Below are 71,791 nucleotides of genomic sequence, written 5' to 3'. Positions count from 1 at the left end.
CCAACCTCTTTAGGTAAGCCACCTTTGTGACCCCTTTATAGTTTCTTTCATTAACATTTTCACCCCAGTTATAGTGTTTATTTCATTTAAACCATCATTTAGCTATTAACATTTTATGTTATTTTTTGAACTATTTATATTTCTTATTAAACTCAAAACGATTACAATAAAGTGGCAGACAAACAGACAACAGGCTGCCCTGCAACACTCTTTTGAATAGCAAAGCAGATAGTACTTGAAATTTCATCCCTTAATTAATTACAACACTGACAGTACTTTGAATATAAGTTTTACAATAATTGAATTCATCGTTAATTCCTTAAGTATTACTAGAACATTATTTTTTTACTAGGGTGTTGCAAGTTTTGATTATATACTTAAGAGTACACTTGAAAGTATGCAAAATGTTTTAGTTATTTACACAGTAGCAAACATATTAAGTATGGGCATTTAACAATCAACAAAATCATTAAAAATCAAAAAAAAAAAAAGAGAACAATATTAAATAATTAAAATTCTAATTTCAATTGTAACAAAGCCATGCAAGATGTGTTAGAATACTTCCAAATAGTTCTCAAAATGAATACTTCCAAATAGTTCTCAATATGTCTTGGTATAAAAATATGTTGCATTTAATATTGAAAATGAAAACTTCATTTTGTTTCGAAGAGGCCAATAATGGGCAACCACTGTGAGAAAGGGCCTAGAATTAAGCAGCAAACATCATCATTGTCTTTCGGGAGCTTTTGTTTATTGTCGGTGCCTAATACAATCTTTAAATAGGTCAAAACACAATAATAAATACATAATAAACACATTTGTGTAAACTTATATTTTTTATTATTATCCATAAATCATAATAAACACATTTAAAATTAATAATAAAATTTACATTATTTATGTTGTCATCCGTTTCATTTTCCGGTCCGACCTCCTGGACCGGTATGGAGCCCGGGTCGATGTCCGGTCTGCGTTTGAAAGCATTGTGTGTAACAAGTCACAACTAGAGGGTCAATTTTTTATGCATTCAAAAATCGTACATATAACAAAACAAATTTGAAACATTCCGCCCTTGTTGTTGGACGAATGTGAAGCATTGGTCATAATTCAATATGATTGACTGTTCACTCAATGGAAGTGAGCAGAGATGTTTTTGACGTTTCATGACATAAACAAGCCGCGTATGACATTTCATGGCATAAACAAGCTGCATAGAGCAAATCTCGTTATTATAATTTTTGTAATAACATTTGGTGAGCCAATTTAATAAAGTTTAATAATCATATTTATTGAGTACTTTACATGCGTTTAGAAATGGATCTCCAAACCTAAAAGCTTTCATGAAAGAAAACTTTTGAAAGGAGAGACTTGTCTTTTATATAACTTCGGTGCAGTTTGTTTTTTGAAAGGTAAAATGACTACAGTCTGCAAACCACATCTGTAGAAAAAGATGTGGACCAAAGGTCTGCAGTCTGTAATAAGAAGGCTGTTTGTTTTTTGACTTCTGCAGATTGCTAAAATGTAAAATTTGAAAGCAGTTAATTTCACTTACAGTCAGCATAGAGTTCAGAAGAGACGAAAAGCGGGTGGCAGAGAGCAGCAGGGACGAGACGTAGGGGCTATGGAGAGGCGAAGCTGGTGGAGGGGCAACGGCCAGTGGAGGCACGAGCGGCGGTGGCTAGGGTTGATAGTTTGTGAAGGAGAACAATGTTTTATGAAGTTAGAAAGATGTTAGAAGAGGTAAAAAGAGGTTGGGCCACGTCTGTGAGAAAACAAACACTCTACAGAAACTCATGTTCGCGACGCGATTCCTGCAAAAAAATTTTCAGAAAACAAACACCACCTTAGTAAATAAATAGTTTCTTTAGATTTTTAAAGCTGAACAACACATCATGAAGATGATGTCTCTTTAGATGAAATTGTAAAATACGCCATTGTAGGTTTGCTGTATTGATCCTCTCAAATGTCATCTTGTTGGATGATGTGTATTAGAGGTGGCAATATAAATGGGTTGGGTTGGATTTGGGTGATGGGTTAGAATGAGTTTGGGTCAGGATTAATTTTTAAAATAAAGGGTTAGGATGGGTATGGGTCAAGATGGCTAAAGTTAATCCATCTTGACCCAAGTAAATGTTAAAATACAAAGGGTTTCAAAAACCTATGAAAAAAATCAAAAAAATAAGTAACTAATTAATAACTCAAAATATAAACCAAAAACGCAAAAAGTGGAATAACTAAAATGTTTCCCCCGCCGTCCTCGTTCAAAAAAAAACTCGATTTTGTCTCGGTTCAGGTTCGTTTTTTTTTTCGATTCATGGTTTTTTTCGTTTCGGTATCTATTCGGTTTCAATGCTTTCGTTTTATGTTCGGCTTCGATTTCTCGGTCGGTTTTAAATGGGTATGGGTCAAGATGGGTAAAGTTAACTCATCTTGAGCCAAGTAAAGGTTAAAATAAAGGGTTTCAAAAACCACTCAAAAAAATATTTAAAAAAATTTATAAAAATTAATAACTCAAAATATAAATAAAAAATGCAAAAAGTAAAAGAACTAAAATGTTCCCTCGTCATCCTCGTTCATAAAAAAAATAAAATAAACTCGGTTTTGTCTAGGTTCAGGTTCGGTTTTTTTCGGTTAAGTTTTGCTTTTTTTTCGTTTCGGTATCTATTCGGTTTCAATTTCTCGGTTTTTATTCGGTTTCGTGGGTTTTGTATGCAATAAAATTGGATGGAGGTTGGTTAATTTAGTCCATTTTAACCCATAAACAAACCCTAACTAACCTATAACCAAAAGTCACTAGCATTCTCTCAACCCATCTTGACCTTCTTGGAAAATTCTTTTGATTCGTCCTGACCAATTTCAATTTTAAAAATTATCCAAATTGACCCAAAATAACCCATTTGGGTTTGTTTGCCACCCTTAATCTGTATACAGAAAATTTACAAAATACATATATTAGATAGAATTAAAACCATTAGTAACATAAAATCTTATTATCAAGAACAATATAGTACCAATTTGTTATGAAACCATGATGGTAGCTATGAAGAAAATGAACTAGTGTTGGGATGGAGGGCCTGGAGGCCATGGTTTTAACTTCATATGGAAAGAGATGGAAGTGTTGTGAAATGATGAGAGGATGAGAGAGTGAGTTAAATGAATGGGTTGCTTTTTCAGATATATGACTTGTTTTTCCTTTTTTTAGTTTTTTTTAATTAAAGATATTAGAAAAAAAATTTTAACGACCAACCAAACTAAATTTTATTAATTAGAATAGCAATCGTTACAAGTTAGGGGTCCTAGCAACGACAAACACGTCACGAGCCACCACGTGATACATCAGCGGTTATTATTGTTGAGTGGATCTACTCGTTTTTAGCTTGTTGTCTATTGAAATATTAAAAATCTTACAATTCTAATAAAAGAAAATGTTAAAGCTTATGTGTCAAGCCCGTATTTCACCTAATTTCTAATTTTACATCTCATTCATTTTAGTTATTCATGGGTTATGGGTCAAAACCATTTTGTCAAATGGGTTATAACATAGTGTGGATTATATTCATTATTGAATCAAGTGTCATTTTCATACCTAAGGTTTGACCAACTACACAACTTTAGTATCTTTTTTTAAATTTCTTGCAAATCACCGCATGGTGTTTCCAAAATTATGCTATTTTAGTACTTTTCGTTAACCCTGTTTGTTTTTTCCATTAAGTCTACATTAAATTAATTCACAAGTATTTTGATAATCACAACTGAAATAACATACCTTATTTATCTCTATCATTTGACAAAACCAGTGTAATACACGGGTTCAAAAGCTAGTCTAATTATAACCAACAAGGAATAGTATTTAATAAAAACACCGTCAAAAACTATTTAAAAGTGTAGCGAATATTTTATATTATTTATATACAGTTTAGATCACATCACTTACATAAATAACAAGTTATGAAATTATTGTACTAAAATAGAACCGGGGGTAAATAGGCACCTTTTGTATGTTTAACTCTAAAAGACGAATATTTTTTAGGTACCGAATGTACACTAAAAGTTAAAAGTAAAAAGCTTCAAGCCAAACAGAAATCTGTCATCCGTTATACATCTTGTAAAAAGTAAAGTCGTACATAATTTTGTTGTGTTTAGCTCTAAAAGTAATAAACAGAAACAGGGCCAAAACAGAAGTTCTGAATATTGAACCAAAATTCTCACAGGCTATGCTTATATTAATCCTCAAAAGAATTTGCCTCATTGTTTCTTCACATTCATTTTGCAATATATGTTACTGAAGAGGTAGGTCCCAGCAGAGCCCAGTTGGACCCGCAAGACTCGCCTCAAAGAGGGACGTCTGCGCAGTTGAACCCGCAAGACTCACCTTCAACAGGGACGTCTGCGCAAAGGCTAAACTCGCAAGACTCACCTTGAAGAGACGTCTGCGCAGAAACCAACTGGATCCGCAGGACCCACCATGCTCAGAGACGTGACGTCCTTAACGCGCAGTACGCAAGCTGTTCCCGCAGGAAAAGCCTCCCAATGGTCGACGTACTCCGCCTGTTCCCGCAGCAACGGATACTAGCCATCAGGGAAGGCTACCCGCGCAGCAAGGCTACACGCACAAGGCACTTAACTCTTAAATAATTCAGTAATGTCACCTGAAGAAGGAGTGAGCAAGCCGGGAATACTCCCGCCCAAAGCCGGGAAAACTCCCGCCCAAATGAGCCAGTCCGTACGCTACTGGAGGATCTTTTGTACTGTACCTGACGAGGTATGGACAAAAGATCTGACCAAAGCTGCGACAGCTCACTGACAACAGTACAACGAGCAGCATGCTCTATTACTTAATGTCACTATCAGCCGCTGTCTACTCACCAACCTGTCGTAGCACGTGCATAGCCTGCAGTTGGTGGAAAAGGAATAGTACACAGCCGGCCTGGTCACTATCAGCCGCTGCCTACCCACCAACCACCAGCATGGCATGTGCGTAGCCTACAGTTGGCAGAACAGGAATACTATTCAGCCGGCTGTACCTTCTTGGAAACCTACCTTCGGCTATAAATACTCCAACACCTTGGAACGGTATGATCATCTTATCACATCTTATATCTCCATATATTATCTGATATCTGCTCTAGTCATTCTCTTAATATACACTTATATTCAAGAGCAATCTAGTCTGATTCTCACGCCGGAGGGTGGTCACAGGGAGGTACCCCCCATTCTCAGTGACGAGCTCACGGTGTCTGTTTTGCAGGTCATCAGAAGAACCATCTTTGCCGGACTTAACCCTCGTGGGAAACATCTACTTAACCCCCAGATTATCCGTAATCTGCCTGGGGTCAATTAGTGTTTCTTCATTGGCGTCATCCGTGCATAAAAGCTAGAACTACTTTTTCAGTTTCTTCAAACTTCTGGAAAGATGGTTAAGGTTACTCCGTTGCCAAGGCCAACGAGTGACCAAGAAACCCCGGTAACCACAACCCCAGCCACTGGGGGGAACACCGGCGAGTACACAATATTTACGAACACTACCCCGGTTACCCAAGCCGGGGAAAGTGCAGTAAATTTTACGAACACTACCCCGGTTATCCAAGCCGGGGCAAGTGTAGTAAATAATCATCCCCTGGGATTCATTGATACCCAGGCGGAAAGACGACAGACGAGGTTCCCCCGCCAAACACTTGATCAAGTTAAAGCGTGGGCGGAAGCACGTCAGAAGGAATTCCAAGCTGAGTTGGACGAACGCTTACGTTCACTCCAACAGGCTGACGAGTTCGGAAGCACTCGACAACAGCTCAACATGAGCAATGAGTGCGAGTCCTCGGACGATGATCGAGAGTCCGACAGTGACGCAAACCCTCGCCATAGGGCGAAAGGGAAGCATAACGAAACGGACTTCCAACCGAGAAGGAATTTTGGAGAAACCTTCAAACAAAGGAACACGGGGGGAAACCCACGTGACTTCTCCAAAACCTTCAGACCAACTGCTGCAAACGCGGGAACATCCAAGTTTGCAAGGGACATTGCGGAAGCAATCGCCCCGAAAAGTGCCAAGCAGATGCCCAGCATCGGCATTTATGATGGTATATCCGACCCAGATGATCACTTGAACAGATTCATAGCGGGGGCAACCGTCAGCAACTGGACGGAACCCACGTGGTGTTATATGTTCCAGATGACGCTGGTTGGAGCGGCTAGAGCGTGGTTTGACCGTCTACCGGTCCACCACATCTACGATTGGGCGGACTTCCAACACAAGTTCAGCCAACACTTCAGTCAACAGAGGAAATATACTGAAGAGCAGTGGACGATCCTCAACTGCGTTAGAGAGGAGGATGAATCTTTACTAGACTTCATCACTCGCTTCAACTCGAAAAAGCTGAGTCTGGGCGCTATATGCGAAGATCTTGTTCGCGCCGCTTTCATCCAGGGCGCCGAATACCCAGAGCTGATCCGCACGTTGACGGGTAAAGACGGCATGCCATCCACATGGGATGCCATCATGACGGCGGCTAAGCGCTTTGCCGAAACAGAGAAGCAGCTGGGTGGGGATCTGCCCCAGGGTACAAGCCTCTACACGCAGAGGACTAGAGAACACAACGTCCGGACCGCCCGGAAAAACAAAAAGAGGAAGCTAGGCATTTGGCAGTCAAGGGTAAACTTTGACACCACATCCAGCTCTCGCTCTTTAGTAGGTGGAAGGGATAACACGCACCCGTCAAGCCGACACCCCCGGTGGACGCCGCTCACCAAAAGCGTCACGGAGATATTTGCCACTGAGAAACTCCCATGGCCAAAAGCTCCAACGGTCCGGCACCGACCGGACGCGGATCAGAGCAAATACTGTGACTTCCACGGGACAAAGGGTCACACCACTGAGAAGTGTACATCCTTGAGGGATATTATTGAAACATTCGTCAAGGATGGAAAACTTACACACCTTGTGGCATCAATCAAGAATGGAAGGAAGAATGACAACCAATACAAAAGCAATGGACGAAAGCCCGTTGACATCAGCATCCACATGGTTCACAGTAACGTCAGAGGAAGAAAAAGACGGACGACAGAACCATGCGCATGGAAGGAAGCTGAGGTGCGCTTCCCGCGAGTGCCAGGAGGACCCAGCAAAGAAGGCCCTATCGTCATCAAAAGCCAGTTGGGACACTACATCACTTCCCGCACTCTTGTTGACAACGGCGCCTCGTCAACGGTTATGTACAGACAGTTCTTCGACAAGCTAGATGACGAAGACAAGGAACGCCTGGAAACGGTCTACGCCTCGATGGAAGGGTTCGACGGCAGCACAAACACCCCTCTGGGTATCCTATATTTCCCCGTCACTCTCACAGACGTAAAACACTCCCGCACAGAGGATGTGGACTTTGTCGTAATGAGGAAGCCACACCACACATACGACATTCTCTTCGGGAGAGACGGGATGGCAAGATTCAATGCCGTGGTATCTTCAGTCCACGGCATGATGGGATGGCCAACAGCTGAGGGCGTGGCGATGGTCACCGGTATTCCCCAGGTATGCATCGCATCTGTCTCATCAACACCCAAACCAAAGATGGCTAAACCCACCATCACCGAACCAGAAGAATGGGCTTTCAATGGCAAATACCCCGACCAGGCGGTTACCATTGGCCCAACAATCACTGATCATACGCGCACCTTACTCAAACTCTTACTACAGAAAAACGCTGACATCTTCGCATGGAAACCAGCTGACATGACTGGTGTACCTCGAAGTAAGGCAGAGCATAAGCTCAAGTGTGACCCGGCTTTTACGCCGGTCATACAAAAGCGTAGAGTAATGGGGGCGGAACAAGCTAACGCGTGTAGAACCCAAGTCAAGGAACTCCTTGACGCGGGCATCGTACGCGTTAGCAGATATCAAACTTGGGTTGCAAATCCCGTTATGGTACCGAAGTCTAACAAGCAATGGCGCATGTGCATAGATTTCAAAGACTTGAACAAAGCGTGCCCCAAAGATTGTTACCCGTTACCCGAAATTGATCTTAAGGTAGATTCGTTAGCACCGTTTCGCCTTAAATGCTTCCTTGATGCGTATAAAGGGTACCATCAAATCCACATGGCCTTTGACGATCAGGACAAAACCGCATTTCGGACGCCCGATGGCACATTTTGTTATCAAATGATGCCATTCAGACTTAAGAATGCCGGGTCCACATACCAACGCCTGATGGACAAAGAGTTTCATGCCCAAATTGGGAGGAACTTGGAAGTCTACATGGATGACCTGGTCATCAAAAGCCTTGACCCAGAAGCGATGTTGAAAGACATCGAAGAAACATTCAACACACTCAGAAGGATAAACAAGAAGCTCAACCCGAGCAAGTGTTCCTTTGGGATGGAAGAAGGGAAGTTCTTAGGAGTCATTGTTACAAAAGATGGCTTCATAGCGAACCCTGAAAAGGTCGAAGCCATTATCAAGATGGAATCACCTACTACCATCAAGCAAGCTCAGACACTGAATGGAAGCCTAGTTGCACTTAACCGCTTCTTGGCAAATCATGCGGATAGGTCGTTCCCATTCGTGTCGACGCTGAGAAACTGTTTAAAGAAAACGCACTTCCGCTGGACACCAGAAGCGGAAGCAGCTTTTCAGGAAATTTGGTCACGCTTGATCGAACTCCCAACGCTCACAGCACCAGAAGCGGGAGAGGAATTAATCCTATACCTCTCCGCCACAGATAGAGCAACCGGGGCCGTCCTGCTAGTCGAGCGAAAAGGCATCCAGATGCCAATCTACTATGTTAGCCGTCTCCTAACAGACGTCGAAACCCGGTATTCTATCCTGGAAAAATTAGTCTTAGCACTTGTACAGGCTTCACGCAGGCTAAGACGATATTTCCAAGGTCACCCAATCACCATTCTCACCAACTTCAAACTTGCAAACGTTTTAGGCAAACCCGAACTGTCGGGACGCCTAGCCAAATGGGCAATAGAATTGGGAGAATACGCGATAAAGTACAAGCCAAGGCCAGCCATAAAAGGCCAGGTCTTGGCCGACTTTATTGCCGAAGTCCCCGCCTCGCGGGAGAAAGAGTGCCAGGACGAGGCTCAACCCTCTCCAGCACAGGACATCGATGATGTCTGGCGACTTTACACTAATGGAGCAGCCAACAACGAGGGCTCAGGCGCAGGGTTAAAACTAACCAACCCAGCAGGCCAAGAATACACTTACGCTATTCGACTAGATTTTCCAAGTACGAATAACGAGGCTGAGTATGAAGCATTCTTGGCCGGGTTAAGGATTGCGCGTAAGATGGGAGTAAAGAACTTGGAAGCCCATGTGGATTCCATGTTAGTAGCCAATCAGATAAACGGGACGTACACGGCCGTGAACGACACAATGGCCTTGTACCTCGCTCAAGCAAAAACCCTCATGCGCGATTTTAACGATTGTAAGGTCATACACGTCAAGCGTAGCGAAAACAAATCTTCGGATGCGTTAAGCAAGCTTGCGTCATTGGCTTTCACTCACTTGGGAAAGGACATCCGCATTGAACTCCTTGGAGCACCATCAGTCCCACACAAAGAAGTCTGTGTCATCCAAACCGGCATGGAAACGTGGATGACACCAATAATAAATTACCTTGCGGCGGGTATACTACCAGAGTCGAAAACACAGGCAAGAAAACTACGCTGTAAAGCACTGAACTATCAACTCATCGATGACATCCTTTACAGACGTAACTTTCTTGGACCACACCTCAGATGTGTTGACGACCAAGATGCCGACTACCTCCTAAGGGAAGTACACGAAGGCATCTGTGGGATACACGCAGGTCCACGCGCAGTTGTAGCTAAGCTAAACAACGCGGGATACTTTTGGCCGGGGATGCATACGGATGCACTGGCATACATCAGAAAGTGTAGGTCTTGCCAACTCTACGCACCTAACACGCATCGCCCGAAGAACGAACTTGTTCCAGTCACCTCTTCATGGCCATTTCAGAAGTGGGCCATTGATGTGACAGGCCCATTTTCCACAGCCGCAGGGAACGTTCAATATCTAGTGGTCGCCATCGACTACTTCACCAAGTGGATAGAAGCAAAACCCTTAGCCCAAACAACCGCAAAACATATTAAAAAATTTATTTGGGAATTTATTATTTGTCGTTTTGGACTTCCACAGACTTTGGTGAGTGATAACGGCACCAACTTTGCTGACAAGAAGCTACAAAAGTGGCTGGAAGAACTTCAAATCACCCACACCTTTACCTCAGTGGCACACCCGAAAGGTAACGGTGAGGTGGAAAGAGCAAATAAAAGCATCGTCGAAGGCGTAAAGAAAAGACTCCTGGAACACAGATCCGGCTGGGTAGACGAAGTTCCACACGTCCTTTGGGCAAACAGAACGCTGAAAAAGGCCGGTACGGGAGAAACCCCGTTCAGCCTCAGTTATGGCACTGAAGCCATGGTCCTGGTTGAAATTGGTTTACCCTCACCAAGGGTCTTGATTCAACCAGAGGACAATGATGCGGAAAGACGGTTAGACCTTATGCTAACCGAGGAACGCAGAGACTTAGCCACAGCGCGTGAAGGGAACTACAAACGACAAATGCAAAAGTACTATAACACGCGGGTAAAACTCTGCAACTTCAATGTCGGAGACTACATACTGCGTAACAACGAGGCTTCGAACCAAGAACGCCCAGGAAAGCTGGCCCCCGTCTGGGAAGGGCCATACATTATCAAAGAAGTTTTGGGAAAGGGCGCATACCGGCTCGAAAGGCTCGATGGCACCCCCATCCCAAGAACATGGAATGGAGCTCAATTACGCAAATGTTACATGTAGATCAATTCCAAACTTATAAAGAAACGGCCTGGGGCCACTTCTAATGGAAATGATTCTCCTTTCACATTGTGTTGATCGCTTTACATTTATAAACTTTCCGGACGGTATGCCGGTATTCACCGCATAAATATGGAAAGAAGTCGTTGCGTGTGGACGGCGGCAAAACCCGCATAAACACAAAAAACGACAAACCTCCACGCAGGTCAGTTATAGGTGAAGATTGGTCATCCCACTAAATGAAAGTGACGGTCCTACCCGCACAATCATGATAGAGGAAACTGAACACTAACCTATTGACAACCGCGCGTTGAACGGTTAACTTAAAACACTGGGAAAATTGCTAAAATAAACTACATTATGCATGCGCAAGTCATGTAACGTTTATAACGCAAATCACAAAGATTCAAAAGTAAGCGGGACTATACCCCTTACCTTGGCAACCAAGTAACTATAAGACAGGTGCGAGTACAGTGTTAAGGCAAAACCCTTCACATACTTAGCACCTGCAGGGAATTGAAGCCAAGAATACCTCGGCAACCAAGTAACTATAAGACAGGTGCGGGTACAGTGTCAAGGCAAAACCCTTCACATACTTAGCACCCGCAGGGAATTGAAGCCAGGAATACATTGGAAGTAAAGTAACTATAAGACGAGTGCGGGTACAGTGTCAAGGCGAAACCCTTCACATACCTAGCACTCCGCAGGGAATTGAAACCAAGAAGGATCTTCTGGGCCATGCTTGCGGAAACGGGAATAACATCCCCGCATAGCGGGAACGTTGAGAACTAGATTGTTTGAAGCTCCAAGATGGAATTGGTTGTTTAACATAATTGATCACTATGTTCAAAACTACCAAAACCTCATGGAGAATCTACACAAGTGGAACTCAACGCTCCTGACTTGCGAGGAGGTTACAGACCTACCCGCATCATACCCAAAGATCAAGCAGAAAAGTCGGGAATTTCTGCACGTGACATTAGGACTTCCGCGGGAAGAATCCCCATGGAAAACCTTAAAACTAAACCCTTTTCAAAACCCTTTGCTTAAGTCCAAAAGTTCACCTCACTTATTAACAATTCATGAGAAGAACATTGGACTGGGGGGACTTGAAGAGGTAGGTCCCAGCAGAGCCCAGTTGGACCCGCAAGACTCGCCTCAAAGAGGGACGTCTGCGCAGTTGAACCCGCAAGACTCACCTTCAACAGGGACGTCTGCGCAAAGGCTAAACTCGCAAGACTCACCTTGAAGAGACGTCTGCGCAGAAACCAACTGGATCCGCAGGACCCACCATGCTCAGAGACGTGACGTCCTTACGCGCAGTACGCAAGCTGTTCCCGCAGGAAAAGCCTCCCAATGGTCGACGTACTCCGCCTGTTCCCGCAGCAACGGATACTAGCCATCAGGGAAGGCTACCCGCGCAGCAAGGCTACACGCACAAGGCACTTAACTCTTAAATAATTCAGTAATGTCACCTGAAGAAGGAGTGAGCAAGCCGGGAATACTCCCGCCCAAAGCCGGGAAAACTCCCGCCCAAATGAGCCAGTCCGTACGCTACTGGAGGATCTTTTGTACTGTACCTGACGAGGTATGGACAAAAGATCTGACCAAAGCTGCGACAGCTCACTGACAACAGTACAACGAGCAGCATGCTCTATTACTTAATGTCACTATCAGCCGCTGTCTACTCACCAACCTGTCGTAGCACGTGCATAGCCTGCAGTTGGTGGAAAAGGAATAGTACACAGCCGGCCTGGTCACTATCAGCCGCTGCCTACCCACCAACCACCAGCATGGCATGTGCGTAGCCCACAGTTGGCAGAACAGGAATACTATTCAGCCGGCTGTACCTTCTTGGAAACCTACCTTCGGCTATAAATACTCCAACACCTTGGAACGGTATGATCATCTTATCACATCTTATATCTCCATATATTATCTGATATCTGCTCTAGTCATTCTCTTAATATACACTTATATTCAAGAGCAATATAGTCTGATTCTCACGCCGGAGGGTGGTCACAGGGAGGTACCCCCCCTTCTCAGTGACGAGCTCACGGTGTCTGTTTTGCAGGTCATCAGAAGAACCATCTTTGCCGGACTTAACCCTCGTGGGAAACATCTACTTAACCCCCAGATTATCCGTAATCTGCCTGGGGTCAATTAGTGTTTCTTCAGTTACATTTATTAAAATTTTTTCAGCATCAAAGTTTAATAGAAAATAATAGTAGCATGTATTAAATACTTCATTTTGTTATTAAAATCTTGTATTAACTCTTTTTTTAACAACCAACAAATTAAGCTCGACTACCCAAAATAACCCAATGACAAAAAACGGCTCATACATCCGCGATCGTAGACAACGTTGGGTAGTCCAAGCCCACCATCTTTTGTTCCGTGGAAAACTTGTAGCCCGAATGTCCACTGCGGTAAAACCTGGTTAGAATCGAATTCGAACTTGATACCTTGTGAGCGCCAGCACAAATTTTAACTTCCCATAGAACGTCAATTGAGCTAAAGCTCATTAGCAATCTTGTATCAATACACACACACACACATACACGCCAGCTAAATAAGATGTTTTTCCGTTAATCATATTTTCCCTTTTGTTTTGAGCAAGTTATGTTTTTTGGTTATATCGGATGTTGAATATTTCTAGCATCTCACTAGTTGCGGTCTTTTAAAAGAAAACCAATTTTCATTTCGCACCATCCATTGTCTAAAATTTGTATTTTAACAATTTGTTATTCCCCAGATATTATAGCAATATATAAATTTAATACAATAAAAACAATTAAAAATATTGATTTACTACATTTATTATTTACCTGAAGTCAAGTACTAATCAACTAATGTTAATAACCAAACGTTCACGCATTTATTTTTTATTCAGGAAATAGAGAGAGGTGATTGTGTCATGTCATTGTCGGCCGATCCTTTTGTTTGTTATGCGTTGAAAGACAGGACGACAATGATTAGAAATAACCACCTCTCTCTAATAAGAAAATGTAACAGAAGCTTGCACCAAGTGAATCATACTTTTATACTCACAAAGCAAACTTACTTTTAATATTGAATTAATTTACCAAAGTGTTTTTATTTTCTCAAATTATATGCTATAAATTTGCCTTTTTCAAATAATAAGTTCAAAATTACATTATAATGGTGCTATTATCTAATTAAAATTTCAAGATTAAGTAAAACAGCATAAACTCGTAAAACAAAGTGTTCTATCGCTTTCGATTTAAGGTGCCGAGTGACGTTACAACAAATCTACTGATATTACATACATAAACTCAAATTGCAACATACATCTTGTCGTCCAAACAGACTTAAAAACGTTCATATAAAAATAATAAGAAACCAAAAATGCTTAAAAAAGTGTTCCAAAAATATGTGAGTTAATTTATGATGTAACCATCCTGCTTTAACTTAAAAAAAACTGCATCCTAGTTCACCTACACAATAAATAAACTTAAGAAAACGATAATTAAAACGAAAACGACATTTTAATTAAGCTGCAGTTTTCGTCCTTGTGTTTTGTCCAAATCTGCGGTTTTAGTCAAATAGTTTCAAATTAGTGATTTTCATCGTTGTGATTTCATTTCACTTGCAATTAAACCCGACCCTACTAACCCCGTTAAGTCTGATCGTTAAATCCATCAGCGTGCCCCTCACGTGAGGGGCAATTTTGTCCCCAAAATACACCTCAGCCCCTCACGCGAGGGGGCTTGCGAATTAGGGTTGGGGTATATTTGGGGAGAAAAAGGACAAAACTGCCCCTTTTAAGGGGCACGCTAATGGATTCAACGACCAGACCTAACGGGTTAGTGGGGGTCAGGTTTAATTGCAAGTGAAATGAAACCACATGGACAAAAATCGCAGATTTAAAACTCCTAGACTAAAACTGCAGATTCGGACAAACCAGGGACGAAAACCGCAGTTTACTCTTTTAGTTATAATTATTGTTTTGTTTGAATACCTCAATTAAAAGTGGTCAAAATGGGGCCTCGAGAGACTCATCCCAAACATCTGCACTACCATTAGAAGCATCATCTGCATCTTCCTCCATTGAAAGCCGAATATATTCCCGATGTGCAAACCGGTCCCACTCGGTTAATGTTGGATTCTCACGTTCCTGTTTATAAATAAACGGTTAATTCACGTTTCTACCCCTGATTAATGAAAGAATTAGGTACCTGACAAATGAGAAATGGGTCGCGTGATTCAAAGGCCATGAATTTGTTAAGGTTAAATAGGATGTTGAAACAACTGCCGGAAAGTTTACTTCCTTTTAAATCTTGTAAGGTGAAATACTCCTCATCCTGCAAATTAAATATTTCATGATTAAAAATTAGGTGATAAAAATATGTGAATTAAATTAAACTTTGGCAATAGTTATTGACTAGTTACTTTATGCTTTTATGAATGGGTCCATCTGGGTTGTGTTTTCATATCAAACAACTTAAGTTTTCTATTAAATTTTAAAAATAATGACGAAAATACCATTACACTAGAAGATTTAAATTAAAACTGTGGGGCCCATAAACGTAACACAAATGGTCAGTAAAATAAATGAAGGTTAACTATTCTGTTAATTTTTTAAAAAATGGCAAATTAGTGTAAACGAGAGAGCTCGAGCTCTGCTCATTTTGAGTTCTTTTCTAAAGCTCGAGCTTGGTTCGTGAGTCTTTTTTTCAAGCTCGGGCTAGGCTCGAGCTCGGCTCTTTTGTGTAGTACCTTAAACGAGCCAAAGCTCGGCTCGAGCTTGGCTGCGTTTTGTGAAATTAATACATATAAGTCCAAATAAGGTAAGACTTAGAAATACACAAGGATCGACGAGCCTATACGAGCTTCCCATACAAGGTTCGAGCTCGCGCTCGATAACTAAACGAGCTTTATTTGAGGCCCGAGCTCGAAAGAGCTTGACTCGTTTCGAGCTTTTTGTCAATCTGAGCTTCGGTAGCATAAAGCACTTGTACATTGTGCATTAAGGATTTAATAAGGTAGGCGGTTATGTAACCGCCTTCTTATAACACTTAAAGCAAGAGATACAAGTGCATTACGCAGTACTCAACATATTTTTGGTTCTGAAATGTGTGTGTGTGTGTGTGTGTGCGCATTAAACATAAGTCTTCACTAAAAAGGCACCCGTTTTGACATGATACCGAACCCGGGCCCAGCCCGTTACATCAATAGGACCCAAGTACCTGTGGTTTGACCATGTCAACAATTTGACATAATATGTCCTCAAAAAGAACAGGTTCCTGAGCCATACATTCCATCCTATGCAACTGTTCTTCATAGAAAAACTGTAACTCATTTCTAGTCAGCGCCCCGTTTCCATCTAAATCAATGCACTTAAACCTGCGAAAAAATTATTATTGCAATAACAATTTAATTCAAGATATATATATATATATATCTTGATAACTAACATTTTTATAAAAATTTTTGTATGTTAATGTTATTTAAGTGTAGTTTTATCACTTTTGACATCTATACCCGTTTCCATCTAAATCAATGCACTTAAACCTGCAAAAAAATTATTATTGCAATAACAATTTAATTCAAGATATTTATATATATATATATATATCTTAATAACTAACATTTTTATAAAAATTTTTGTATGTTAACGTTATTTAAGTGTAGTTTTATCACTTTTGACATCTATATTTACGATTACAATTATGAAAATTAGGTTTTTTACGCATATCTATGTTTTTTTTACACATATGTAAATTTTTATCACATAAATTTTACACACGTGTAACTTGTGATTTATATATGTAATCAAAATGTTTTTTACAAATATGATAAAATAAGTCTTAAATAATATTAATATATAAAAAAAGCTAAAAAAATATTTGGTTTTTAAGAGTTCCTAAAAGCTCTTAACTTTTTTTGAGTTCTCAAATGAAACTAACCCTATATATATATATAAGATAACTATTTAACATTATACCAGTACTCAAGACTAGGCTCAGATGATTTATCCTCTTCAGATAAAATGAAGTACACAAAATCTTCATATCCCATTTTACCCTCAACTTCACTAGTAAACTTTCTTGGAACCTGCGTTTTGACCCGTTCATAAGCAAATTGGATAAAAATACCATTCAGAAAAAAAATGGTAGAAAATTAAATAATAATAATTCTTGAAATAAATTACAAACCTGGGAGAATATTCGATCAACAATTCTGTAGGTAAGTGAATGGTTACCGTATCTAATAAGATTCTCTTTATCAATCAGGAAATCATGGTCCGTATCCAACTCCCAGAACTTGCAATATATTACATAAAAGTGCTCATACGAGAAGAATCTGCATGAAATAAAAAAAGATTTAATAAATGTCTGTTTGGGTAAAAAAAGACATAACAAACGTTATCACATCTATTTATGGCTAATGGTAACTCATACCGGTGTGCATTGGTCAACCAAAATTTCTGCTTTTGGTTTTTTTAAAACAGTTCGTTTTCCAACTTTTCGGTATTTGGTTTCGGGTTCGTTTTTTGGGTTTTTCGTTTGGGCTTGAATATTTTGAGAGATAAAAAGCCCAAAATAATGACTTTGGGCCAAGAGTTTTGGTAATAAGTAATTAATTATTGCACATTTGGACCTAAAATTTCTGGACTACACTAATTAATTCTTATAAACTACTTAAAATCCGTTTTAAGGGATTTTCGGTTTTTGGTTATACCAAAACTGAAACTGCCAGTTCCTATTGTGTTTGGTTACATCAGTTATTCCAGTTATGTTCAGTTATTTCAGTTTCGTGCTCACCCATAATTCATACAGGATACATCTGAAAAAAGGTAATCTATTTAAATAATAGTAATAATAATAATAATAATAAATTATTACCTTAAAACTTTGTTTATGTCTTCTTCTTCATCAGCATGAAGCATTGCAGCAATTAAATTTCCACGTTTGAGTTCCCTGAGGGTAAGACGACCATTGCCCGTCCTATTCATGTAGTAAAATATTCTGTATATTACCGTTTCAGCTGCTCATTAAAAAAAGTATATGTTTAGATGAATTAGCGAATATTATCCACCCCAAAAAGAATTAAAAAAAAATAAGCAAATAAAAATGAATCGTACCATATCTCTCTTGAAATTCAGGTGTGCTCTGTAAGAATTCCAACCCAGGATGAGTCATTAAAAGTTCACGAAGTATCGGTTTGAAATCCTCCTGTTTTCAAAAATTCAAAGCCAATCATTTAAATAAAGATTAGTGAAAGAAATAAAATATAGATTGGTTTTTTTTTTTTTGAAAGTAAAAAAGAAAGAAATCATCTTTAAATCTGACTTAAAAGTGGATATAGAAAATTACTAATAACCTTCTAACAACATTTGAATTTTGGTAGACATTATTATACTAAAGTGGTTAATTTTGAAAGAAAAAGAATGGAAAAACAGATAATTACCTGAGTTAGGTATCTCAAATCAGGCTGCTTTAGCAGTGTAAATATCTGGGTTGCTATATCTTTTGTCAGCATATTGCCATTCACCCAAAAATCCACAAATGCATCCCTGAAATATGCATAAGAAGATTAAGAATTTAAGATGTAAAAAGATTCATAACATTTTGAAAATAATAATAATAATAAATTTCACCTGGTCACAACGCCAGTATTAGTAACGTCTATCCTTTTAAAAAGAGTGCTAGAGAAGAAAGATGGAAGCATGCATATTTCCTTAGTAACAGGTTTGAGTTCTGCTCAGTTATCAAAGCAAAATTAGCAAAATCCAAATTCTTCAGTTACATTATTTAACGCTATACAATAAGTAAAAATACCACTAAATCTAAATCTCACCATCTAAAGATAGTCCATTGGCATGACCATTGAAGAGCTGATTAATTCTAGATAAGCAGCGTTCTTTCAGTTCATTAGGCGCTGGACGCCCATTTTGAAAATAAAACTGCAAAATAAAAAAAATAAATAAAAGTTAAAAATAAAACGGGTTGAACGGCACAAACGGGTCAAAATACAGCCACCTAACCGATTTATTAAAAACCTAGATGAGTGTTGCAAATAAATATGTTTGTAATCATATTTATTACATTATATTTTATGAAAATGTTTAAAAAAGTCAGAGAGAAAGTGATTTGGCCAAGTCAACCATATCCATGACAAGTCAAATAAAAAAAGTACAAAAAGAAGCGGGTCAAAATACAACCTCCTAATTCCTAAACCACTTTATCCAAAAAAGAGAACTAGATTGGTTGTGAAATGATATAGTTTCTAAAATCATATTGACTGAAACAAATCAAGAGACAACCTCCTAAACCGTTTTACCGCAAAAATTAAGAATACTAATTTAACAATAATATCTTTGTAAGCATATTTAACGCATTAAACATATATAGAAAATCTTTGAAAGAACTAGGGCAAAAAGTGTGTTGATTCAGCCTGAACAAAAACTACCGATTTCCTGTTACAAAACCGCTTAATGCAAAAATACGTATATTTATATTGCACCTACGCAGATTTTAATCATATATAGCACAATAAATATGTACAAAAAAATATGGATAAATAGTGTTCATGTCAGCCTAATCCAGCTGGCCCGACCCAACTTTCATCCCAACAAAAAACTACCCATTTTGACACCAAACCCATTTAAGTGACCCACCAAATCCACCCATTTTTGCGCCTATACAAACCTGAGGTATTAACTCTTTTATGGGCTCGTTAGCTATTTTCAAAGATGAACCTAAAGCAGACGGGCCCGCCCTCTGTTTTGTAAAACGAGGTGAACCCGAAGAGCTTCTTGGTGAAAGTGGAGGCACAAGATTGTTAGCAGATTTCGGGCTGGAAGTTGCTCCAGATACATTCAATGATACACCTGTTTTAGCCTTGCATAACAAAGACTTCACCTGTATGAAACAACAAAAAAAAAGACAAATTTATTTATATATAAAATAACTATAAACTACACATAAAGGATACTAGAATGAATAATAACAAGTTATGAATACTTAAGAGTTGCATTTAACAGCATTGATTACCCATGAAAAGAACTTATGTCAAAAAGCATAATAATAGAAATATGCATTATGTGAGTGCTAAAATTAGGGAAATGCCACAAAAAAGGATAAAAGTAATGAATATGGATGATTAAAAAACCAATAATTAAATTTTAGTTTAAAAGAAAAAAAGTATTCTATTTATAACAAAAACCAATAATTTGAGAAGTCCCTAAGGATATGTCATTGCTTTTTTGTGAGCTGCAAAACACGTGTTGCTTCCTTTTTACTATATTTATAAAAGCAAAATAACAGAAATGTTTGCATTATTTAAGTGCTAAGGTGAGTGGTGAGGAGGGCGGCATGGTGTTCCATTCTCATCATTCTGTTGCACATCAACCCACGCATGGTCTCCACGCTAGTATACCGCATGGCCTTATGATACAAAGTGAAATATATAGCCATAATCAGCATGCACTTATCATTTATAACAACGTTCAAAAGGTAACTTTAAAGTCCAAACATGTAACAATTATTATCACTTTCCTAATAACCATGTTGCATCAAATAAATGATCAAAATCAAGAGGTCATAATGAACAATAATAGTAACTAGAATAAAGTGTTATGTCAAGCAATGAGAATTTGTTACTACCTACAAAATCTAGCCTTTATTCACGTCATAATGCCGAAAACCTAAATACTACATGATGTCAATGTTGTGATTATGTATGAAGCAAAGTGAAATACCTAGCCCTATATTAGTATGCACTTATTATGAGGCATATATTCAAAAGATAACTCTAAAGTCCAAACATATCTATATACAGTCATATCGTGTACATGTAATCTCTCATCACACGTCTTTATAGACAATAATAAATTCCTGGTTGCAGCCTGGACTTAGGTCAGCTTACGTACGAAAGGCAACTCTAAAGTCTAAACATATTTGCATTATGTCATTAATTACTATCTATCTCTATATATAGCCATATAATAATAAATTCCTCGTAACAGCCCGTGGAAGTACGCCAGCTTGCGTACAAAAGGTAACACTAAAGTCTAAACATATTTGCATTTTATCATTAATGACCATCTATCTCTATATATAGTCATATAATAATAAATCCCTAGTTGCACCCCGTGGACCGAACCACGTAAATTCTTGTGCCTCGTGTATTTGCATAACCAAGATCCTAACAAATATCATTAATTATCTATCTCTATGTATAGCCATATATAATAATTATAATAATAAATTCCTGGTTGCAGCCTGTGGAAGTACGTCAGCTTACGTACAAAAGGTAACTCTAAAGTCTAAACACACTTGCATTATATCATTAATAATTAGTAATTACTATCTACCTCTATATTTACCCATATCATAACAAATTCCTAGTTGCAGCCCGTGGACTGAACCACGTAAAACCTTGTTTCTCGTGTTCGTTTATTTTCCGCATATTTCATTACCGAGATCCTAACAAACATCACTTTACGAATAAACATGCCATCAAAACACTCAAAATGAAAACATCAAAACAAACACTACCAATTAAATCACAACAATTACCAAAGCAGCGGAATCAGGAAGCGAAAGCCATTGGTCGAACAGCTTATCTGCAACATACGAATTGGACTTAATCGCCACCGAAGAGACTTCATTCAGCTGCAGCAATTCAGGTTCCAGACGAATCACATCTCCGTTATTATTATAACCCATATCCATATTATTATTATTATTATTATTATTACATCCAGATCTCAAACCGAACCCTAATTATAAATAATTAACGATGAAACCAACAATTTAACGAACGGGGTCCAATTGATGAATTAATGAATCAATTGGTGTTCATGTTGTAATTGAGATTGAAACTGAATGAAAATGGGTCATATTTGGTTGTGAAAAATTGGGGATTTGGGGATTAGGGTTAGAGTTTGATCGGAGTGAAGTGGGTAATGAAAATTGAAGGAGAATTTGGGATGAAAGAAATAAATCAATGGCGGTTTGAGAAGAAAATAATATGAAATGAAATGAAATGAAATGGTGGTATTGGAAGAATGGGGGGAAGACAATGTTATTGGCTCATACAAATCTCTACTTTTTTTTTCCTTTTTTACTTTTTTCTTTTATTTAACAGCGTCTCCGACGCTAAGTTTTTAAGAAAATTGGGATTGGAAATTCAGGGTAGGTTCTAGTTCTTACTGTATTTCTGCCTATGATACTGGTATTTTCTTGTTTTGTAATGAAGCGAGCATTTTCGGTACCAATACCAAATTCTTGAGAAATACGGGATCGGGAAGTTCGTTGCTAGTTCTTACTGCGTTTTTGCCTACGATACCGGTATTGTCTTGTATCAGTTTGGAGCTGAGCATTTGCAGTACAAATACCAACTTATGAGAAATTTGGGACGGGAAATTCGTTACCAGTTTTTACTGCATTTCTGCTTACGATGCAGGTATTTTCCCGTATCGAAACTGAGCTAGGCATTTTTGGTACTGATACCGAGTTTTTGAGAAACTTGGGATCGGGAAAGATTCGATACCGAGCTCATCCCCACGGCTGTTCAAAAAGATTGCGGCTCAAAGCTCGTGCTCGTGGATTGCTCGATTAAAGCTCGAATAAATCTAGCTAAAGAAACTTGATGAAACGACCCTGAGTTGAGTTGCTCATTTTTATAACTGAGCCAAACTTGAAGCTCTGCTCGGGTCATGGCTCGGCTCATTGGCTCGATATAAGGCTCGTTTAACTTCAAGATCATGCTCGACTCGTGAACAGCCCTATAGTCATCCATAGTCAATACCATGTTAACTAAATGACTGGTGAGATTGAAAACAACATAGTGAGTGTTGTGCTTGTGACCTTCAATGGGACTAAGGGTAGGAAATCGTGTAAGTTGGGTTCGAACATGGAATATCTGATAAAGAGGGACTACGTAGGAAGATACGTTGGTACGATTAGGGGTGGTATAGACTAGAGGCATACTGTTTAAACTTTGATCTTTGGTTTTGAATTTTGATAGTGATATAGTTAAAAAATGACTTACAGTGTCACTTGTTCATTATTGATGATTATGTGTCACGTGCATGTTCCAGAACACTTACTGAATCATCATAAGGCATAACAATATACATTAACGAATATGTCGAAAGCGTGAAGACATACAAGGTTCTTAAAGAGATTGACAACTAAAACAAAATTTACTTAACAAGGTTTTAGTTAAACGGACTTTTATTAAAATTCAAAAGAAAATTTAATTTGTCTTGCCAGATATTTGGATTTCAATTAATTGTGAACAAAACAACTATTAAGTTTCTAGAGGGAATATAAAGATATCCCTTAATATAGAGATTTGGCTTTTAAAAAATGGAAAGAACACACATATATATATCCAACATACAAAGGCTCACACCCACTAAAATGGTAAAAAAATTAATGTTGAAAATAATTTAGTTTATATAGTAACATTGTAAACTCATGAGCAAGTCCTAACCCTTTGGAAAGGTCTTGAAATAACAGACAAAACTAAGCAGGCGTTCACAAACACTGTAGGCTAGACTAGGTGGGTTGGGTGCCCATGGTAGACGGACCAACCGTGGAAGGGACTGTAAAAGACCTAGTCCCTGGTCTGGGTTTTGTGTTGTTGTGCCTACAAATTGAAGCATTTGTAACCCAATTCTCTCACCCGTTTTGCTTTAGTTTTCCATATATACATACTTAGCATATATCTCTTTAAGATCCTTAAAAAAAGATCAAGAAGAAAGAGAAAAAAAGAGCAAGTTATGCATCGTTCATATAATCTTGTATAAGTGTGAGGTCATCACTAGTGTGGTACTAATGATTTGTTTGTGACTCGTTCATCATTAGTTGATGTTTTAAGAGAAAAACACTATCTTGGCATAATGTTATTTTGTTGTGAGAGTTTTAATCCTACTAGATGTTGTGTTGAGCGGTTTCACTATTATATAATGAATGTTTTGTTGAACTGTAAAGACATACTATCTTAACATATTGTGTTGAGCGGTTTCATTGTATCTTGATTATCCAAACCACTCCAATGGGCATGAGAGTATGCACTAGTTCGTAGAATAGAGAATCATGAATATTACACAAAACGTTCTCAAAATAGTTGAAAGTTGTGTCTCGAGAATTATGCATGTTGAGTGTTTTGCTACGAACTCAGATGTGTATAAAATAGAGCTAAGATAAGATGAATAAGATATTGATTCTCAAATTAGTTAGTTTAATGTGAAACTTAAAAGGGAAATGGATAAACTTGTCCAAAAGTATAGAGGTTGGTGAACAAACCTTTTAGTGGTTTATAAAGAACAAGCCACTATGCACACACACTCACTTTGCATATACAAGTGATGATGAGTTCGCATTCTTTGATATGTGAAGAAACACTAATCGACCCCGGGCAGATTATGGACGATATGGGGGTTAAATAGATGTTTCCCACGAGGGGTTAGATCCGGCGAAGATGGTTCTTCTGATAACCTGCAAAACAGACACCGTGAGCTCGTCACTGAGAAGGGGGGGTACCTCCTTGTGACCACCCTCCGGCGTGAGAATCAGACTAGATTGCTCTTGAATATAAGTGTATATTAAGAGAATGACTAGAGCAGATATCAGGTAATATATCAAGATATGAGATATGAGATAAGATGATACCATTCCAAGGTGTTGGAGTATTTATAGCCGAATGTAGGTTTCCAAGCAGGTACAGCCGGCTGAATAGTGTTCCTGTTCTGCCAACTGTGGGCTACGCACATGCCATGCTGGTGGTTGGTGGGTAGGCAGCGGCTGATAGTGACCAGGCCGGCTGTGTACTATTCCTGTTCCACCAACTGCAGGCTATGCACGTCCTCCGACAGGTTGGTGAGTAGGCAGCGGCTAATAGTGACATACAGTACAAGAGCGTGCTGCTCGTCATACTGTTGTCAGTGAGCTGTCGTATCTTTGGTCAGATCTTTGTCCATACCTCGTCAGGTACAGTACAAAAGATCCTCCAGTATCGTACGGACTGGCTTATTTGGGCGGGAGTTTTCCCGACTTTGTGCGGGAGTGTTCCCGGCTTGCTCACTCCTTCTTCAGGTGACATTACTGAATTATTTAAGAGTTAAGTGCCTTGTGCGTGTAGCCTTGCTGCGCAGGTAGCCTTCACTGATGGCTTGTATCCGCAGCTGCGGGAACAGGCGGAGTACTTCACCATTGGGAGGCTTTTCCTGCGGGAACAGCTTGCGTACTGCGCGTAAGGACGTCACGTCTCTGAGCATGGTGGGTCCTGCGGGCCCAGTTGGTTTTTGCGCAGACGTCCCTCATCAAGGGGTTGCGAGTTTAGCCTTTGCGCAGACGTCCCTGTTGAAGGTGAGTCTTGCGGGTTCAACTGCGCAGACGTCCCTCTTTGAGGTGAGTCTTGCGGGTCCAACTGGGCTCTGCTGGGACCTACCTCTTTAAGTCCCCCCAGTCCAATGTTCTTCTCATGAATTGTTAATAAGTGAGGTGAACTTTTGGACTTAAGCAAAGGGTTTTGAAAAGGGTTTAGTTTTAAGGTTTTCCATGGGGATTCTTCCCGCGGAAGTCCTAATGTCACGTGTAGAAATTCCCGACTTTTCTGCTTGATCTTTGGGTATGATGCGGGTAGGTCTGTAACCTCCTCGCAAGTCAGGAGCATTGAGTTCCAGTTGTGTAGATTCTCCATGAGGTTTTGGTAATTTTGAACATAGTGATCAATTATGTTAAACAACCAATTCCATCTTGGAGCTTCAAACAATCTAGTTCTCGATGTTCCCGCTATGCGGGGATGTTATTCCCGTTTCCGCAAGCATGGCCCAGGAGATCCTTCTTGGTTTCAATTCCCTGCATAGTGCTAGGTATGTGAAGGGTTTCGCCTTGACACTGTACCCGCACTTGTCTTATAGTTACTTTACTTCCAAGGTATTCCTGGCTTCAATTCCCTGCGGGTGCTAAGTATGTGAAGGGTTTTGCCTTGACACTGTACCCGCACCCGTCTTATGGTTACTTGGTTTCCGAGGTATTCTTGGCTTCAATTCCCTGCAGGTGCTAAGTATGTGAAGGGTTTTGCCTTAACACTGTACTCGCACCTGTCTTATAGTTACTTGGTTGCCAAGGTAAGGGGTATATTCCCGCTTACTTTTGAATCTTTTTGAATTTTTTTTGAATTTCGAAGAGTTGGTGAAAGGATAAGAACAGTCCCAACTGTTGAAAGGACGGTTGAGTAGTCCGACGGTTTCTTCTGACAGTTTCAGGACGTGCAGGAAGTTATGGCGACGTGACAGTATATGGTCATTCTAGACGCTTTTTCAGGCGCGTGGGCGCGAGTTTTCGGGCGCGTGGCAGCGAAATTTATGGCACGCGTCCTTTCAACAGCTGTTGCCCGCTTGCTCTTTGCCACGTGTCATAGTTTCATTGTACCTGCGATTTCTCTCTCTTCCGCATTAAATTCATCGCATTTATTGCGATGAGTATATAAAGGGGGAGAGAGTGCATCTTAATCCACACTTTCACTTCTTTCTTCTTCAAGCGATTTCCGGCGAATACTCTAACCTTTCTGTCGAGCATTCTCCTGAAATCGTTGCCTTTCATCCTTCCAGAATGTCTTCTTCCCATGATGTTGAGGCTACTGCCGAGGAGTCTGACGTGTTCGTCGAGAATCCGTCGTCCACTTCTGATAAGGACGATAAGAGTACTGCTGGCGAGTGCCAGTGTGCTCTTCCCGTCGGCCAGTATCAGTATATCGTCAAGAAGTTCATGCTCTAGCCTTTCGAGCCTGAGTTTCCTGAGCCACACCAGACGGTGTATGATGCCCCCAAGGGCAAAATAGGGGTGTATGCTGCATTCTTCATCTATGGGAATCTCAGGTTCCCATTGACGAAGTTTGTATACCGTGTTCTGGAGAGACACGGTGTGCACCTGACGGAGGTACACCCAATGGCGATCGCAAAGATCCGCCATTTTGAATGGGTGTGCCTCATTCTGGGCATGGAGCCCCATGTCGACCGCCTGATGATCTTCTATTCTTGGAGGTGCATCCAGGGGTGGTATACCTTGGTCAATCGGATCAAGGGTCTGAAGATCTGCGCAACCGAGCGCAGTCTTCGGTCTTGGAAGCGGGAGTTCTTCTATATCTCCGCTCGCGTCGTCCCGATAGCGATGACGTTTAAGAACGGGAGAGCTCTCCCGAACCTTCACGCCTCCAACTATGAGGAGGCGGAATGGTTCGCCAAGATTTCCCGGATCCAGTCTCCGGTTTACCGCTTTGCGGAGTCCGGGATGGTGATGCTCGGGATAAGCCGGGTGTGGAAGAATGCTGGGGCGGAGGCGCCGCAGATTCCCATCGTCCTTGAATACGGTTTGAACTCTATCCCTTACGGTATGCTTCACATCTTTTTGCTGATTTAGGGTTTTTCCGCTAAACTGTTTTTTCTTTTTTCAGAGGGAAACGATTTGCAATCGCTTCTATACCCGCGGGAAGCTGATGGTCCCGCTCGGATGGGTACCCATGCTCTTGATGAGAACGAGTTGCCCATCTTGGAGCAAACGAGGGATCGGTTTGTGGAGGTCTACCCGCCGGGCCACCCGATTCTGAGCGCCACGCGGCCAGGTAAGGAGTTATTTAACCCTCGCCCTCTCAATGCTGAAACCTCTGCCGGAATTCCTCTAATTCTGTCATCTTCTGATGAGGAATCCGCAGACGGTCCTTTCTTGACGCGGAAGAAGAAGGCTGCTGGCGGAAAGGGCAAGGCGAAGGTTGCCTCCACCGCCGATCAGGGGAACCGGTCAAACTCGGAGACCGAGAGCGAGGAGGCGGCGGGGAACCCAGGTGGTGTTGAGACCACTGCTCCGGAGGCTGAGACGACTGTCACCTCCGAGCAGCCCAGGACGACGACGGTGACCGGTATGAAGAGGCCGGCTCCATCGGGTTCATCCCCGCCTGTTCGCACCTTCAAGCTCAAAAGGACCCGTAAGTATAAACTTCCTTTCTTAACTGCATAGCTTTCCGCCGTTATACTTATGTCTTCTTTGTGCAGGCCTGGATGCTACCGCATTCCAGGGTGGAGCGGGGAGGAGCACCTCCGGACCCATGACGGTAGGCTTGGCCAACCTACCTGAGGCGATGACCCAGGCGACTACGCCTGCTTCAGTTGTTGGTTCAGTTGCTCACACGGTTGAGCCAACTGTTCCAACTGTGACGACGTCCCCGCCGGCTGTCAGTGCCATATTCACTGATTCCTTCACTGAGCCGGCGGTGAGTGTTTCTGTGGATTCTTCCACAGCCGCGGCCGCGGTTGTGAGTTCACCTTCGGTGAGTTCACCTCCATTGGTTTCTACCACGGCGGCCTCCACTATGCCTCCTCCGGCGCCGGCGACTACGGTCGGTCCTTCAGGTATGTCCGGTTTTGGGGCGTCAAGCCAATCTCTGCCTCCTTCCCATCTGCCTGACCTCTTGGATGGATATCCGTTAGGTTCGGGTGATGGGTTTGGCGGCTACAGGCCTGTCGTCGACCCTACAGGTGCGTAGGGTTATTTTGGCCTTTTTATTATTTTATTTTATATATATATATTTTTTTATCATCTTTTCCTAACTGCTTTTTGCTTTTGCAGTGTCGGATTCCAATGAAGTGTATGTTCCACGATGGAACATCCGCCGAGGAACAACCCTTCGGACGCCTGTAGAATGCGTCGAATGGGCGCGCCACGCCGCCCCAAGGGGGGCGCTGGGGGAAGCAATGTCAAGCTACCAGGAGGGTAGGTTGACAAATGAGCTCCGGATTCTCCTAGCCCGGATGCAGCCGCGCGTCGAGCTGCTTTGTCGTGAAAACGACAAGTTAAAAGCAGCTCGTATCCAAGAAGTAGCTCAAGCGCGGGCTGTCCGGGAGGAGAACAGGAGGCTCTCCGCCGTTGCTGCGGAGAAGGAGAAGGCCTTCAAGGCCCTTGAAGTTGAAGTTCAGGCCCGTCTCGAGGCCCGTTCCAAGGCTGTCCAAGCTGTTAACGAACAGCTTCGGTTAGCTAAGGAAACCGCTCGGAACGCAACTGAGAGGGCCACCAGGGCTGAAGCTGTTGCTGAGCCTCTACGCACCGAGAATGAGGAGCTTAAAGCCAAATTAGAGAGGCTCCAGCAGGCTCATGATGCCTTGGCCATGGAAGACGCCAAGAAGCTCCAAGAGATCTTGGACCAGAGGGGCGTGCTTGACCATTCTGAGCGTAAGCTAAAGGGCGTCGAAGAGGCTGCGGCTAAAGAAGTGTTGCTTGCCAACCTTAACAAAAGTGAAGCCGAACGCGCTCGTAACCAAGCTCAAGCTGCCCTCCAGGAGGCTCTGGTTACCAAGGAATGGCTTCTACGAGAAGCGTTGTCGCAGGTAAGCTTAGCTTCATAACGTCTTTACGCTTTTCTTTGCACTAAGAAAAGGTTTTGATACTTGTATTTTTTCTTGTAGGTTGTGCATCGGGTCTTCACGGACACATCATACGACGATGCCATGAGCGCAGCCCTCAACGCTTCTCATGAGGATGGGGAAAAGGCTGGCTTCCTGCTTGGTCTAGGGTTCGTTGAGAAGGGCATCCCGCCTTCCAACTTCCCTTTATATGATGTGGATACTGAAGCTGCTTATGACCAAGCAGTGAACCAGTATGCTGCCTTCCCGCATCCAGTGGTGGAGAAGGTGAACGAAGTTGCTGCTGCTGATGATGGGTTAACCATTCTCAAGACCTTCCTTGAACCGCCACAGCCAAGTGATGGTGCGGGTACAAGTGGGTTTGGAGGAAGTGGTCCTGAAGCTTGAACCTTTAGATCCCTTTCCACTGTTAGGATAGGTTTATGTTTTTGTATAGATTTACACTCTTGTAGGCGGGTAGATACCCGGCCATTCTTGTAATACTTGAATTTTTATAGAATGTAAATCCTTTGTGCGGGTAGGACCGTCACTCTTACTTTATAAACGTTGTACGACTTGCTCATGCATATTATAGTTTAATTTGGCACTTGTTTTGCCGCATAAACAATGTATGATTCGCTTGTGCATACTGTAGTTTAACTTAACAATTTCTTAAGTACTTTGAATAAGTTAACCTATCAACGTGGCAGATAATAGGTTAAAGTTTTGTTTCCTCTTTCGTGATTGTGCGGGTAAGACCGTCAGTTGCACTTAGTAGGATGGCTAAACTTTACCTATATATGACATGCGTTGAGGTTTTCCTCATTTTTTCCTTGAAGATATTTTCTAAGTGTTCTGAATAGGTTAACCGTTCGACGCGCGGTTGTCGATAGGTTAAAGTTCAGTTTCCTCTATCATGATTGTGCGGGTAAAACCGTCACTTGCATTTAGTAGGATGACCAAACTTTACCTATGGCTGACCTGCGTGAAGGTTTTCCTTAGAAATTCTTGCCGTTTTTTGTGTTTATGCGGGTTTTGCCGCCTTCCACACGCAACGACTTCTTTTCACTTATTTATGCGGTGAAAACCGGCATATCAGTGTTTTGAATAAATTAACCGTTCGACGCGCGGTTGTCAATAGGTTAGTTCGGTGTCCTCTATCATGATTTGTGCAGTTAGGACCGGCACTTTCATTTAGTAGGATGATCAAACTTTACCTATGACTGACCTGCGTGAAGGCTTTCCTCATCTTTTCCTTAGAAATTCTTGCCGTTTTTTGTGTTTATGCGGGTTTTGCCGCCTTCCACATGCAACGACTTGTTTTCCCACTTATGTATGCGGTGAAGACCGGCATATCAGTGTGGAAAGTTCATTAAGTATAAATGTAAGACCATCAGCGTCAATGTGATAAGGAGAATAATTTCCATTAGAAGTGGCTCTGGGCCTTTTCTTTTACAAGTTTGGAATTAATCTACATGCAGACTGTGTAATTGAGCTCCCTTCCATGTTCTTGGGAGTGTCATCGAGCCTTTCGAGCCGATATGCACTTGGTTCGGAATCTCGTTGTTTACGCAGTATGTAGTTTCCGACATTGAAGCTGCAGTTTTATTCGTGTTTTCCCCAACTGGGGTTCTACACGCATTAGCCTGCTCAGCGTTCATTACGCCACGAGGTGCGTGAGCGTCCCATCTCTGACAAATGCTTCGACGATGTCCTTCAAGTCTACGCATTCCTCGGTGTTGTGGCCTCTTGTCCAGTGGAAGTCACAGAATTTGCTCTGATCAGCGTTGTGACGCTCTCGGATTATTGGAGCCTTTGGCCATGGGAGTCTCTCGGTGTCGATTATCTCGGTGACGCTTTTGGTGAGTGGCGTCCATCTGGAGTTCCGGTTTGACGACGGCATGTTATCCTTTCCGCCCAACCGAGGGTGCGAGCCGGATGAGGTGTCAAAGTTTACCCTTGACTGCCAAATGCCTAGCTTCCTCTTTTTGTTTAGTCGGGCGGTAAGAACATTGTTTTCTCTTGTTTTTTGGGTGTAGAGGTTTGTGCTTTGGGGAAGATCTCTACCCAGTTGCTTTTCCGTTTCCGCGAAGCGTTTAGCTGCTGTCATGATGGCATCCCTTGTGGATGGCATGCCATCTTTACCCGTTAAGGTGCGGATGAGCTCTGGGTCTTTTGTGCCCTGGATGAAAGCAGCGCGAACAAGATCTTCGCTAATATTACCCAGACTTAGCTTCTTTGAGTTGAAGCGAGTGATGAAGTCTAGCAAAGATTCAACTTCCTCTCGAATGCAATTGAGGATTGTCCATTGCTCTTCGGTATACTTTCTTTGTTGGCTGAAGTGTTGGCTAAACTTCTGTTGGAAGTCTGCCCAATCGTAGATGTGGTGAACCGGTAGACGGTCGAACCACGCTCTGGCTGCTCCAACCAGCGTCATCTGGAACATATAACACCACGTGGGTTCCGTCCAGTTGCTGACGGTTGCCCCCGCTATGAATCTGTTCAAATGATCGTCTGGGTCAGATATACCATCATAGGTGCCGATGTTTGACATCTGTTTGGCACTTCTTGGGGCGATTGCTTCCGCAATGTCCCTTGCAAACTTGGAGGTTCCCGCATTTGCAGCGGTTGGTCTGAAGGTTTTAGAGAAGTCACGTGGGTTTCCACCCGCGTTTTTTGGTTTGAAGGTTTCTCAAAAATTCCTTCTCGGTTGGAAGTCCGTTTCCTTACGCTTCCCTTTCGCCCTATGGCGAGGGTTTGCGTCGGTGTCGGATTCCTCCGAATCATCGTCCAAGTACTCGCACTCATTGCTCATGTTGAGCTGTTGAGTGCTTCCGAATTCGTCAGCCTGTTGGAGTAAACGCAAGCGTTCATCCAACTCAGCTTGGAATTCCCTTTGACGTTTTTCCGTCCACGCTTTAACTTGTTCAAGTGTTTGGCGGGGGGGCCTCGTCTGTTGTCTTTTCACCTGGGTATCAATGAATCCCAGGGGAGGATTGTTTACTGCACTTGCCCCGGCTCGGGTAACCGGGGTAGTGTTCGTAAAATTTACTGCATTTGCCCCGGCTTGGGTAACCGGGGTAGTGTTCGTAAAATGTGTGTATTCGCCGGTGTTCCCCCAGTAGCTGGGGTTGTGGTTACCGAGGTTTCTTGGTTATTCGCTGGCTTTGGCAACGGAGTAACCTTAACCATCTTTCCAGAAGTTTGAAAAAACTGAAAAAGAATAAGTTCTAGCTTTTATGCACGGATGTCGCCAATGAAGAAACACTAATCGACCCCGGGCAGATTATGGACGATCTGGGGGTTAAATAGATGTTTCCCACGAGGGGTTAGATCCGGCGAAGATGGTTCTTCTGATAACCTGCAAAACAGACACCGTGAGCTCGTCACTGAGAAGGGGGGTACCTCCTTGTGACCACCCTCCGGCGTGAGAATCAGACTAGATTGCTCTTGAATATAAGTGTATATTAAGAGAATGACTAGAGCAGATATCAGGTAATATATCAAGATATGAGATATGAGATAAGATGATACCATTCCAAGGTGTTGGAGTATTTATAGCCGAAGGTAGGTTTCCAAGCAGGTACAGCCGGCTGAATAGTGTTCCTGTTCTGCCAACTGTGGGCTACGCACATGCTATGCTGGTGGTTGGTGGGTAGGCAGCGGCTGATAGTGACCAGGCCGGCTGTGTACTATTCATGTTCCACCAACTGCAGGCTATACACGTCCTCCGACAGGTTGGTGAGTAGGCGGCGGCTAATAGTGACATACAGTACAAGAGCGTGCTACTCGTCATACTGTTGTCAGTGAGCTGTCGTATCTTTGGTCAGATCTTTTGTCCATACCTCGTCAGGTACAGTACAAAAGATCCTCCAGTATCGTACGGACTGGTTTATTTGGGCGGGAGTTTTCCCGGCTTTGTGCGGGAGTGTTCCCGGCTTGCTCACTCCTTCTTCAGGTGACATTACTGAATTATTTAAGAGTTAAGTGCCTTGTGCGTGTAGCCTTGCTGCGCAGGTAGCCTTCCCTGATGGCTTGTATCCGCAGCTGCGGGAACAGGCGGAGTACTTCACCATTGGGAGGCTTTTCCTGCGGGAACAGCTTGCGTACTGCGCGTAAGGACGTCACGTCTCTGAGCATGTGGGTCCTGCGGGCCCAGTTGGTTTCTGCGCAGACGTCCCTCATCAAGGGGTTGCGAGTTTAGCCTTTGCGCAGACGTCCCTGTTGAAGGTGAGTCTTGCGGGTTCAACTGCGCAGACGTCCCTCTTTGAGGTGAGTCTTGCGGGTCCAACTGGGCTCTGCTGGGATCTACCTCTTCAATATGCATACTAGATTTGGTTAGTGTCGGGTTTTAGCATCTATTTTAGAGTATTAGTTGAAACTTTTTCACTAATTTAGCAACGGAAGCATGAAAATATTAACAACCTATTGTTAATTTTATGAAACATGCCATTATGTTACAAAGCTAAAACCCGAAATAGGATCAATCTACAATAACAAATAGGCTAACAATATGTAAAATGTAAAATAACTCTTTTACTTTAAAAGAGTAGGTTGTGATGAAGAGGATGATGGGCTAGCCTCCAAGAGTAGGATGCCTCAAGTAGTTTATACCCACGAGCAACACCAAACGAGTGTTAGGACGAGAACACGAAAAAACCGAGCACCCGAGCCCTCCTTTTCTTCTTGCTCGGCCGAAAGATTCAAAGGGGGAGGGAGAGAGTTTTTGCACCACTTTAAAATTTGAAAGACAAGGAGCAAGATTGCATGTGTAGGCTAGTAGGTTATATCAAGAAAATTAACCAAGAGTCTAAGTTAGAAGATTGGCTTGTTGGGGTGGTGGTGGGTCCCACCCAACCGGCCACACCCTCTTTTCTTTTTTTTTGTTTTATTATATATATATATATATATATCATATATATATATATATATAAAACTAGCCTACACAATTATTAAACAATTTTATAATCTTTCCTTAATTATTTAACCAATTAAATAATTAAATAAATAAATAATCCAAATTATTTATTTTAATTTTTCAAGTGCAATTTTCAGAAAACCGATTTCCTGAATTTTGTGTTCGGTATTCGTTTAAAGATCACATCTTAAACAAATACAATCCGGTGTCTATCTAGCTCGTTATTGGGTATGACCCGACTTGGATCAAACACAGTTAGCCACATTAATCTAAATACTTGTCTCGGGCATACGAAATTCCAACAATCTCCCACTTGCACGAGATACGTAGACAATTAATGCTAGTGGTGAATCCCGCCTAACTCGGTCCACCACCCCTAATGTGTTTGACGAAGTGCCATTCAATAACATCATCCTCTTCAAGTACCTTACTTGAAAATGATTTAGGTGAATCAATCATCTATCCTTTTGTCGCAGATGTCATGTTAAATCCAAAGACATAGAACGATCATTCTCTGTTGATTTAACTTATCATGCCTTAGACATATAACTCTCAACGAATAAGAGGGACAAATCCCGTCTTGATTACATACGTCTTTCACAGTTACCTTATACTCTACCTGTACTTAGCCTTACACACTGCCATGTTTTAGAACAGCAAAGAACTAAGCCAAAGTATCATACTTGGTAAATATCAAGATCCGATATGTATCTCAGGTCAGAGGATACCATGATATTCTTCTTTACTCAAAATTTACTTATGATCAGTCACAAAGTCTCCATGTAGTAAAGTTTTGAGAGCGGGTCAGTCCAATATTTGTACCTAACAAATATCTATGAACCTTGGCAGCAAACCTATGCTCTATATTCATCTTATGAATATCAACCAATCCTAGTTCATAATAATCAAATTATTTGCTCCCACAAATATGATCGACTACGGACGTTTAGAATAATCAAATTATTCATGGATTAAACATGCTAATATGGAACATAACTTAATATATAATTAATCCATAATTATATTAAAATCTACTTACATCCGTTCCTTTACAAAATCTATACTAACTCGATCAAATCCACTCACTAGAATATCGAAGTCCTAAGGCACAAACGTGACTCTCATGTTTTGGCCGTTCCAGGAGCTTCGTAAGTGGGTCCGCCAAATTTTGATCGGTATGAACCTTGTGAATACATATCTTTCTCTTTTCAACTTCATCCCTTATGTAGTTGAATCTCCGCTCAATGTGCCTAGTCTTTTGATGTGCACGGGGTTCCTTGATTTGAGCAATCGCACCCTCGTTATCACAAAAAATTTCTAGAGGGTCCTGAATGGTACGGACTACCCCTAGATCGGCAATAAACTTCCTTATCCATGCAGCTTCTTGTGCTGCCAATGAAGCGGCGATGTACTCAGATTCTGTGGTGGATAAGGCCACCACATCTTGCTTGGAACTCTTCCATGATACCACTCCACCGTTCAAAACAAAGACATATCCAATTGTGATCGAGAATCATCTCGATCAGTTTGGAAACTCGCATCCGTGTAACCTTTTACTAGGAGTTCTTCCTCACCCGATCCGTATATCAGAAACATATCCTTAGTCCTTCTAAGGTATTTCAGTATACTCTTAACTGCCATCCAATGGCTGTTTCCTGGATTATGTTGAAATCTACTTGTCATCCTCAGAGCGCATGACACATCCGGTCTAGTGTATATCATAGCATACATGATGGATCCAATAGCCGAAGCATATGGGATACTATTCATCCTGTCTTACTCTTCCTTAGAGTTGGGACATTGAGATGTATCTAATACTGTCCCCCTCTGAATAGGCACCAAGCCTTTCTTAGAGTTTTCCGTCTTGAACCTTTTCAAGATCTTCTCTATGTATGCACTTTGGTTCAAACCAATTAACCGCCTCGATCTATCTCTATAGATCTTTATTCCCAAAATATAGGCGGCCTCACCAAGATCCTTAATAGAGAAACAACTTCCAAGCCATGACTTAATACCTTCCATGGTTGGAATGTCATTCCCAAATAATAATATGTCATCTACATATAACACGAGAAAGGTAATGATACTCCCACTAGCTTTCTTATACACACAAGCTTCATCGCCATTTTTTATGAATCCGAAGTTCTTAACTTCTTCATCAAATCGACGGTTCCAGCTTTGAGATGCTTGTTTTAATCCATAAATGGATTTCTTTAATTTGCATACTTTGTTAGGATGCTGCGGATCGACAAAACCTTCTGGCTGAACCATATAGACATCTTCCTCAAGATGTCCATTAACGAAAGCCGTTTTGACATCCATTTTCCATATCTCATAGTCATAATATGCAGCTATGGCAAACAGTATCCTTGCGAAAAAGTTTCATCATAATCAACCCCTTGAGTCTGAGTGAAACCTTTTTGCTACAAGTCTTGCCTTGTAAGTATCCAAATTTCCGTGCATGTCTGTTTTCTTCTTGAAAACCCACTTACTTCCAACTGGCTTGGAGTTCAGTGGTGGTTCAACCAAATCCCATACTTGGTTGTCATGCATGGATTGCATCTCAACGTTCATGGCTTCAAGCCATTTGTCACAATCAGATTGTGAAATTGCATCACGGTAGGTAGTAGGCTCATTGGAATCTACTACATAGCATCCATCTATGAAAAATTCATATCTATCTGGTGGATGACTAACTCTACCGGACCTACGAACGTTTTGTGTGTCTTGATCAACTATTTGATCATCTTCAACAACCTCTTGTTGAATGCTAGTGTCAACCAAACGTGTATCAGTCTGCGGTTCTCGATCCTCCTCGAGTTCCACAGTTCTGTTAGTTCCTTCCATAAGGAACTTAGTTTCTAGAAACTCAGCCTTCCGAGCAATAAATACCTTTTTCTCGTTAAGGTTATAGAATTAATACCCCAAACAATCTTTGGGATACCCTACAAAGATACACTTAGTGGATCTGCTTTCGAGTTTGCTTTGGGTGTTGTTCTTGACATAAGCCTCACAACCCCATACCTTTAAGTGTGATAGCATGGAACCTTTCCATGCCATATCTCGAAAGGTGTTTTGTCCACTTTCTTGGTTGGGGCCATATTTAAAATACAAGCCGCGTAGATCAGTGCGAAACCCCAGAAAGACGGAGGTAGATTGCTTCTAGCCATCATAGATCAAACCATATCTAATAAGGTTCGATTTCTCCTCTCGGACACACCATTGTGTTGCGGTGTCCCGGGTGGAGTAAGTTGCGAGACTATCCCACAACTTCTAAGATGCTCTTGGAAGTCATCATTTAAATATTCACCTCCTCGATCCGATCGAAGTACTTTGATTGTTTTGTTCAGTTGATTCTGTACTTCATTCTGGAAGACTTTGAACATTTCAAAGGCTTCGTCTTTGTTCCTCAACAAATACACATACCCATACCGACTGAAGTCGTCAATAAAGGCAATGAAGTACCTTTCACCATTTCTGGTCATTGTCTTAAAAGGTCCATATACATCCGAATGTATGATCCCTAATAAATCTTTTGCCCTTTCACTTGTACCAGTAAAGGGTTTCTTGGTCATTTTTCCTAACATACAAGACTCGCACTTATCAAATGAAACACTTTCATTTGATTCCAAAAGACCTCTCTTTTGTAGTGTATGGATGCGATCTTTGTTAATGTGACCAAGGCGATAATGCCATAAATAAGTATTACTCAAATCAGATTTGAGTCGTTTAGAACTTGATTGATACAATGTATTGTCAATGATTGTGTTATCATGAACTAATTCGTAAATGCCATTATACGGCATCGCCTTAAAATAAAAGACATTATTCATAGATACACAAATACCATCATTAACAAAACATAATTCATATCCATATTGTCTTAAAAGGGACACCGACATAATATTCCTAGTCAAACTAGGAGCATACAAAGTGTTATACAAAATTATTTCCAAACCATTTGGAAATTTTAATACAAAGTCTCCACGAGCTTCGACATCAACTCTTGCTCCGTTGCCCATGTAGAGACTTGTGTCCCCTTTCTTGAATTCCTTATTTCTCCTGAACCCCTGCAACAAATTGCAAATATGAGTTCCACACCCTGTATCTAATACCCAAGTGTTAGAAGAAATAACATTCAAGTTAATATGAATCATGAAAGATGTACCTGAGGGTTGCCCAGTTTCCCTCTTATCCTTCAATTGTTTGAGATAGGTGGGACAGTTTTGTTTCCAATGTCCCACCTTTCCACACTCAAAGCATGAATCGACTGAAGCAACCGCTTGCTTCTTTGGCTTAAACTTCGGGGTTTCAACCACCTCCCCCTTCCCTTTACCCTTCGCATGACCCTTTCCTTTGGCAACATTTGCCTTAGGCTCCGGGTGTTGCCTCTTCCTACTTCCTCCCTTATTGATCATGAGAACGGGCGAGACTTTCTTGCCCATTCCCGCCTCGGCCGTCTTAAGCATTACGTGAAGCTCCCCAATGCTCTTGTCCCACCCTTACATGTTATAATTCATAACAAACGTCTCAAAGCGCTTAGTTAGCCCATTTAGGATCAAATCCGTGGCTAACTTCTTCGAGATGGGACAATTAAGCCTCTCGAGGCGATCTATGTGACTCTTCATCTTGAGCACATACGAGGAAACGAACTGGTTTTCCTCCATCCTACAAGCATGTAAGGATCGAACCGTTTCGAACCTTTCCACTCTTGCTTGTTGAAGGAACATTTCCTTCAACTGTGTGATCATGTCGTAGGTGGTATGGAGTTCAAAGTCCTTCTAGAGTTCGGGAATCATAGTCCCGAGCATTAAGCACGACACTTGGATCGAATCCTCTTCGTGCTTAGTCCAGTTTAGGTAGGCATTGGTATCATTTATATCGGGTTCGTCGGGAATTGGTTCTTCTAGAACATAGTACCGTTTCTCTTATTTAAGAACTATTCTTAAATTGCGGTACCAGTCCATAAAGTTATGGTGATTTAAGCGATCCTTGTCTAATATGGATCATAAAGACAAATTGGAGACCGGTGGTATAAGATTGTTTTGAGGAGCGTTATTAGCGGCCATCTACAAATTTTACAAGGTTCAAATTAGTATTTAACTCAATTTAATTATTAATTACCCTTTACCAAATTAAAATTAATAATTAAATTCTAGAATCCAACGATAAACCAAACTCCAGTTAGGTGACCTTTATCCCGTTGTTCGATTTATCAAGGTAGTCAACTTTTGACAATTGCAACCCTTTGCAACTTCTAGACCTTTATGGGACCATCCGAAATCATATTTCGTGTCGGCAAGTTTATCCCATCAACACAATTGTATTCCACGCTTAAGTGACCTTTATCACGTGGCTTCCAATTCGAGTCGTCCTACTTGTGTCAACATGTGAGATTAACACATAAGTGGTTAGGTGACCTTTATCCCACTTATATGTCAAACCCACCCCAAACTTATTAGTTCACCCATAGCGGTTTGGTGACCTTTATCCCGCTAAGAGATCCTTAATAATTTGAGTGTTACACAAAAGGATTGTGTTAAACTCGTTTATTTTTATAAAAGGGATTTTAGTTTTCCTTATTCTAGATTAGGAAACTTTTACCATGTTCTAACATGCATTTAGTAACACGGTTATATGAAAACGATTTTCACCGGTTCTAATTATAATAAAACCATTTTTATTATAGGCGTGAGACGGCTATTTAATTATTTTATAAATACTACGTGTCACGTCAATTACCAATAATTATTAGAACCCATTTTATATGCTTGTTTTAAATGATCTATGTGACGGATTGATATCATATATCTACCATTCAAACACAATCAAACATAATCATACAAGCATGCAAACACCATAAGCAAACCATAAACACGAGCCTCTAAGCGGACCACACTTGTTGGCCGAACCAAGTGTGTGTCCTAGTCCGATCCTAAGGGACATAACATGACACAAGGATGAGTGATATGCTTCCACTTGATCTTGCATCCCAATGCTTCAAGTGTCTCCTCTTCAATCTTGTTGTGATTTCAACTTGGGCTTCTTAGTGGGCCTTGGACTTCCATAAGCTTCCTTGGGACCAAAAGGTGAATTTGGGCTTTAATGGGCTTTGAATCCCAAAATGGGCTTGTGAGGCCCAATTAACCCAAATAAGCCCAATAGGCCCAATTCACCAAAACTTGTAATTCTTCAATTTACAACAAATATATCCTAATACATTTGGTCTAAAAATGAAGAAAATTACAAACAACCTATTTACTATTACAACCATTTGTAAAATAAATACAAGCCCTAATTACTATTACATTCCAAATGAATAATAATAAAATTAAATCACAACACATAATCACAACATCCACATCGGTCTAGGCTCGGTTTAGGGACTAACTTACAAAATATGCATATCCACATATATATTTAAAAACTAAAAAACCCCTTGTGGCTCTTATTGGGCTTCGGCCCAACTATCAAAAATATTGGGCTTCGGCCCAATAAAACCCGGCGGCCCAATGGGCTTCGGCCCATTACAACCCCACGGCCCATTACAACCAACCTTTCTTTTTTTTTTGAACTTTAACATCCATATGTTAAAATCTTGGTTTTATAAAATCTCATATATGTTAATTTTATAAAACCAAAAGGGGAAAAACTAAAAGAAAACCTACGTCCTTGTAACCGGCTCTTGATGCCAATTGTTGGGTTTTAGCATCTATTTTAGAGTATTAGTTGAAACTTTTTCACTAATTTAGCAACGGAAGCATGAAAATATTAACAACCTATTGTTAATTTTATGAAACATACCATTATGTTACAAAGCTAAAACCCGAAATAGAATCAATCTACAATAACAAATAGGCTAACAATATGTAAAATGTAAAATAACTCTTTTACCTTAAAAGAGTAGGTTGTGATGAAGAGGATGATGGGCTAGCCTCCAAGAGTAGGATGCCTCAAGTAGTTTATACCCATGAGCAACACCGAACGAGTGTTAGGACGAGAACACGAAAAAACCGAGCACCCAAGCCCTCCTTTTCTTCTTGTTTCTGCCGAAAGATTCAAAAGGGAAGGGAGAGAGTTTTTGCACCACTTTAAATTTGAAAGGCAAGGAGCAAGATTGCATGTGTAGGCTAGTGGGTTATATCAAGAAAATTAACCAAGAGTCTAAGTTAGAAGATTGGCTTGTTGGGGTGGTGGTGGGTCCCACCCAACCGGCCACACCCTCTTTTCTTTTTTTTTTGTTTTATTATATATATATATATATAAAACTAGCCTACACAATTATAAAACAATTTTATAATCTTTCCTTAATTATTTAACCAATTAAATAATTAAATAAATAAATAATCCAAATTATTTATTTTAATTTTTCAAGTGCAATTTTCAGAAAACCGATTTCCTGAATTTTGTGTTTGGTATTCGTTTAAAGATCACATCTTAAACAAATACAATCCGGTGTCTATCTAGCTCGTTATTGGGTATGACCCGACTTGGATCAAACACAGTTAGCCACATTAATCTAAATACGTGTCTCGGGCATACGAAATTCCAACAGTTAGTACTTGTCAAAAGTCCAACCCGTGAATATAAACACATCAACACTATTTTTTTAACCGGCAACACTAGATACATCATTGATTCACCACTTTATGTCAATTAGGTGAAATTTTTATGGTTATTAAATATTTCAATTGAACATTTTGCTCATTTAATTATGGTATTAAATACTGCTCGCTCAGTTCAATTGCGTCAGTAGTCAGTAATTTATACTCACTTCTCTAGTAGTGTTTGTTATTAGACACTGATAGTATCTTAATCATCAACACGTAAAAGAAAGTGTTTGTTTACAACCCGTTTAATACACGAATATCAGGTGTAGTTTCATAAATAAATAAATATATAGATATACAAAGAAAAATGTTACATGGATCAATCTCACAATGCCTACATAATCACAGCTTGAAGACTAACATGTGGAGATGATGACCCTTATGTATCAGATTCATCATTTAGCGGGTTTCTTCGCAGAGGCCGCTTCCTGTGTATTTTTATTTAAAACGTATATAAATAAATTGATTAATAAATAATAAACGAGCTTAACCCAAATTAGAAAAAAATGACCAATGAGCCGAGATCAAGCTCTCGTATGTCAAAACGAGCTGATCTTGAGCCTAGTCGAGCTTGGGCTCTGCTCGTTTATACTAAAATATTAAAAACGAATCATACCGGAGCAGGTTGGGGCCTTTGTAAAGATTGTGCCATAACTAGTTGAACAACTTCAACAATCCTAATTTGACTATAGGCTAAGATCCTTTGGAAGTAAAGTGACGCGGAGTCTCCAGCCCTAGTCTTCAGTTGTGATATTGTACGGTCAATCTCGGATTCATGTTTCGACAAATATGGTTTCACAAATGTCCCATAAAGATACGTTGCTCCCTAGAATAATTAAAACAAACAAAAATGAAGACTAAATTCATTTTTAAGTCATAGTTATTTTGTTGTGGAACATTACCTTTGTTTTGGGATACCACAAGTATACACAAATTGCCAACTTTGCTTCACTATACAAAGGCAGCCTACAAATAACAACAAAACAAAATATAAATAAAGTTAACATTATATTAGGTGTGTAAATGAATCTAACGTTGGGTAAAATATTCATAAACTGTTCGATAGGAAGCTCGTAAGTGAAAGAGCATGAACACATGTCACCTTCATTCATTTAAATTTGTTTTTGTGCATACATTTATCTTCGTACCGTTTCAATGATTTACGTTTGCTAGATTACATTTGTTAGTTTATATATTTATATAATTCTTTTTAAGTCTATTACAATTTAGCCTAGTTTTATGAAATTTAAAAAATCTTTAACTAGAATTTAGTCTAGTTTTATTAAGGTTTTAAGGGAAACAGATTGATGTTCATGTTTACTTTTAATTGGTCTTCGTTCGGCTATGTTCTTCATATAGGTTCAATTATGTTCACATATTTACGTTCGTGAACAATGGTTTATGTTAACAAAGGAATACGAGCACATTCATTTTATTAACGAACGAATACGGACAAGAAAAACCCATTCGGTTAATTGTTCATGTTCAATTGTTTTTTCGTTAAAGTTAAATGAACGAACATGAGCATGCCCCATTTGTGATCGTTCGTTCGTTCGTTTAAGCCTATGTTATATTATAAGAGCTATCATCATTTTGGCCAAGTGACTTGTATGGTATATCTTAAATATAAAATTTCTAGAGAAATTTTTTTTATGAATGAATAAAAATGAATACCTAATACAATATCCAATCAAAATTGTATTAGATTTTGTTGCACACTTACCATCCAATTAAGGCATCACCAAACGGATCCCATACGATCATGGCAGCAATTATTATCCTGAAAACATTAGGATTATGGTTTTAAACTTTTAATAATTAAGATTATATAACGTGTGTTGTAATACGAGAGTAACATCAATAAAATACAATACCAGTACTGGCACCAAAAGCGAAGTTGTTCCACATCTGGTTTGTTTTTCTCTATAGATTTGAAGCATTCATAAGCCGGATATGCATATGCAAGCAACAATCTGGACACAATCAATGTTTAATCCAAGTTACACAACTTGTTTTTCTAAGTTTCTAATAAACATTTTAAGGAGATTAATGTTGATAAATAGTATTAAGACGTACATTAGTAGTCGGTTTAGCATATATCCTAGCATCTTGCCCTGTCACAAGTAATTCAATGATTAAGTAGATGAGGAACATAAACCATAATACTAAGAACTAATTTTATGGTACATTAGAAATAGACACCACCTTAAATACACCTAAAATAAAAATGTTTACAATTTTTTGCTATTAATTTCCAAATTCTTTTGGCAAATGACAATATGACTCATTTCAAGATAATAATTCATATTGTTATCTACTAAATGACACTCTTAACTTTCACATGTATCGTCAAGAGTAATCTCGATCACATACTCACTGTAGATTTACACTTGATTTCACATATAAGAAATACATGTTTTACGATTTCACGCGTCATAATTGTAAGTGAAATCAAGTGCAAATCTATAATGATTATGGAAATTAGAAATGCGATTATTTGAATAATATATATGATTCGTATGATATGAATTATGATTGCTCAATGAATTAAAGTTTAAATTATAAGAATCAAAGTTCCTTTTTTTTTCAATAAAGGAATAATTTGTAGTATGAAATTAGTCCAAAACTTCACTTTCCTTTATTCCTTTCGTCTTCTTTCCAAAAGAAATAAGTCAGCAGAACTTCATTGTTTCTAAAATGAGACATTCTAATGTTCTATGACTAAATTGCTTCCATTTTACAACATCTAGTTCCAAAAATAAAACATTTAATGTTCTTGAATTTCAAATACAATACCACAGTGTTAATTAGAGGTGGACAAATAAACCGGTTAACCGAACCGGCTAGAAAATCAAACCGAAACTGAACCCCGAAATTGAACCGGTTTGAAACCGATTATGTAGAAACCGGTTTGGAACCGATTTAAATAGTAGGTTGGAACCGGTTTGTTATTTTCTTCACCAAAACCAGTTCCAAACCGGTTAACAGAACCGAAACCGGTCAAAACCCGAACCGAAACCTATCGTAGCATGGTAAAAAAACCGGTTTCAACCCGAAACGAAACCAATTATAAACCGGTTTTGACTTTTATTGACCAAACCGAACTGGTTTTAACCCAAACCGGTTTTGAGTTTTAAACCGATTTGTGCACCTCTAGTGTTAATGGAAGGCAAACACCACTAGCAATAACACATTTTCTGCAGCCTATATGAACATCTATTACTAATGGCAAAAGCCTCGGTAACAAGTGTATCTCGTTTTCAATTTTACGGAGAATGAGCTTCTAAAAATCGTTTGTAGATCACTAACTCGCATACAAAAACATCAAGAACAATTCATTTAAACCTGGAAATTTCAAACACGATTGTGGAAATCATAATAAGCTAAATGATATAGTGAAATCGCGTAACATGTATGATCAAATCCTAGGAAATATAAGGGCCCGTTCGTTTCATGGACTTTTTTTTAAAGGATTTGGAATTGGCATTGGAATTGGATTTGGAATTGGAATGGAATGTTTGAGAATCTCTTTCATGTGTTTGGTTGGTTAATATGTATTGGAATTGGAATCTTCTTCATTCTCGGGTTTTTTTTTTGAAGAACGAGGACAATGAAGGAAATGACAGCTCGTTTAGGCTCGCGAGCCAGCTCGAGCTCGATAAGTGAAGCTCGGGCTCAGGCTCGTTTATTAAACGAGCTTATTTTTAGGCTCGAGCTCGGGCTCGATTCAGCTCGGCTCGATCGAGCTTTTTAACAAGCCGATCTCAAGTAACTCGACTTATTTGCACCCTTTATTTTCTAAAACCCTCCCCCAACTCATTCGTCATTCTCATCTATATATTCTTTTATTATTTTTTTTCTCTTTCTTTCATTTATAGTTTTAACTACTAATTATTTTGTCTTATTAGCATTTTCAATATAAATTGATTTCTAATATATTTTTATAGAAGGGTAGTTGGAAATAAAGTGTTCAGGTAATGCTTAAAATTTGGAGGTTTCCTATACCATTTCATTAAAATTTAGAAATAGAGTTTGGAGATAAGAAATGAATTGGAGTGGCTATTTAGATGATTTTTTTTTAATTTTAGAAATAAAGATGAGTATAAAAAACCAATTGAAAATGCTCTTATATCAAACTTCTTTCTTACCGGTTAGATAGCTAACTAGTTGTTTTGTTGGTCCACTGGTTCAACTAATAAGCTTGATATTAAAAATCGGTTAATGGCCGGAAGAATTAAAGAAGTACATGCGATTTTCACAAATTAACCTGTTCAACTCTTTTATTATATAATAAAACCAAGTACACGAACTACAATAGTCATAACCATTTATTTATACTAAACTCATTCTAATTTCTAACCCGACTCAAACTCCAATTTAATAACTAAATACACTCCTAGATAAACCTTATTAACGACTCAATAAATAACTCAACAATAATTATTTATGACTGATTCGATCTTTATCTTCTTAATTCAAGATTAATATCCTCAATCCTAACCTAACATTTTCTTCTTAAAATGTGTCGAAGACTTGCCAACAATATAATATCTTTCTGTCTTTAGCAAGATTAACAGTTATCTGTATGTAAATAGATTGACGCCAGCTAAATCTATCAGTAGTGTTACAGTTACAGATGTGAACCACGCAAACGAAGACTCGTATAGCAACACAAACTATTAAAAATGTATATGCTATCGATTTAAAGAATTAAAGTTTAAACCATCCATGTTTATAGAGTGTTTCAAGGCTTATAATTTGGATGGTAGCGAGATATGTGGATACTCCGTTAAAATAATATTATTATCTTACAACTCCTATAAATACTCATTTGGCATGCAAAAAATAAAAGCCATTAATAATAAAGAGAGACTTTCCGTTAACGATCGTTTTCTCCGTTATCTTTCTCCTTCGTCGACCGTCGCAACGGGTTGCCGTTGCTTAACGGCCGGCGTTAATATCTTCTCCACCATTTGTTAAACCGTAAGATTATTTTCACCTTTTCATTTTTATATCGTATGATTATATATATTTATATTCAATTATTCATCATTGTTTGCATTAGTGATTTCATGATCATATTTTTTACACAAGTTTATTATTTATTGTATTTGGATATCGATGCATTAGCAGGTCTACGTGTCGGGAATTTACACAACGTTAATTCTTGAAATGTTGACATGCAAACGTGATTCGATCATATTACACGCAAATTTACGTGGTGATATACAGACTAGGGCCGGCTCCGAGAAAGCAAAAAAAATTTTGGGCGAATGTGAAATTTTTTTGGGCCTTGAATAAAATGAGTAATTTGCTGAGTTTAAACAATTTAATTTATATACGGACTTACTTAGTTATAAATTGGGTTATGTAAAAACTTTTGTATAAAAACTCAGTTAAGTATGACATGTGCCAGACATGTGATGGGCATAATTCTCATTTGAGACATTTTTATACAAAAGTTTTTACATAACCCAATTTATAACTAAGTAAGTCCGTATATAAATTAAATTGTTTAAACTCAGCAAATTACTCATTTTATTCAAGGCCCAAAAAAATTTCACATTCGCCCAAAATTTTTTTTGCTTTCTCGGAGCCGGCCCTAGTCTGTATATCACCACGTAAATTTGCGTGTAATATGATCGAATCACGTTTGCATGTCAACATTTCAAGAATTAACGTTGTGTAAATTCCCGACACGTAGACCTGCTAATGCATCGATATCCAAATACAATAAATAATAAACTTGTGTAAAAAATATGATCATGAAATCACTAATGCAAACAATGATGAATAATTGAATATAAATATATATAATCATACGATATAAAAATGAAAAGGTGAAAATAATCTTACGGTTTAACAAATGGTGGAGAAGATATTAACGCCGGCCGTTAAGCAACGGCAACCCGTTGCGACGGTCGACGAAGGAGAAAGATAACGGAGAAAACGATCGTTAACGGAAAGTCTCTCTTTATTATTAATGGCTTTTATTTTTTGCATGCCAAATGAGTATTTATAGGAGTTGTAAGATAATAATATTATTTTAACGGAGTATCCACATATCTCGCTACCATCCAAATTATAAGCCTTGAAACACTCTATAAACATGGATGGTTTAAACTTTAATTCTTTAAATCGATAGCATATACATTTTTAATAGTTTGTGTTGCTATACAAGTCTTCGTTTGCGTGGTTCACATCTGTAACTGTAACACTACTGATAGATTTAGCTGGCGTCAATCTATTTACATACAGATAACTGTTAATCTTGCTAAAGACAGAAAGATATTATATTGTTGGCAAGTCTTCGACACATTTTAAGAAGAAAATGTTAGGTTAGGATTGAGGATATTAATCTTGAATTAAGAAGATAAAGATCGAATCAGTCATAAATAATTATTGTTGAGTTATTTATTGAGTCGTTAATAAGGTTTATCTAGGAGTGTATTTAGTTATTAAATTGGAGTTTGAGGCGGGTTAGAAATTAGAATGAGTTTAGTATAAATAAATGGTTATGACTATTGTGGTTCGTGTACTTGGTTTTATTATATAATAAAAGAGTTGAACAGGTTAATTTGTGAAAATCGCATGTACTTCTTTAATTCTTTCGGCCATTAACCGATTTTTAATATCAAGCTTATTAGTTGAACCAGTGGACCAACAAAACAACTAGTTAGCTATCTAACCGGTAAGAAAGAAGTTTGATATAAGAGCATTTTCAATTGGTTTTTTATACTCATCTTTATTTCTAAAATTAAAAAAAAATCATCTAAATAGCCACTCCAATTCATTTCTTATCTCCAAACTCTATTTCTAAATTTTAATGAAATGGTATAGGAAACCTCCAAATTTTAAGCATTACCAGAACACTTTATTTCCAACTACTCTTCTATAAAAATATATTAGAAATCAATTTATATTGAAAATGCTAATAAGACAAAATAATTAGTAGTTAAAACTATAAATGAAAGAAAGAGAAAAAAATAATAAAAGAATATATAGATGAGAATGACGAATGAGTTGGGGGAGGGTTTTAGAAAATAAAGGGTGCAAATAAGTCGAGTTACTTGAGATCGGCTTGTTAAAAAGCTCGATCGAGCTGAGCTGAATCGAGCCCGAGCTCGAGCCTAAAAATAAGCTCGTTTAATAAACGAGCCTGAGCCCGAGCTTCACTTATCGAGCTCGAGCTGGCTCGCGAGCCTAAACGAGCCTGTCATTTATATAATTTTTTAAAATATATATATTACTAATTATTAATTAATATATATATAGTGTTATGAAAAAATAAATAAAAATAACTAAATAATATATATTATTTTATACGTAAAATTATAATAGAAAAAATATATAAAAACAATTATAATTATATAAAAATAGTTGATATATAGTAAACGGGCTGAGCTCGAGCCGAACTCAAGCTTGAAAATCTACCCATAAGCCAAGCTCGAGCTTTGAAAATAGAGCTCGAAACGAGCCGAGCTCGAGCTCTATGTAAGTTAAACGAGCCGAGCTCGAGCCTAGTCGAGCTCGTGTTCGGCTCGGCTCGTTTGCAACTCTATAGAAAATGATGTATAAATTAAAGAAATTGTGTTTTATTAAATTTTAAAGATGAAAATAAAAAACCCATTGAAAAAGCTCTAATACACATAAAAAACAAACTTTTAGTAGCCTAAAACTTAAAACGAACAAATAAAACTATGAAATCGACGGAGTGAAAAATTTTAAAACGGCTTAAAAAACCATAAACACGCTACCTTTGCTCGTGATTGGCTCGTTTACAAACCAAAATCGAACTATCATTTTCTAAGCGAACGTCTAACCAACGTCAAGCGCATTGGCCAGCCCCTAAGCGGATTAACCAACTCACACAAAAGCACCAAGCCAACTCACACCTTCCTTCTCTTCTTTCCCTTTGACTTTGCTTCAATATCAAAACCCACCAAAAACACAGATCCCCTGAATCATCCGACAACCGTCACATATTCAGGTACGATGAAACTGTCTTTCTCACTCTCATCCTCAAAACAATCAAAACCTCAATTAAAACAACCTCAAACTCAAACCCAACAACGCCCACAACCACCATCGCCATCCTCGTCTTCTCCGAACAAAGAATTCGTCACAGAATTCGACCCGTCAAAAACCCTAATCAACCCCAATTCCAAAACCCATGTAATCCCACCAATCGCCAATCACTGGCGACCAAATAAAAAGTCAAAAACCCTAGATTTACCCGATAAATCTGACGACCCGAATATCCAATTCGAAACCGTAAACACTTCAATTGACCCGGTTGATACCAACATCTCATATGGCCTTAATCTCCGTCAAAAACCCATTTCCGAGCAGGGTTCAGAAACTCGACCTGACCCGGGTTCCGAACCGGGTCGGGTCGAACAGGGTCGGGTCGGGTCGATCGATGAGTTGATGTTGAATAAGTTGAGGTATGATTTGGATAACTTGCCGGAAGACAGAGGGTTTGAGGAGTACGACGAGATGCCGGTTGAGGATTTCGCGAAGGCATTGTTGAAAGGCTACGGGTGGCGTGAAGGGCAAGGCGTCGGGAAGAACGCGAAGGAGGATGTGAAAGTTTTCGAGTTTAAGTTACGAACCGGGAAAGAAGGGTTGGGGTTCGTTAACGATTTGCCCGCCCCACCGACCGACACCCGAACCGAAAACCGAGGCGCAAAAAACAATAAGGAAAAAGAAAAGGCTGCGAGTCGGAGTAAAGATTACGATAAGAAAACGAGTGGTAAACGGGGCCGGGAAAGAGACAACATGAGTGATAAGCGAACGAGTACGAGAACAAAGTCGTGGTTAGTGAGTCGGATACGGGTGAGAATAATAAGTAAGGAGTTAAAAGGAGGGAGATTATATTTACAAAAGGGTGAGGTTGTGGATGTGGTGGGGCCAACGAGCTGTGACGTGTCGATGGATAATAGTCGGGAGATTATACAAAACGTTGACCAGGAGTTTTTGGAGACTGCATTGCCGAGGCGAGGTGGGCCGGTGCTGGTATTGTACGGGAGGTATAAGGGCGTTTACGGGAGTTTGCAGGAGAAGGATGTGGAGAACGAGACTGCGGTTGTGAGGGATGCGGATTCGCATGAGTTGTTGAATGTTAAGTTGGAGCAAATTGCGGAGTTTGTTGGTGACCCGGAGGATATCGGGTACTGATTGGTTTCATCTTTCAGGTACTCGTTTTTGAAAATCGTATTGGATTGTGGAATTTGTGACATTATATTGAAGTTGTGTTAACTTGATTCTTGAAGTTATTTATTTGATACGGTTATCGTTGTTTAAACTTTATGTTGTAATGATTGTAATATCGATGTTGCCTTGCAGGAGTTGTAGCTTATGTGTTTGTTTTAAGAGTCGTATTTTAATAGCTCGTTTTGATCATGTTTCGTCTTGCTTGTCTTGGGCTCGTACATTTTAAGTTTCTCGCGTCTAGGCTTAAGGTTCGCTCTTTGTGCTAGAGCGTTTACATAGCAGAAATAAACCCCGTGTTTTGAGAGTTGAGTAAATGGTAGCTTAAGCTCTGTACGGATCATGAAAATGGCGAATAAGGCGTTTTTTAGCACGTAGGTTTTTCTTGTTTTTCAATTGCAGCCTTTGTTTACTATTGTTGAGCTTGTTTTTGGTGCCTGGTTTGCAGTGTCGTTATTGGTTAGGAACTAGAAAGACCGATAGGATAGGACCGTTGTACCTTTTGTTATAATGTATGTGTGTGTCTATGCAGTAAATTTCGGTGGGATATCGGTTATTGGTCCTCATGTGAAATATCGGTCTGAATATTGGTACCGATAATATCGGCAACATTGATTGATATTTGGCCGATAATGGCCGATACTTCACCGATATTTCACTGATATGTCATCATATTCCCGATATCAGTGTTTTAAGTCTTAATTTTAAATTTTAAGTTTAATATTAGTGTTAAATTGCTATATATATATATATACCAATATCTCACCGATATCCCCCACTGCGATAACTGATATCTCAAATACCGGTCCTAGACTGATATCCGATATTTTTCGGCATTAGCTGCATAGGTGTGTGTGTATATATATATATATAGAGAGAGAGATGAGTGGTAAAGTGGTAATGTTTTTTTGGTGTTTTTAGTTTTTCTTGTTGGTTTTTAGGTATTTTTGAAGAATGATTGTTTTTCCGACATAGCAGATGACTTGACACGTTTTTCTGTTTCTTTATTGTGGATGGTCTTATAGCTTAAGTCAACCGAGATTTCAAACAAGTTTAACGAGTGGTTTTTATATTTTGAAACCTTTTGTAAAGATACACTGCACTACTGCAGTCTGCAGGATACAAACAAGGTGGTTGAAAATTAAAATAGCAGCCAGCTTCATGATCATATTATATCATGAATTCATGATATATGTTACTTTATCAAGTTCGGATATGTTCGTCTCACAGTTGTCTCATTTGTGGCATAAATAGTGTGCACTGTGTAGTAGTGTAATAGGCGAGACGAAAGTGAGATTTACAAAATTGATAAAAGATCTCAACTATACTTTATATGTATTTGTTGCTTCATCAGTTCATCGAGCTTAAAAACACTTTCAAACTTTGTATGCGACACGTTTCTCGCTTGCATAATATGGTTTAACTAAACATACTGTGATTGTTTCGCTTGAAGATGCAGAGTTGCTCATTTTTTTTTCTTGTTAAAACAGGTTTGGGTTGGAGCCGGTTCCAGTTTGGTTCAACAAAAGTCAAAACTGGTTTGAGTTGGAACCTGTTTGGAGGCAGGGAAAACCCAACCTTATCTAAGTTCCGGTCCTTATTGGCGTTTCATAAACCTGATAAGTTGAACTATTTTGGGTGACAAAACGATTTCGTTGCGACCTAAATTTGCGACATTTGAGACCAGGTTGGTGTTAAGTTTGATGTTTAAAAACGAATATAAACTTTGTATAATCTACATGTTGCTACAATGAATCTGACTGGATATTTATACTGATTTATACATCCAATTAATTAAGCCTTAAGCTATTTAAATTTAACACTTCTAACTATAACTTGTATGGTGCTTTATATTGATGCTATACTTGAAATGGGTTGGAAAACACCCTAACATGACATGTAGGTGGTGTAGTGTACATCCGCTAGTGTATCATACGTTGGTATGTGAGACGATGTGTCTGTTATACGTTTGACATATGCCGGCTTGGTGATTTTGGGTTGCGTACCATACGCTGAGTCGAGGCATAATTGGTGGTGATAATTATTTGGGGTATATGTTAATTGCTTAGCTTTAGTTTAGCCGATAGGGCATAGGAGTTCTGTGTCACACAAAATCATAGGGACTATGTAGTTTGGTGCTAGTCGAGTACTGGGATATGAACTAGTAATTTTGACCTAATAGTGATTAATTGGCAACTAGTTGGCGGGCCTCGATAAGTGATTAATCGATGTCTAAACTCAATTTTTACAATCATGATGAGGAGTGGTTTTAGCTTAAGTACCAATTTTACCCCTCACACTACTTATTTTTCTATCAATCCAAAAATTCAGCCTACATGAACGCGCAAACAAGATTTGTAACATGCAAAAATACATAGTAACTTAGAATGTTACTATTGTTACTAACACACCCGTACCTATGGTACCCGTTTATTATTAAATAGAGTCGGTTCCTAGCTCTAGCATATGGATATGATCGGGTCCCGGACTCCCGGGGTTGGATATGATTCTAGAAGCTGAAGGAAACCCAACGAACCCCAATTTTAACTCTAATCAGATAAAACAATCTAGTTATAAGAGGAGAAGATGATGATTAGTATTTAGTCATAAATATCTCCCCTGACTATCAACGCCTATATAACAATGCATTGAATTGTTAATAAGTATCAACGTGCTGATTTTGTATATCACCCCTAACTATCGAGACGCCTGTGTACATGAGATCACCATAATCATTAATTGCTACCTGCTTCATCATCTCTTATTGGTATGTGATCACCATCTATACATCATGAAAATAAAAGTTTGACCAGATGAAAGTCAACGTTATACATTTTGTCTCACAACGCGACCTGTCAGACCCTATTAAGACCCGAATGGCTCTGGATCTATGTATGCTAAAGATGGGTTATCGGGTCCCGAATCATGTTCTCAATGGGGAAAACCCGAGTTGTACACCCCTAGCTGTCACACACAATCGTAGGGGTTTTTTTTTTTTAAATATAAGATCAAATACCAATTTTACCACTCTTTACTTACTTTTCTATCAATGCAAAAAATCAATGTAAATGAATGCACAAACGAGATTTGTAACGTTCAAAAATACATAGTAACATAAAATGTTACACCATACAATTTTTACTAGTACATGTGTAAACAATCTTCAACACTTCAAATATCTTTCTTTTAATCTACTAAACTAATTAATTAATAAGTGACCCGAACACCTTGGTATCTAAGAATCTCCCCAATAAGCTCGCCTTTACCCGACCCAACATACCTCCCACATATCTCGCCATCTCTTATGAACAAAAAGGTCGGGACCTCAACGACATCCATATCTTTCAAGAATTGCATGCAACTAGCGTTCTCGTCACCATTCATCCTTGCAAAAACAACAGTGTCCATTTGTTTTGATAGTTTTAGCACCGTTGGGTATACCTTCACGCAAGGGCCACAGTGTTTGAGGCCAACGTCGAGCACGATGAGCTTATGATCCTCCTTGTGATCGGCTATTAGCTTCTCAACGTCTTCTCTGTTGTGTAGTTGTACCTATTGATAAAAAATAAAAAATAAGGAAAAAAGTGTTTGTTCATGTACATAATAGTAACATTATGAAAACATTTTGGAACGTTTATTTTTTATATTTTGGTTACTTAAAATAATTGAAATATAAAAATTATAAATAAACGCCAAGTATGTGACTATGTGTATGTGTGTGTATACATGAAAATTCATAATTCATAAAACATAAATACACATTTAAACATACATGTATCTAGGGGTTATCAAGCAAACAAATGTGCTCTGTAAACACTTAATATAGAGTAGGGTTCGAGAAGTGTGAAATGATGACAAACATATTCTCTATCACATAGAGAGGTTTTTGCTCCCAACGAGACTCAACACAAAACAATAACTTATCAATTAAATATAATATACGAACACCACAAAGTACCACAAAGTATGTGTATATATAAAAGTAGGGAAAAGTTAACATACAAATGAAATTAGCGTGCTAATTGTGAGAATCAAGTAAAGTAATTATATATACAAGTAGAGTAATTACATAATTACTCTACTTGTATATATAATTACTTTACTTGATTCTCACAATTAGCACGCTAATTTCATTTGTATTTAATCCAAACCTTATAAAAGTAATAGTAGTAAAAAATATGACAGATAAGTACATAACTATCATCCTATGTATTCATTTTCTTTTGAACTAAATCGGTCTATTTTCTATTTATGTTTCAATTTTTTTAACGGTCATTAAAATCACTCACAAGTCATTTGTCCACTCGATCAAATATTTATTACCAAATTCAATAATCGAAAGAAGAAAAAATAGCTTACTCACCTATCTCTCATATACTTGCCAAATTTTATTAGAATTTCAAAAGAAATTTAATTCTAATAGTTCTATTCAAAAACTGATTAAAGGCGATGGTCATCCAAGATGTTATTACAAGGGAATATAAAGAGAAAACTTACGACGCCAGAGTGACTATCCCCGTAGTACAAAACATCCCCCATCAAGCGATCCGGTCCGATCCCTTCCTCTTCATGGATCTTCTCCATACCTTTATAAAAATTAAAATGAGGCACTTTTTCAATCTTCTCCCGCTTAAAAAACTCGGTCATCTCGTCCGATTCATCACCCAAAACGAGCAAGAACATGACGTCGTTGCAAGTTCGGCTTAAGTTCACCATGAACGGGTAAATCTCGCTGCTTTGTTTACTGTTTCTTGCCGCGAATTCAACCACCACCAGCTTCTGTTTGGCGTCCCGTAACGCTGCGTCAAATTCCGCCACAGTGTGGATATGTTGCACCTAATTATATTAGACACAGTGCAATTAGACAAATGTTAGAGGTAGTACTATTTAAATATACGCTAAATCTAGGGGTTTGCGTAAAATCAAATAAATCAATTCGAAACCGAAACAAAACTGCCGGTTTGGTTTTATTTGTAATTAGACAAATGTTATACATGAAAACATTGCACCTAGGAGGACATTACTCAACGAGTAATCCCTGAGTACTCCACACCTAGGCCGAGTATCCGGCGAGCTATTCCCAGTACTTCCCAATTAAATCGAGCACTCACAACTCCCCAGTCAACTAACTAGGTACCGTACTACCGCCTAGTGACTTCTGCAACACTAAATTTTGTTAAGTATTATGTAGATATTCGTTAAATATAGGGGTTTGCGTGAAATCCAATAAACCGATGCGAGACAGAGAAAAACAAACCAAACAAAACCAGCGATTTGGTTTTATTTGTAATTAGACAAATATTAGAGGCAGAATTATGTAAATATACACTAAGCCCATACCTGGCCCAAAGGGTGGGCACGAGAGGCCCACTTATATATAATTTTGTTTAAAAAAAACCTATAAAGTGACTCATTGGTTGGTTAAATGAGAGGCAACTTTATAGAATAGTAATCAAGTTTCAAGTTTGTTCCAATTAAGTCACTCAAATTTTATTTTGTCTTAATTAGGTCACTCAACTTTCAATTTAGTCTCAATTAAGTCACTCAACTTTCAATGTGTCTAAATTAGGTCAGTCAACTTTTAACTTTCAATAAATGTTCTAATACTATATTTTTTTTACCTTCATATTATGTGTTTATAAATAACTTAAACATCATTAAAGCCAAATTTTTTTTATTTTTTATCAGTAAATGCATCACTTACGATAATATAGTAGTTGTCCCTCTCATTTTACAACACAAATTGAAATTTAAGTTACCTAATTGAGACAAACTGAAAGTTAAGTGACCTGATTGGAACAAAACAAAATATGAGTGACTTAATTGATACAAACTTGAAACTTGATTACTATTCTATAGTGTTTTCCTAAATGGAAAAAGTGTTAAACTATGGAATTAATTTGTGTTAATTTTTTATAGGAAAGATCTTTAATTTGTGTTAATTCTTTATAGGAAAGAACTTTAATTTGTGTTTTATATCAGCTCATTTTAAAAGCTTGTTTATTATTAATTTTTTGTTTTAGTTTTTGTCAGTTTTGGGTTTTTAAAAGGCGGCACTGTTGGTAAAATTGTCAAATCATCTTATTGAGAGCGCAATCATTTGATTGAGAGCATGATTCTTACATCTTATTAAGAGCATGATTCTTAGGGGCCGATTTTTTTTACTCATCCCAGGCACCGGAAATTTTAACGGATTCTCGAAGACAGCCATGACAAACCGAAACAAAACCGACGGTTTAGTTTTATGTGTAATTAGACAAATGTTAGAGGCAGTATTATCACTATCATGAAAATACGTGTTAAATCTAAGGATGTGCATGTAACCAACAAAACTGAAAAAAACCAAACCGAGAGAAAACCGGCAGTTTAATTTTATGTTTTTGTAAAACCCGAACTTATAGTTTGGTTTTGATTTTTGCATGTAGTCCGCAAAAGTCATAACCATAACCGAATGTTTTCAAAAATTCAAAAACCTAAGTTCCAATGACTAAACTCACCTTGTCTTCTTCTTTTTTCTTGTCTTTCTCGGTTTTCTTGGCGGCGTCAGTGGCGGCGCCGGAGGCAGCTTTGGTTATGAAAAGTGGTGGCGCGTGGGATTTGGGTTTGGCGGGAAACAAAGAATGGAGTTTAGGGTTGTAATGGGAGGAGTAGATGTGGAGTTTGGTGGTGGAGTGGATGGTGGTGGTTGGTGGGTTGAGTATGAGGTTTGTGAAAGCTGCCATGATGGTGGTGGTGATGATATTATGGTGATGAGAGATGAGATGAGATGAGATGAGATGAGGAGTTGAAATTATTAAGGTGGGATGAGAGATTGAAATCTAGTGAAGAGTGATTGTGAACCACTTGAGTTTCAAGCTCATCCAATTATGTCCACCATACACTTTGATTTTTTCTTAAATAGATATTTTAATAGTCTTTTCTAGTGTAGTGACCCAACGGGTGCAAACGAGTCGAGTCGAGTCGAGCCTGAGCTTGACTAGGCTCGAGCTCGGCCCGTTTAACTTACGTAGAGTTTGAGTTTTAGTTCGACTTGTTTCGAGCTCTATTTTCAAAGCTCGAGCTCGGCTTGTGAATAGATTTTCAAACTCGGGCTCGGCTTGGGCTCGGATTGTTTGCTATTTATCAATTATTTTTATATAAATATAATATTTTTATATATTTTTCCTATGATAATTTTATGTATAAAATAATATATATTATTTAATTATATTTATTTATTTTTTATAACATTATATATATTAAATTATTAATTAATAATTATTAAATATATATTTTTTAAAATTATATAAATGACAGACTTGTTTAGGCTCATGAGCCGGCTCGAGCTCGATAAGTGAAGCTCGGCTCGGTCGAGCTTTTTAACGAGCCGATATCGAGTAGCTCGCAACCAACTCGGCTTGTTTGCACCCCTAAGTGATAGGAAATATAGGTCTACAAATCCACTTCAATCTCCACAATACATACAATACTTTAAGAAGATATGAGTGGCTCAATAAAGAAATACCATGATCTTTGTAATCTCTGATTCGATCTTGAGAGCATTCAGGTGGGCTTTCGAGCGAATGGTTTTCCCCAAAACGGAAGATAATTTGGAGGCGCTTAATAGCTTCGTATGGTTGGATTGGCTTTTTTACCATTGAATTAGCCCGTACGAAGTACTAAACAATTTTCTGTTTGTTCGGCTTTAAAAGAAAGATATTTTAGCAATAATTGGTTAAAAGTACTAAACGATTTAGTTACCCCTGGACCCGACCTCGCCTCGTCGGAACAAGTTCTACCTTTACCTTAGGGCTGTACAAAAAGCTTGTGGCTCGCTAGAATATAACTAGCTGAAAAAACTTGATTTGATACAACCTGAGTTAAGTTGGCTTATTTTTGTAACCTCCAAAATCGACCCAAGCTCAGCCTCGGGTCATAGCTCGGCTCGATCTTAGGCTCGTTTAACTTCAAAACCGAGCTCAAGCCTAGCTGAGTTGTCCCGTTTAATTTCGAACTCAAGCTCGAAACCACACTGGCTCAACTCGGGCTCAACTCATGAACAACCCTACTTTACCCGGTCAAAACCTGACCCGACCCACCTCGTAAAAAACTCGGAAACCCGATCAAATACCGGACTATACCCGGAACCAGTTTCTACCCGACCTGATGTTGACTTTTGTTGATCATACCCTTAACCGGTTCCTACCCGGTTTTGGTTTCTAAAAGTACCCGGTTTGTGCACCTCTAAATTAAAGAGTACAAAACTTATACATTTGCAGATTGGGCTCAAAGTGGTTATATCCAAGCCCAAAATGACTACTAACACATTTGACCCAAAACAAACTTGTGAAAACGAGGGTATTTTCGTAAAGAGTATTAAGAGAAAACTTATATGCCTTAAAACAGCGATAAACTCTTTCATAATTTCGGACCACTTAACATGGCAGCATACAATAATTAGTTAATTACATACGTATTTTAAGATATAAAGCATTTAGGTCATGTTTGGTTTACAGTATTCCTTAAAATTGGAAATAGAATTAGAACGTTTTCCGTTTAAAAGCGTGTTTGATCAAAATAAGATGGAATTGTAATAGGAACTTTTTTTCCCTCCAAATTATTTCATTCAATGCATTACGTGTTTGGAATTCGTCACTTGTGACTAAAATATCCCAAACGATTTTACACGCTAAAACCAAAATCATTTATCAAAATAATACTAGAAAATCAAAATCACACCACGAAGTCCAAATCATTCCATATTTCACAAAATGCTTGAATGTCGTAACCCGAAATAGAAATCACCCCTTGTAGGGGTATGGTACTAAAACCCGGTTCTACGACCCTAAATCTATTATGTTTGGCTTATTTTATTACATGGACTAATATAATGTTATTGGGCTGAAGGGGTTTTGTGGAGGTAACCCTAATTGGGCTAGGCCCATTAGGGTACCATGATGGTGGCCATGAGACTCTCTATATAAGGAGGTCTCCACCTCCTTATTAGAGGTCATGCTCAATAAGAGCCACCACCACCTTTTTGTGTCTGTGAACAAGAAATCCTCAGGATATCTTAGCAGTCACCTCCACACCCCCGAAACCATTGCAGGTTTCAACATTGCAGGTCACAGGCGCCGCCGCAGAAGAAGAAGATCAAGACGTGGTTCGTTCATCTCGAAAATCCGTGGAAACATCGTCATGGATCAGGTTAGATTCATTTCGTGCTTCGACATTGGCGCCATCCGTGGGATGGCAACGAACTGCCCTTCGATCTTCATCTCGGCTGTCGGATCTCTCCCATGAAGAACCCAGATCTGAAAGTTTACAGAAAAAAGCTTCAAGGCTTGTTCTATTAAAGCTCAAAAAGATCCATAGATCTAAAAAGAGGCTTCCAGATCTGGGCAAGAAGAAACGGCCTGATTCAAATGATCAGGTCTCCGGATCTGTGATGGTTTTAAATCTGCTCCGAGCTTCAGATCTGTCCAGATCTGATTTACAGATCTAGGTCTAGATTACAGACCTGGATTTTAGGTCCAAAGTTGCAGGTCTGACTCTAAAATTGCAGATCCAGAAATTACCAGATTTCCGCCGCCATGTACGCGCCCCCGCGGATTCTCACTCCGCAGCCGTGCATATGCCGCCGTGGAAACCACCATCTGGGTTTGACGCAAGAGACCTCAGCCATGCACGCGCACTCACGAGTCACCACTCCATCGCCGTGCATGCGCGCATCAGGCCACGCGCCAAACTTCAAAGGTTGGGAATCCTCATAATATCCCACATGGCTACACGCCAAACTTCAAAGGTTGGGAATCCTCATAATATCCCACATGGCTACACGCCAAACTTCAAGGTTGGGAATCCTCATAATATCCCATATGGCTTCGCGCCAAACTACAAGGTTGGGAATCCTCATAATATCCCATAAGGCTTCGCGCCAAACTTCAAGGTTGGGAATCCTCATAATATCCCATATGGCTACGCGCCAAGGTTGGGAATCCTCATAATATCCCATATGGCTACGCGCCAAGGATGGGAATCCTCATAATATCCCATATGGCTACGCGCCAAACTTAAAGGTTGGGAATCCTCATAATATCCCATATGGCTACGAGCCAAACTTAAGGGTTGGGAATCCTCATACCATATGCTCACGCATCACATATGCTCACGCATATTACACATGCCTACGCATCACATGCTCACACATGTCACAGTCTACACGAACACGCACGCAACATCTGCGCGTGGCGCATAACACAAAACCAAAGTCTACGCGCACGCACATGCAACATCTGCACGTGGCGCGTGAAATAAAGTAGCTCATAAGACGCCTCGCGCGCAAGCTGTTATTATTCTTACAGCCCGTAAGTCGCCTCACGCGCAGGCTTTTATTATTCACACAGCTCATAAGACGCCTCGCGCGCAAGCTGTTATTATTCTTACAGCCCGTAAGTCGCCTCACGCGCAGGCTTTATTATTCACACAGCTCATAAGACGCCTCGCGCGCAAGCTGTTATTATTCTTACAGCCCGTAAGTCGCCTCACGCGCAGGCTTTATTATTCACACAGCTCATAAGACGCCTCGCGCGCAAGCTGTTATTATTCTTACAGCCCGTAAGTCGCCTCACGCGCAGGCTTTATTATTCACACAGCTCATAAGACGCCTCGCGCGCAAGCTGTTATTATTCTTACAGCCCGTAAATCGCCTCTCGCGCGCAGGCATTATAATTCTCAAAGCTCGTAAGACGCCTCTCGCGCGCAGGCATTATTATTCTCAAAGCTCGTAAGACGCCTCTCGCACGCAGGCATTATTATTCTCAAAGCTCCTAAGACGCCTCTCGCGCGCAGGCTTTGTTATTCTTAGCTCGTAAGACGCCTCACGCGCAGGCTTTATTATGCTACAGCTCGTAAGACGCCTCTCGCGCGCAGGCTTTCTTATGCTCAGCTCGTAAGACGCCTCTCGCGCGCAGGCTTTATTATTCTTAGCTCGTAAGTCGCCTCTCGCGCGCAGGCATTATTATTCTCAAAGCTCGTAAGACGCCTCTCGCGCGCGGGCTTTATTATTCTTAGCTCGTAAGTCGCCTCTCGCGCGCAGGCATTATTATTCTCAAAGCTCGTAAGACGCTTCTCGCGCGCAGGCTTTATTATTCTTAGCTCGTAAGACGCCTCACGCGCAGGCTTTATTATGCTCAGCTCGTAAGACGCCTCTCGCGCGCAGGCTTTATTATTCTTAGCTCGTAAGTCGCCTCTCGCGCGCAGGCATTATTATTCTCAAAGCTCGTAAGACGCCTCTCGCGCGCAGGCTTTATTATTCTTAGCTCGTAAGTCGCCTCTCGCGCGCAGGCATTATTATTCTCAAAGCTCATAAGACGCCTCTCGCGCGCAGGCTTTATTATTCTTAGCTCGTAAGACGCCTCACGCGCAGGCTTTATTATGCTACAGCTCGTAAGACGCCCCTCGCGCGCAGGCTTTATTATTCTCAGCTCGTAAGACGCCTCTCGCGCGCAGGCTTTATTATTCTTAGCTCGTAAGACGCCTCACGCGCAGGCTTTATTATGCTCAGCTCGTAAGACGCCTCTCGCGCGCAGGCTTTATTATTCTTAGCTCGTAAGTCGCCTCTCGCGCGCAGGCATTATTATTCTCAAAGCTCGTAAGACGCCTCTCGCGCGCAGGCTTTATTATTCTTAGCTCGTAAGTCGCCTCTCGCGCGCAGGCATTATTATTCTCAAAGCTCATAAGACGCCTCTCGCGCGCAGGCTTTATTATTCTTTGCTCGTAAGACGCCTCACGCGCAGGCTTTATTATGCTACAGCTCGTAAGACGCCCCTCGCGCGCAGGCTTTATTATTCTCAGCTCGTAAGACGCCTCTCGCGCGCAGGCTTTATTATTCTTAGCTCGTAAGACGCCTCACGCGCAGGCTTTATTATGCTCAGCTCGTAAGACGCCTCTCGCGCGCAGGCTTTATTATTCTTAGCTCGTAAGTCGCCTCTCGCGCGCAGGCATTATTATTCTCATAGCTCGCAAGTCGCCTCTCGCGCTGGCTCTATTATTATAGCTCGTAAGCCGCCTCACGCGCAGGCTTCATTATTTTTACAGCTTGTCACCATCATGGGGAAAACCTCCAAAAACTCAGACATTAAAGACAAGGCCAAAGAAAAAGGAAAAAACCGCCTCACACCTTATAAAGTCCAGCGCTCCACCTAGACGCTTGCGCGCCCAGGAGCAACACTGGACTTGGGGGGCTTGTAGGGGTATGGTACTAAAACCCGGTTCTACGACCCTAAATCTATTATGTTTGGCTTATTTTATTACATGGACTAATACAATGTTATTGGGCTGAGGGGGTTTTGTGGAGGTAACCCTAATTGGGCTAGGCCCATTAGGGTACCATGATGGTGGCCATGAGACTCTCTATATAAGGAGGTCTCCACCTCCTTATTAGAGGTCATGCTCAATAAGAGCCACCACCACCTTTTTGTGTCTGTGAACAAGAAATCCTCAGGATATCTTAGCAGTCACCTCCACACCCCCGAAACCATTGCAGGTTTCAACATTGCAGGTCACAGGCGCCGCCGCAGAAGAAGAAGATCAAGACGTGGTTCGTTCATCTCGAAAATCCGTGGAAACATCGTCATGGATCAGGTTAGATTCATTTCGTGCTTCGACATTGGCGCCATCCGTGGGATGGCAACGAACTGCCCTTCGATCTTCATCTCGGCTGTCGGATCTCTCCCATGAAGAACCCAGATCTGAAAGTTTACAGAAAAAAACTTCAAGGCTTGTTCTATTAAAGCTCAAAAAGATCCATAGATCTAAAAAGAGGCTTCCAGATCTGGGCAAGAAGAAACGGCCTGATTCAAATGATCAGGTCTCCGGATCTGTGATGGTTTTAAATCTGCTCCGAGCTTCAGATCTGTCCAGATCTGATTTACAGATCTAGGTCTAGATTACAGACCTGGATTTTAGGTCCAAAGTTGCAGGTCTGACTCTAAAATTGCAGATCCAGAAATTACCAGATTTCCGCCGCCATGTACGCGCCCCCGCGGATTCTCACTCCGCAGCCGTGCATATGCCGCCGTGGAAACCACCATCTGGGTTTGACGCAAGAGACCTCAGCCATGCACGCGCACTCACGAGTCACCACTCCATCGCCGTGCATGCGCGCATCAGGCCACGCGCCAAACTTCAAAGGTTGGGAATCCTCATAATATCCCACATGGCTACACGCCAAACTTCAAAGGTTGGGAATCCTCATAATATCCCACATGGCTACACGCCAAACTTCAAGGTTGGGAATCCTCATAATATCCCATATGGCTTCGCGCCAAACTTCAAGGTTGGGAATCCTCATAATATCCCATAAGGCTTCGCGCCAAACTTCAAGGTTGGGAATCCTCATAATATCCCATATGGCTACGCGCCAAGGTTGGGAATCCTCATAATATCCCATATGGCTACGCGCCAAGGATGGGAATCCTCATAATATCCCATATGGCTACGCGCCAAACTTCAAGGTTGGGAATCCTAATAATATCCCATATGGCTACGAGCCAAACTTAAGGGTTGGGAATCCTCATACCATATGCTCACGCATCACATATGCTCACGCATATTACACATGCCTACGCATCACATGCTCACACATGTCACAGTCTACACGAACGCGCACGCAACATCTGCGCGTGGCGCATAACACAAAACCAAAGTCTACGCGCACGCGCATGCAACATCTGCACGTGGCGCGTGACATAAAGTAGCTCATAAGACGCCTCGCGCGCAAGCTGTTATTATTCTTACAGCCCGTAAGTCGCCTCACGCGCAGGCTTTTATTATTCACACAGCTCATAAGACGCCTCGCGCGCAAGCTGTTATTATTCTTACAGCCCGTAAGTCACCTCACGCGCAGGCTTAATTATTCACACAGCTCATAAGACGCCTCGCGCGCAAGCTGTTATTATTCTTACAGCCCGTAAGTCGCCTCACGCGCAGGCTTTATTATTCACACAGCTCATAAGACGCCTCGCGCGCAAGCTGTTATTATTCTTACAGCCCGTAAGTCGCCTCACGCGCATGCTTTATTATTCACACAGCTCATAAGACGCCTCGCGCGCAAGCTGTTATTATTCTTACAGCCCGTAAATCGCCTCTCGCGCGCAGGCTTTATTATTCACACAGCTCATAAGACGCCTCGCGCGCAAGCTGTTATTATTCTTACAGCCCGTAAGTCGCCTCACGCGCAGGCTTTTATTATTCACACAGCTCATAAGACGCCTCGCGCGCAAGCTGTTATTATTCTTACAGCCCGTAAGTCGCCTCACGCGCAGGCTTTATTATTCACACAGCTCATAAGACGCCTCGCGCGCAAGGTGTTATTATTCTTACAGCCCGTAAGTCGCCTCACGCGCAGACTTTATTATTCACACAGCTCATAAGACGCCTCGCGCGCAAGCTGTTATTATTCTTACAGCCCGTAAGTCGCCTCACGCGCAGGCTTTATTATTCACACAGCTCATAAGACGCCTCGCGCGCAAGCTGTTATTATTCTTACAGCCCGTAAATCGCCTCTCGCGCGCATGCATTATTATTCTCAAAGCTCGTAAGACGCCTCTCGCGCGCAGGCATTATTATTCTCAAAGCTCGTAAGACGCCTCTCGCGCGCATGCATTATTATTCTCAAAGCTCATAAGACGCCTCTCGCGCGCAGGCTTTGTTATTCTTAGCTCGTAAGACGCCTCACGCGCAGGCTTTATTATGCTACAGCTCGTAAGACGCCTCTCGCGCGCAGGCTTTCTTATGCTCAGCTCGTAAGACGCCTCTCGCGCGCAGGCTTTATTATTCTTAGCTCGTAAGTCGCCTCTCGCGCGCAGGCATTATTATTCTCAAAGCTCGTAAGACGCCTCTCGCGCGCAGGCTTTATTATTCTTAGCTCGTAAGTCGCCTCTCGCGCGCAGGCATTATTATTCTCAAAGCTCGTAAGACGCCTCTCGCGCGCAGGCTTTATTATTCTTAGCTCGTAAGACGCCTCACGCGCAGGCTTTATTATGCTCAGCTCGTAAGACGCCTCTCGCGCGCAGGCTTTATTATTCTTAGCTCGTAAGTCGCCTCTCGCGCGCAGGCATTATTATTCTCAAAGCTCGTAAGACGCCTCTCGCGCGCAGGCTTTATTATTCTTAGCTCGTAAGTCGCCTCTCGCGCGCAGGCATTATTATTCTCAAAGCTCATAAGACGCCTCTCGCGCGCAGGCTTTATTATTCTTAGCTCGTAAGACGCCTCACGCACAGGCTTTATTATGCTACAGCTCGTAAGACGCCCCTCGCGCGCAGGCTTTATTATTCTCAGCTCGTAAGACGCCTCTCGCGCGCAGGCTTTATTATTCTTATCTCGTAAGACGCCTCACGCGCAGGCTTTATTATGCTCAGCTCGTAAGACGCCTCTCGCGCGCAGGCTTTATTATTCTTAGCTCGTAAGTCGCCTCTCGCGCGCAGGCATTATTATTCTCAAAGCTCGTAAGACGCCTCTCGCGCGCAGGCTTTATTATTCTTAGCTCGTAAGTCGCCTCTCGCGCGCAGGCATTATTATTCTCAAAGCTCATAAGACGCCTCTCGCGCGCAGGCTTTATTATTCTTAGCTCGTAAGACGCCTCACGCGTAGGCTTTATTATGCTACAGCTCGTAAGACGCCCCTCGCGCGCAGGCTTTATTATTCTCAGCTCGTAAGACGCCTCTCGCGCGCAGGCTTTATTATTCTTAGCTCGTAAGACGCCTCACGCGCAGGCTTTATTATGCTCAGCTCGTAAGACGCCTCTCGCGCGCAGGCTTTATTATTCTTAGCTCGTAAGTCGCCTCTCGCGCGCAGGCATTATTATTCTCATAGCTCGCAAGTCGCCTCTCGCGCAGGCTCTATTATTATAGCTCGTAAGCCGCCTCACGCGCAGGCTTCATTATTTTTACAGCTTGTCACCATCATGGGGAAAACCTCCAAAAACTCAGACAATAAAGACAAGGCCAAAGAAAAGGGAAAAAACCGCCTCACACCTTATAAAGTCCAGCGCTCCACCTAGACGCTTGCGCGCCCAGGAGCAACACTGGACTTGGGGGGCTTGTAGGGGTATGGTACTAAAACCCGGTTCTACGACCCTAAATCTATTATGTTTGGCTTATTTTATTACATGGACTAATACAATGTTATTGGGCTGAGGGGGTTTTGTGGAGGTAACCCTAATTGGGCTAGGCCCATTAGGGTACCATGACGGTGGCCATGAGACTCTCTATATAAGGAGGTCTCCACCTCCTTATTAGAGGTCATGCTCAATAAGATCCACCACCACCTTTTTGTGTCTGTGAACAAGAAATCCTCAGGATATCTTAGCAGTCACCTCCACACCCCCGAAACCATTGCAGGTTTCAACATTGCAGGTCACAGGCGCCGCCGCAGAAGAAGAAGATCAAGACGTGGTTCGTTCATCTCGAAAATCCGTGGAAACATCGTCATGGATCAGGTTAGATTCATTTCGTGCTTCGACACCCCTTAAAATCAAGATGATTACAAATTGGATGTCTTTTTTCAGCAAATCGAAAAAACTGAGGCCATAATTTATTTGAAGCAAGAATCATTTGATCATTTGGATTTGTATTCTGATCGTTCGTGACACATAACTTCATTCTCGAAAATCGAATTGTTCCAAAATGTTTTCTGAATCTATAAACCCGATCTAAACCCATAAAAATCGATTCATTCGTAACTTTGATTATTTTTAGAAAATTGATTTAGTTACGTTCCTCCAACCTCCTTTGGAATTCATCATTTGTGACTAAAATACCACCCACAAACAATTTTACATGCAACAATCAAAATCCTTCCTAATACCTAGAAGTCAAAGTTATTCAAGAATTTACAAAATTATTGAATTTCCTCCAAATTGAAACCATCCATAAAATCAAGACGACTACAAATTGAATGTCTTTTGTCGGAAAATCCAAAAAAATGACGCCATAATTAATTCGAAGCAAAATTCATTTGCTCATTTGGATTCATTATCGTTCATTCGACATAACTTCATTCCAAAAAATCTTTTCTGATTCTACAAACTCGATACAAAACCCTAAAAATCGATTCCTTCGTAATTTCAATTAATTTCGATTAATCAAAGAATTTTAATCCATCGAACAAAGGGTTTTGCTAGGGGCAATTTTTGTCTTTATATGGTTTCAAAATTCCAATTTCATTTTTATGTATTTAAAAAACCCAACATCTTAATGATGCAACCTTTTCTCCCCACGTTCATGCAAGTTATAAATACATATGCCTCCAACATCCTAAAAAAACATCCAATCTTTGTTGTGTCTTTTAAACCACTCCACCACCAACACATTTATCACGGTGGAGATGAACACCTCCTTGAGCCACCTCTTTGTGACGGTTTTCTTGTTCAATTTCTCTCATTTTATGTTGATTCCAGCGATAACCGACGTCAGCTTGGCCGCGATTTGTCCCGGTAAAGATGAATGCTCCTTAGCCATTTACCTCACCGGAGTTCAACAAGCGGTATATATATTTTTTTAAATTTATTTATCATATTTATTATGTAGGTTTTGATATATAGCACTACAAACGGTTAAATATGTAGTGAAGGTGGTTATATACTTGTATCAATGTTATGATGATAGTTTGTTTAGTAGTGTGCATTATGGATGTGCGTGGTGCGGTTTTGGGCTAAAACCAAACCGAAAATCAAAACTTCGGTTTTTAGATTTTTGATTCCGTTCGGTTTTGGTTTTTTGGGGTTTTCGTTTTGGTTTCAATTTCGGTTTTTTCGATGAACTTGAAAATTTTGTGCCGAAAGTAAAGTTGGCCGAAAATAATGAGTTTATCTTATAGTTAACTTTATTAGCTGTAACTAATTGAGTTTTATACATTTGGCCAAAAGTATTTGAGTTAGATATTTATTAAATTCTTATAAATTACGTAAAATAAAATAAATAAAAATATATAAATTCGGTTCAGTTCGGTTTTTTCGGTTTTATTACATGTAAAACCAAAACTGAACCGTTAGTTCGGTTTTACAAAAGCATAAAACCGAACCGTCGGTTTTTGTTTCAGTTCGATTTTCTCGGTTTGGATTTTTCGGTTTTTCGGTTTCGGATCGGTTTTCGGTTTCTTGCACACCCCTAGTGTGCATGTAGCCATGTATTACGTTAGTGAGTTTGAACGTATAATTTACATTAGCGGTGTGAATTTCTGACACGACACTGACTTAACAGAATTCATGAGTTTGTTTTTTATATAAATGGGTTTAGGTTAACTCGATGATATAAATTCGCTAGTTTATTTTTGGTATAAATGGGTTCAGGTTAACCTGATGAATTTGCGGATTGAACCGTTTTGACAAATTTTTAACTAAAAGATATAAATGTCATATAAGATTTTGTAATTAAAATGCACTTGATTTATATAAATTTGTATTTTTTGATTGTTAAAAATGTAAATTTAAAGTATTAAAAATTAGGGGTGTGAATTTGTCATATGACACGAACTTAACACGAAATTCACGAACTTGTTTTTGGTATTAATGGGTTAAGGCACGGATTGAACCCGTATAACAAATTTATAACTAAAAGATATAGATGACATCAGATTTTGTAATTAAAATGTACTTGATTTATATAAATTTATATTCTTTTATTGTTAAAATGCATATTTAAAGTATCAGTATGTAAAAACAATATAAAGAAAATAAAAAATTTTCGGGCCGGATGAGTCATGATTGGGTCAACTTGCGAATATACAAGTTGTGTTCTGGTACAAGTGTTTTACACGATATTCGTTTTCGGGTCAACCCACGAATATACAGGTCATGCTTGATTGCTTGAGTTCACGTGCCGTACAAATTTTTTGGGTTTATGCCGGTTGGACCTGCCAACCCTCCTACACGACCCGTTTAACGGCACTAAGTTTTACATCTTTAAGGTTTCTAACTTTTGATTTGTATGTAGGTTTAATTCTTTTTGATGGCATATATTTAGAGGTGAACAAACTTTTACATTTTTTCCAACTCCTTAAAATCTTCTTTGTGAGTTTTAATTAATTTACTGTCACCTCATCATATTTTATTAATTTACGCGTTTATATTTTTCTTTTAAAAAGACAAGTCTACAACCAAACAAAACTAAATTGCAAATTTATTACAAAATTATAAATATTTTATTAAATTATCTATTACAAAATTAAGCTAGTCATTTCATCTTATTATTTTTTTGAAAGACTGAAGAAATTAATTAAAAAAAGTAAAAAATAAAAAATAAATAAAAACCTATAGTAAGCCGTTGGAGAAAACATAAACGGATAAAAGAAATTTACACCAAAACAAACCAAGCACACGTTAAACAACATCCAACCTACACTAGTGTTCCCATATAACATATAGAGAGAGAGAGAGAGGATCTCTGCTTGATCCAAAGAAAACCAGTAACTTTAATCTTATTTTAGCTGTCATTTTAACATCTTCAGTGATAATTAAGATCAGACTCATGATAAAGTGTCAAACTTTTAGAATAGGAAGAGTACTTTATGAAATTTTAGGATGATCCAAAATAACACACATTAGAAAAACTTTCATTTAGTTGATATAGTTACATTCTCCTAAATTGTAATATAAGGTTAATTTGATGACAATATTGATATTAATAAGAAACTCAATGTTAATCATCAGGTAATCGGCTTGGGAAGTCTAGTGATGATGCCCCTAATTGGAAATTTGTCCGATCGATATGGACGGAAACTGGTTCTCACCTTCCCTATGCTACTCGCTATTTTCCCAACAGGTAAACATATAATTTATTATAAACATTATTCTATATCTTCAGTATGCATTGATAACAATCAAATATTTTTTTAATTTTTTGCATATATTAACATTGTTTGAAACTAGTTTTACCATATCTTATATATAATTTTTTGATTACATATATATCACAAGTTTACATGTGTAAAATTTATGTAATAACAAATTTACATATATGCAAAAAAAAATTAGATTTGTGTAAAAACTAATTTTCATAATTGTAATAGTAAATATAGATATAAAAAGTGATATACTACACTCAAATTACATTAACATACAAATTTTTTTTTATAAAAAACGTTAGTTATTAAGAGTTCCTTTAAGTTCTAAAATAATTTAAGAGTTCTGTAATTATAATCATCCTATACATACATATGCTAATTGTTAAATATCCCGACTAACCCCCTATGAAATTTTAACAATGACCCCTACAGCCCCATGACAAATTTTGTAAGTCTGCCACTAAACTAACATGTTGATTGATCTTGGCATATAGCAGGGAAGAAGGATTCTTCTATGCATACTTTGTGCTCAAAACTCTCGCCTCCATGATGTGTGATGGAACTGTCATCTTTCTTGCACTTGCTTATGTGGTAAGTTTTAAACTTGCTTTTGAACTAGTATCCTAGATATAAAGTGAAACAATTTTCATATAACAAAAGAAAAGTATAAAAAGACAGTGTGGTATTTATAAAAAAAATAAAAAAATAAAAAAAATGCAATACATTGGTCAAAGCTTGATTTAACTTAAAAATAATAGAGTATTAGTAGTAAAGAATCGGTGCAGTATTCAGTATAGTGTACATTATATTACTCCCTTTTGGTACTCGTATTTTTTGATACAGTACCAGTACGATACCGATGTCATCCCTAGTTTGATATAATAACTGCCAGGCTGATAATGTGTCAGAGCAACAACGGGCGTCGAGGTTCGGAATTCTCTCTGGCATCTCATCATGTTCGTTCGTCATCGGCAACCTTCTTACTCATTTCCTCCCATCCATCGCCTCCGTCTTTCAAGTAATCACACATA

At 39.7% G+C, this 71,791-nt stretch overlaps 5 protein-coding genes and 1 pseudogene across 6 annotated transcripts in view; 2 read left to right on the top strand and 4 right to left on the bottom strand.

The window, feature by feature from the left end:
• Positions 1 to 14,204: 14,204 nt before the first annotated feature.
• LOC143564541 (serine/threonine protein phosphatase 2A regulatory subunit B''beta-like) lies at positions 14,205 to 21,522 on the bottom strand. Its single transcript, XM_077051788.1, has 13 exons — positions 21,367 to 21,522; positions 19,495 to 19,707; positions 18,644 to 18,749; positions 18,444 to 18,543; positions 18,254 to 18,359; positions 17,928 to 18,018; positions 17,689 to 17,830; positions 16,999 to 17,146; positions 16,788 to 16,897; positions 16,030 to 16,186; positions 15,019 to 15,144; positions 14,802 to 14,957; positions 14,205 to 14,277 (listed from the first exon to the last, which is right to left on the bottom strand). The coding sequence occupies exons 1-12, from the start codon at positions 21,520 to 21,522 to the stop codon at positions 14,817 to 14,819; spliced, it is 1,596 nt and encodes a 531-aa protein (XP_076907903.1). The 3' UTR covers positions 14,205 to 14,277; positions 14,802 to 14,816.
• A 16,644-nt stretch (positions 21,523 to 38,166) lies between these two features.
• Positions 38,167 to 38,582, bottom strand: LOC143564561 (uncharacterized). Its single transcript, XM_077051799.1, has 2 exons — positions 38,282 to 38,582; positions 38,167 to 38,183 (listed from the first exon to the last, which is right to left on the bottom strand). Exons 1-2 carry the CDS (start codon positions 38,580 to 38,582, stop codon positions 38,167 to 38,169), a joined length of 318 nt encoding a protein of 105 aa, XP_076907914.1.
• A 537-nt stretch (positions 38,583 to 39,119) lies between these two features.
• Positions 39,120 to 43,831, bottom strand: LOC143564560 (HVA22-like protein i). Its single transcript, XM_077051798.1, has 6 exons — positions 43,800 to 43,831; positions 43,598 to 43,696; positions 43,447 to 43,503; positions 42,626 to 42,689; positions 42,340 to 42,549; positions 39,120 to 39,182 (listed from the first exon to the last, which is right to left on the bottom strand). The coding sequence occupies exons 1-6, from the start codon at positions 43,829 to 43,831 to the stop codon at positions 39,120 to 39,122; spliced, it is 525 nt and encodes a 174-aa protein (XP_076907913.1).
• A 5,887-nt stretch (positions 43,832 to 49,718) lies between these two features.
• LOC143564540 (protein MOS2 pseudogene) lies at positions 49,719 to 52,542 on the top strand (annotated as a pseudogene). Its single transcript, XR_013140893.1, has 2 exons — positions 49,719 to 50,920; positions 52,427 to 52,542. The product of XR_013140893.1 is annotated as a protein MOS2 pseudogene (transcript).
• Positions 52,543 to 54,022: 1,480 nt separating this feature from the next.
• Positions 54,023 to 57,670, bottom strand: LOC143564539 (thioredoxin-like protein CDSP32, chloroplastic). The gene is made up of 3 exons (XM_077051787.1): positions 57,434 to 57,670; positions 55,434 to 55,772; positions 54,023 to 54,488 (listed from the first exon to the last, which is right to left on the bottom strand). The coding sequence occupies exons 1-3, from the start codon at positions 57,656 to 57,658 to the stop codon at positions 54,144 to 54,146; spliced, it is 909 nt and encodes a 302-aa protein (XP_076907902.1). The 5' UTR covers positions 57,659 to 57,670; the 3' UTR covers positions 54,023 to 54,143.
• A 10,592-nt stretch (positions 57,671 to 68,262) lies between these two features.
• Positions 68,263 to 71,791, top strand: part of LOC143564538 (uncharacterized) — a 10,964-nt gene continuing 7,435 nt past the window's right edge. Inside the window, exons 1-4 of the mRNA XM_077051786.1 lie at positions 68,263 to 68,462; positions 70,627 to 70,738; positions 71,239 to 71,351; positions 71,653 to 71,778. Of these exons, the coding sequence (XP_076907901.1) occupies positions 68,304 to 68,462; positions 70,627 to 70,738; positions 71,239 to 71,351; positions 71,653 to 71,778 (510 nt within the window). The 5' untranslated portion in view covers positions 68,263 to 68,303. The remainder of the gene's footprint in view (positions 68,463 to 70,626; positions 70,739 to 71,238; positions 71,352 to 71,652; positions 71,779 to 71,791) is intronic.

This window comes from Bidens hawaiensis, unplaced genomic scaffold (genome assembly GCF_021521415.1).
Source record: "Bidens hawaiensis isolate Kalapana, Puna unplaced genomic scaffold, B.hawaiensis_p1.1 tig00022014_1, whole genome shotgun sequence".
Lineage (NCBI taxonomy): Eukaryota > Viridiplantae > Streptophyta > Magnoliopsida > Asterales > Asteraceae > Bidens > Bidens hawaiensis.
Note: the sequence above shows the minus strand (reverse complement) of the source record. Positions and strands in the feature narration are given on the sequence as shown.

Bases quoted from the DNA above. Each gene is read 5' to 3' on its own strand.
- LOC143564541 (XM_077051788.1), bottom strand. From the start codon at position 21,522: ATGGATATGGGTTATAATAATAACGGAGATGTGATTCGTCTGGAACCT. The intron at 18,544-18,643 runs GTGAGATTTAGA...ATAACTGAGCAG, and splicing joins CAATGGACTATCTTTAGATG to AACTCAAACCTGTTACTAAG. The intron at 18,360-18,443 runs GTGAAATTTATT...TGCATATTTCAG, and splicing joins AATACTGGCGTTGTGACCAG to GGATGCATTTGTGGATTTTT.
- LOC143564561 (XM_077051799.1), bottom strand. From the start codon at position 38,582: ATGCTTAAGACGGCCGAGGCGGGAATGGGCAAGAAAGTCTCGCCCGTT.
- LOC143564560 (XM_077051798.1), bottom strand. From the start codon at position 43,831: ATGCTAGGATATATGCTAAACCGACTACTAAT. The intron at 43,697-43,799 runs GTACGTCTTAAT...GATTGTGTCCAG, and splicing joins ATGCTAAACCGACTACTAAT to ATTGTTGCTTGCATATGCAT. The intron at 43,504-43,597 runs GTATTGTATTTT...TAATGTTTTCAG, and splicing joins CGCTTTTGGTGCCAGTACTG to GATAATAATTGCTGCCATGA.
- LOC143564539 (XM_077051787.1), bottom strand. From the start codon at position 57,658: ATGGCAGCTTTCACAAACCTCATACTCAACCCACCAACCACCACCATC. The intron at 55,773-57,433 runs GTGAGTTTAGTC...TAATATAATTAG, and splicing joins AGAAAAAAGAAGAAGACAAG to GTGCAACATATCCACACTGT. The intron at 54,489-55,433 runs GTAAGTTTTCTC...TTTTATCAATAG, and splicing joins GGGATAGTCACTCTGGCGTC to GTACAACTACACAACAGAGA.